Here is a 72,089-nt window from a genome sequence, read left to right as displayed (position 1 = left end):
TTGGCCCTCCTGCAGATGTTGGACTACAACTTCCATCATATGACTACTGGCCACTAGGGTTGGAGATGTTGGGAGTTGTTGTCCAAAGTTGTGCAGCCCTGGGTTAAATTATCATGCAAACCCAGAACATATGTCCTTTTCACTGACATGAATAAAAATGGCTTGGACTGAAAGGGAATATTATAATGATGCTGATAGTCTGAACAAGAAATGTTAAGGTATTTAAGAATGCATATTATTTAGTTTTAGGTGACTGAAATATCAAGCCTTCTCAATCACTCCATATGAATAAGCACAGGTGCATGGCAGGATCTCTCCACCAGATTACATGCATTCATCAGAAGTTCTAATGAGAACTCTTGCACAGAACCCATGCCAAACACATGCATTAATTTTCCCCAAAATGAACAACTAAATATGACTACAGTGAGAGTTTTTGGGGACCATTAGAAAGGAGGAAAGAGTGGGTCATGATATATCAGAATTTAAAAAGCAAAAGAGGGAGTGTAATTCTGTCCAGCTAGTCTGTGGAGGGTAAGGATGAAGAGGGCTGGCAGCTTGCATAAGATTTTTGCTTTCCCCCTGCCCTCTGCAATGTTCTTTCTGCCATCTGCCAGACTTATTGGAGTTTTATCATTCAAGTCCAACTCACTCAAAACAGTTCCTTGACTTTAATCAGATTTGCAGTTGTGCCACTATCAACAACTAGATCCCCATAGTCATTTTTTCAGTTACTTTCAACATCACTTTCAACAGATTCAGAAGTTTCAAAATTGCTCCAAGCCCCCTGTCCCTCTTTTCTTTGAATCCATGTTAGCCCTGTTTTTCTGGTTTCGAGAGATTCTGTGTGATGAAACTGCTTTCAGAAGCTCTGCTGTGACCAGGGCCTTTGTTCTGAGGACAATTCACTGGCACTTGCAAATGGCCTGGCTTCCTACAGAGCCAACACACTTGGCTCTTTTGTTTGGTTTGAAATGCTGTTACCTGACTCATTTGGTCAGAGACTTCACTAGAGGTGGCATCTTATCTCATATCAAATTCCTGAAGTATATAAATAATGAATTCCAAATCAATCTCCTCTTTTGACTGCAAAACAAAATGTGTCACTTGAAATCTCTCAGAAAGACTATTCAAAATAAATCCAACAATTGATTCATTTGGGAGTCTTATATTTTTATGTGCACATCTCCTTGCAATGTCTAGGATTTGATTAACATGTTCAGTTAAATTCTGTCCTTCTCTGAGTTTCATATTACACAGACTGACATTCAGATCAACACTAGTATTCAGGGCCGTAACTACTATTAGGCAAGGGGAGGCAGCCTGTGGCCCCCATGCCTCGAGGGGCCCCTCAGAGGCAAGTCACATGACTATATATTGTGAAGAGTGTGTGTTTGTATCAGCGAGGGGCCCATTTTAAAATTTTGTCTCTGGGCCCACTCCAGCCTTGTTACGCCCCTGCTAGTATTACTTTTCTTTCTAGCATACAGGTATTTTAAAGTCTCCCAAACTTCCTTAACTACCCTGGTCACTCTCAAATGCACATTGATTGGGTCACTCACATGCAAGCAGATGAGTCCATACACTTTTCTATTTTTTGCATCCCATGCTGTTTGTTCTCCAGATGCTTCCAGACTGTCCTCTTGCAAGATGCTTTCCAGTCCCTGAGCCATGAGAAAGGACTCTGCTGTGCTTTTGTTTTCACTCACAACCTTCAAAGCTCCCTTCTTGGGGTCTTTTCACAACACAGGTGCTTTAAAGCAGATGAGTGACAACCTAGAGACTGGCCCACTAATAACCAAACAGGAGAATTGAGTAAAATATATATGAGATTTATCTAAGTGGAATAAAATATAGGTATATTCACAGATTTCAATTGTTACATTCGCTCTCAAACCAAGTACATATTAAGCATATTTTTCAATACAGACTGCAATTTGCAGTTAGTAATTGCAAAGCAAGACAGCCCATTTTCTATAATGAAATTTCCAATCCTCTACAGCTTGCCACAGGTCAGGTCTCATGCATTTTGTCATGCAGCTTCAATTATTTCATACATTACCTATATCGTTCTGTGTTTGCTAGCTGGCCAGGCTAAGCAAAGCAACAGTACACCAACTTAGATCAGGATCATTCTTTTCCTTGCGTGCTGGTCCCTTGGTTACGATAGTCAGAAAAGTTAAAGGGCAGGAAAAAGGGTATTGACCTATATAGGCCTTTTCTTGGTCTTTCTCCAACTGTGTATGTGTGTGTGTGTGTTTGGGGGGGGGGGATCCCAGACCATGTCAGCAAAGCAGAGACTGATAAAAACCAGACCCTGATGCATAGCACATGCCACTGCACCCACAAAAGGGAAAGTCCAGAAATCTTGGAAGCAGAAGTAGCAAAAGGTCCCTTATTTTTGATTACACTAATCTTTCTGGGGCAGCTTGACCGTAATCAATCACTCTGGCCTTCACACAGCGAACTTTGAAACAGTGTAACTTGTTATACAATAAGTGACAGCCCACAAGTACAAAATAGAAGCTATCCGGCCTATAAAACCTGCTGTCACAGTTCATCTGGCAAGCTATATCCCTGTTATCCATATTTGGCCTCAGCTGTCAAGCATACACATCTTCCAACATTTGCAGCAAATCAGAACACACCAAAGTACAGGTCATATTCACCCAAACATACTTTTGCAAAAACAGAATACAGCATATCCCCCCCAAAAAAAGCCTATTACACAAGGCTGATCCTAGAAAAACAAGGGTTCACATACACAGCATCCTGCAGCCTTCGAAGCACCCCAGGCCTTATAGGCAAAAGGAGGCCTGCAAGCAAAATGGGCCTGCAGACCCTGTAACACCCCATTAAGTCACATCAACTCCATCCTGAATGACCACCCATTCTCGGGATCGTTGGCTGCCCTCGTGCTGTAGTATCCATCTTGAAAATGTTCTGTGCCTTTTTCTCTCTGCAACTCTTTTCCAATAAAGCAGGCTTTCCACTTACATAGTGTGCCTCTTTTTCTGCTTTCTCTAGGCTTTGTTTGCCTTTGGGTGCTTTCTCTGGGTTCTCTGGGTATACTGGGCCCATAACCCAACTAAAGAGCTTGGAGGGGAGATTTCGTTCTCTACCCTAGCTACAGAGAAATGTACAGGTAAGGAGAACACTGCTAATTAATATTGGCTGGAGACATGGAGTTAAAGTTCTAAATACAATAGTTTATTTAGGAAATCCATCAGGGAGATAGATTCAGGCCTACATGTCTTGCTGCTACATATAGGAAGAGGGAAGGGAGAAGAAGGAAATCTCTCTTTTCCTTCAGGAGCATCTCCAGCATATTTGAGACTGTCAGAAAGCACTTTTTTGTCCCATCCTAATATACATTTCACATGTGACTTATCTGTTTGCTCTGGTCAATAAAAGGAGACAGGAAGCAATTGCTGGCTGGCTGGTCAACACCTCATGTTTGAAGCTGTACCTTCTTTTGGCTGAATCTTCCTGTGATCTGTATCTCTGAACTAGATGGCTTTGTTCCTTAGCTTGTTCTCCTTGCCCTATCCTGCCCCTATCCTAACTTGCATACTCTTTCTCTGAAATGCAGCCCAGAGGTTTCAATTGTTATGTACTAGTCTTTGAGTGTTGGAGTTAGAATAATTAATATAAAATGCTGCTGTGCTCATGTTGCCACAAAGGTGGCCCAGAGGGCAGTTTGATATTGCATTCTGTTTTAGGAAAACTAGGCAGACAATGAATGGCTGTATCGACATTTGATCAGCTGATTGTTAGAAGTGGCACTGTAGAATTTGTATGCCTCTGCCATGGGATAGCACAGACAAATGATATACTCAGTGAATGCCACCCCAGAAGAAAGGTTGCTTTTAAAGAGCAGGGCATGTGAAGCATTGATGGCAAAATTTGGGTGAGAAGAAGCCAAGAATTGAATCTAACAGTACAATCCTAAAGAAATTTACTCAGAAAATAGTCTCACTGAAATAAATGGAGTTTAATCATTAATATTAGGAATATAGTCTAAAGTTATAAGAACATTAAAACAGCCCTGCTGTATTAGGCCCAAGGCCTTTCTAGTCGGCATCTTGTTTCACACAGTGGCCCGCCAAGATGCCTTTGAGAAGTGCACAGACGAGAGGTGAGGCCATGCCCTCTCTCCTTCTGTTGCTCCCCTGGTATTCAGAGGCATCTTGCTTCTGAGGCTGGAGGTGGCCTATAGCCAACAGACTAGTAGCCAATGTTAGACCTATCTTCCATGAATTTGCCCAAGTTTCAAGTTCCTTCCCTGGCATCTCCAAGATAGGGCTAAGAGAGACACCTTGGAGAAACCTCTGTCAGTCTGTGTAGACAATACTGAGCTACTGTAGATGGACCTATGGTCTGACTCAGTATATGACAGCTTCCTATGTTCCTATGTACTCCATGCATAATTTTATAAACCTCGATCATGTCTCCCCATCACCTCTTTTCCAGACTAAAAAACCCCAGATCATAAGGAAAGTGCTCCAGGCCCCTGATCATCTTGGTTGCGCTCTTTTGCATCTTTTCCAGTTCTACAATGTCCTTTTTAAGATAGTGACCAGAACTGCATGCAATACTCCAAATGTGGCCATACCATAGATTTGTATAAGGACATTATAATATCAGCATTCTTATTTTCAGTTCCTTTTCTAATGATTCCTAGCATGGAATTTGCCTTTTTTTCAAAGTTGGTGCACACTAAGTTGACACTTTCAATGAGCTGTCCACCATGACCTCAAGATCTCTCTCCTGATCAGTTATTTACAGCTCAGACCCCATCAGTGAATATGTGAAAATTAGTTCCCCCCCCCCCCCAAAATATGCATCACTTTACACTTAGAAATCCTTTCGGAGCTCCTCACAATCTGTTGTGGATTCCACTACCCTAAATAGTTTAGTGTCATCTCAAAATTTGGCCATTACATTGCTTACCCCAACTTATAGATCAATTATGAACAAGTTAAAGAGCACTGGTCCCAGTATAGATCCCTGGCAGACCCCACTTCTTACTTCCCTCCATTGTGAAAACTGTCAATTTATTCCTACTCTCTGTTTCCTGTCCTTCAACCAGTTACCGATCCACACATGAAGTAGTGCAGCAGGGAAATGCTTCACTAACAAGCAGAAAGTTGCTGGTTCAAATCTTCCTGGTACTATATTGGACAGCAGTGATATAGGAAGATGCCGAAAGGCGTCATCTCATACTGGGTGGGAGGAGGCAATAGTAAACCCCTCCTGTAGTCTACCAAAGAAAACCACTGGGTTCTGTGGGCACCAGGATTCAAAATCTACATGATGGCACACTTTACCCTTTAGTTGTTCTATGTAGAACTTGTAAATTATATTAATATATCAATTTTCCATTACATTCTGAATTTTTGGCAGCCTATTATTACTAGGGATGTGCATTTCGATACAGGTACAAAATGTTTTGTGTCCAAAAATGGCACTTATGAACATTTTGTACACCTAACGAAAATGGAAAATGACACAATGAAGATTTTTGTACCCAAATCAAAATGACCCCATTTCGGAAACAAAGTTTTGTATTTCGGGAAAATTTTGGGACCTGTTTTGTGATCGTTCCTTTAGTTCCTTAGTTCCTCAGCCTGTTCTGATGTCTCTTTGAATTTACCGCCCTTCAGGCCTGCGTAGATGGAAGCAGGGCCGGATGCGGCAGTTTCCAGAGCGGCAGAGACAGGGAGCTTGTCGGCCTGAGAGCTCCTTACTTTTGCAGGCAGCAGTGGTGGGCGGTGGGCACGGCCACAGCTGTGATGGGGATGCAGCAGAGGAGGCAGGTGGCAGGGTATGAAGGTGTAGGAGGGCCCTATCAGAAGAGGCGGGCAGGCAAAAATGGCGGGGAGGGAAGGAGGGAGCCTGGAGCCGCAGAGAGAAAGCACTGCTGTGGGGTGGGGAGGGAAAGCTGCCGGTGGCGAGAGGAGGACAGGGATGGACTGGGAAGAAGAACAGAAGGCGGGGAACGGACTGGGAAGGAGAACAGAACAACGGGGAATGGACTGGGGCAGAAGGGAGGGGGGAAGTGGGGGGAAGATTTGCAGCCCACAATTCGGATTCGGTTTCAGAGCAACTCGGCTCTGAAACTGAAAATTGGGGGCTTTGGGAGGGTTGATTTTGGACCCTCCCTGAATTGGGGTGGGGGGGCTTCAGCTTTGGCTGAAATAGGAAATAGGGAAAATATGAAACGCACACCCCTAATTATTACACTAGTTCCTTGCTGTGGTCTTTTTTTGGCATCTACACTATTTTTTGGATCAGCAATACACCCTGTTTTGTGTTGTGTCTCATTCAGCAAGGCCTGTTCTTCTATATGTTTCACAATTTTGTCCTTAACTATGTTTTCCATCAATTTATTCAGCACATATTAAGCTAACCAGCCTGTAAATTCCTGGATCCCCCCAATGTTCTTGAAAATTAGTTACATTAGCTGCTTGCAAGTCTTCTGTTACAGAACCTGACAATAGGGACAAGTTGCATAACCTTGCTAGGAGATCAGCAATTTCACATTTGAGTTTCTTCAGAACTCTTGGGTGGACTCCATCTGGCCCTGGCAATTGGTTCACTTTTAGTTTTTCATGACAGTTTAGACCATCTCCCCATATCACCTCAAATTAGCCCAGTTCTTCAGCCTCTGAGTCTGAGAAGCTCAGGTCTAGAGAGGGTCAGTATTCTCAGTATTCATCAGTATTCTCCGCTGTGAGGACAAAAGCATTTAGCCTACCTGCAATCTCCTTATCCCCCTTAATTATCCCTTTTATGCCCTCATCATCTAAGACTCCAACCACTTCCCTGGCAGGTTTTCTGCTGCTGATATATTTAAATACCCTTTTGTTATTCCTCTTGACACTTCTAGCTATATGCTCCTCAGACTCTCTTGTTGCATCCTTTATTGTCTCCTTGCATTTCTTTTGCCAGAGTTTATGTTCCTTTCTCTTCTCTTCATTTGGGCAGGACTTCAATTTTCTGAAAGAAGTCAGATATCAAAGGAGTTTTGCATGGAGTTTAGTGGGGAAGTATGTGTAGAGGTACAGAAGAGGTCCCCCTTTATCTCAAAAGAGTCACCCAGCACAAGCAGAAGACCTAGCCTTCAAGTAAACAAGCTTTATATTTTCTAAATAGCCAATAAAACCAGTTTGAAGGTAAAATGCCAGCAGAGGTGGGGATGCTTCCCAGTGTATTGCACAGAGTGTTGAATGTATGACTCTCTGCCTGAGAGGCAGAAGTCATGGGTGTGCACATTTTGCGAAGAGATCCTGGCTCTCAGGAAACATGTTTGTTCCCTTGAAGCCAACCCGCAGAAGCTCAGGGGGGCAGAGAGGTATGGGGATAAGACCCTCAGGGATATGAAAGAGACATCCCACTTCCAGGCTGGCAGCTCCTCTGCTGTTACAGAGAATGAAGTTCTCAGGGAAGGAGGACATCAGGAGGACATCAGGGGAATGCTTCCTTAGAAGGAGGGAGGTTGAGGGATTCCTAGTAGTGGGTGATTCTATCATTAGGGGCATAGAGATATGGGTTTGTGACCCACGTGTAGACCATATGGTGACTTGCCTGCCTGGTGTGAAGGTTCTGGACATCACACAGCCTCTAGACAGGTGGTTGGGTAGTTCTGGGGAGGAGTCAGCTGTCATAGTGCACGTCAGCACCAACAATGTTGGGAAATGCAGTTGGGAAGTCCTGGAAACCAAATTGAGGTTGCCAGGTAGCATGTTGAAGTCCAGGACCCCCAGGGTAGCATTCTCTGTTCCATGTGCAGGGCCAGCGAGACAGGTGGAACAGAGGGGTCTCAATGCATGGATGAGACTGTGGTACCAGAAGGAGGTTTTAGATTTGTTAGGCACTGGGATACATTTTGGGGAATGCAAAGCCTGTACAAAAGGTACAGGCTCCACTTTAACCATGACAGAAAAAGACTGCTTAAAATAAAATAAAATAAAATAAAGATTGCAGAGCAGCTTTTAAAATGATGCCTGGGGAGTTGCCAATGGGATCTGGGTCATAAGGTGCAAGGGTGCAAACTTATCAGATAAACCAGAAGAGGACAGAGTAGAACCAGGAGTAGTGCAGACAGAAACACATGACTTCAATGGTGTTTCAATGGCTAATAGTCTGAGGGCTATAGGCCACATACAGCCTCAGAGGCAAGATGCCTCTAAATACCAGTTGCAGGGGAGCAACAACAGCAGAGAGGGCATGCCTGTGGGCTTCCTTTTGCCTGTGGGCTTCCCAGAGGCCATCTGGTGGGCCACTGTGTGAAACAGGATGCTGGACTAGATAGGCCTTGGGCATGATCCAGCAGGGCTGTTCTTATGACAAAAGATCAAATTACAGTAAGAAAGATAGCACATGCTCAAGATGGGTGAGCTGGAGTGCTTGTTTGCTAATGAAAACATAGATATAGTGGGCGTAATGGAAACCTGGTGGAACTAAGAGAACTAGTGAGACACTGTTATTCTTGGATAAAAACTCTACAGAAAGGACAGGGAGGGGCATAATGGGGGTGGAGTAGCACTGTATATTAAAGAAGTGATAGAATCCAAGAAACTAGAAAACCTAGGAGGACCGGAATCTTCCACAGAATCATTACTACAACACTAGGAGTGAAAGGAAACATATTACAAGGGACATGCTATCACCCTCCAGATCAAAAATGAGAGTGACCTGGAGTTGGAGAAGCAAATCAGAGAGGCATCAAAGAGAAACAGAGCTATAATAATTGGTGACTTACCCTCACATAGATTGGGCGAATTCACATCTGGGTACTGAGATGCCAGATTTCTAGACATGCTAAAAGACTGTGCCTTAGAACAGTTGGTCACAGAACCAACAAAAGAGATGGTGACCTTGCACTTAATCCTGAGTGGTGCCCAGGACCTTGTGCAAGATGTCAGAATTGTAGAACTAGTGGGGAATAGTGACCATAGTGCAATCCAATTCAGCTTATATGTCAGTGGAGCATTGCCAAGCAAGTCCAACAAAGCTTCATTGGACATCAGAACAGGAAACTTCTTTTTTAAAAAATGAGGAGACTGGTAAAGAGGAAGCTGAAAGGGAAGGCCAAGAGGATCAAATCACTCGAGAAAGAATGGAATTTATTTACAACCACAATAATAAAACATCTGTTCAGACAATCAAAGCACATACAGTGAAAGAGCCTTGAAAGGAGCAATATTAGTGGCATCTGGCCCCACCTCATGAGATTTCAGACCTCGTCCATATGCAAATTGCAAACATGTAGGTCTGTCTGCACATTCAGAGCAGGATTCCTGATTGTGTGTAGAGAACTAATGCATACAGTTAGTATCTGCACAGAGTCTTATCGCACACACATCTTAATGTGCATGTGGTTGGGCCAGCAATGTAGCAAAGGTCTCAGTGCCCTGGGGACAAGCTGCCAAGTGTGCTGGCCACGTCCCTTCCCCTATGTCATCATGCTTGACAGGAAATCTAGGACCAACAAACGGAAGTACTTTTTCACACAATGCATAATCCACTTGTGGAATTCTCTGCCATGAGGTGTGGTGACAGCCAACAACCTGCATGACTTTAAGAGGGGTTTGGGTAACTTCACAGAGGAGAGGTCTATCATCGGCTACTAGTTGGAGGGCTATAGGCCACCTCCAGCCTCAAAGGCAGGATGCCTCTGTGTACCAGTTGCAGGGGACTGACAGCAGGGGATAGGGCATGCCTTCAACTCCTGACTTCCAGTGGCATCTGGTGGGTCACTGTGTGAAACAGGATGCTGGACTAGATGGGCCTTGGGCCTGATCCAGCAGGGCTGTTCTTATGTTCTTATGCTGATGCAGGAGGCATGGCCAGTATGGGGAATGGAAGTATGACCTCTCCAGTCATCAGAGCACTTTTGCTGTCAGCTGGATGCTTCCTTTCTCTCCCTCCCCAGGGAGAAAAGGGAAGCCTTCAGCCAGTAGAAAAAGTGCTCTGCCAATTGGAGTGGATGAGAGGCCACTGTGCATCTCTTCCTGGCATTGGCCACGCGCCTAGCCGTGGCAATGGGGAATGGGGCAGAGGAGTGCAGCAGCGGGAGATTTAATTAAGTGGGAGTGGCAAATGTGGACCATGGCCCAGGGACATCTGCCCCCAAGCTTTGCACATGGTCAGGCTTACCCCCCACAGTCCTGCATAGCCCTGCCTTGTGTTGCTTGATTGCACACACTTGAATTGTCTGCAAAGGGATGGAAGATGTAAATTCTGTAGAAGGAATTCAGTAGAATGACTTCTGGCTCTTGATTTGTTCTGGTTCCTGGAAACTATAGCAAGGCAATGTTCCTTACCGGCAAGCCAACACTCTGCTTGAAATCATGCAGAACTTCTGTTTTATGAACAGAAAACAGAAAATGCTGTACTTTTATACTCCTGAATAATCATGAGTAACTAATGTGGGGGCTAATTCAATGCCTAGCAGTCACATCCATTCTGAGAGATTATATGCTGTCTCCTTTTGGGTATAGCAAATCAGAGGAATTTCCACCCCCCTGTTCTCTAGGGTTGGATGGGATGACTGATTAAATTGCTATATGGTAGCAAATTATTGTGGAAATCTGTACAGCTCCCTAAGAAACATTTTACAGCATATCTGCTTGTTTGTCAGGTACACTGTACTTACAAGCTTGTTTGTTCTGGCACCTGCCTTCATTACTTAAGACCAGATTGAGAAGCCATTAAGCATCTTTGCAAACAGCAACACAAGAATTTCTACTCACGCCTGCTGAAATGAAAGTGGCAAGTATCTGAAGGGCTGCATGAAGAGTTGGCAGGTCTGTGCTAAAAGATACTTTGAAAAAATTACAAAATCATCGTGTTCTAGCAAAATAAGCATCCATTAGAAAGGATTTGCAAACTGGTGCTCTGCATTCTGAAGACGGGCCACTTCATACCTTCTATTTTTCTTACAAAGAAAGCACTTCCATATAAAAGCCATCTTCTCATAATAAGAACCATCTTCTTATTCCTTTGCTATGTGAACCACTTTGAAAACTTTTGTTGTTATTGAAAAGTGGTATATGCTTTTCTTAACAACAATAATTTTGAAAACAAAGTGCAACCCACATGGTTGCATGCCATTTTCTATGCAGAAGTGCTTCCCTATATAATAAAGAACTTAATGCATGAAGCATCCTTCAGAGATCAATAAATACTTTTTCCACTCTCAGGACTTAGGTTCAAGCCAGACTTCATTGTGACAAATAATTATTTCTTCTCATGTACCTGCTGCCACATTCATATATAAATGAATGATGGAGGAGGGGGGTGTCTTGCAGTAAACTGAACATGTGAAAGAAGAGTACTCCAGCCCTCCCTCCCTTCTTCAGCCTGAGACTTTCTGGCACGGTAGTGACAGTACAGTATAGTTAAGATGAGGAGTTGTTTCAACATTCTACCATTATAAGCCGTGGGCATCCTATTGGTCATGAAATCAAAACCATCTGTCAAATTGATTGATTGATTGATTGATTGATTGGTAAATTTATATATTGCCTTTAATTAAAACAATCCCAAGGCGGTTCACACACAAAAATTAAAACAAGACTATAAAAATACACAATTAAAATATTAAGCTAAAATATAAAAACATAAATATGACTGAAAACAATTAAAATACAAGCATAAAATAACCATACAAAAGACAAAGAAGCAGCAGTAGAGACAATCATATAAAAGCCTGGGTAAAAAGCCAGGATTTAACATGCTTTCTAAAAGCTTTGATGGAGACCGAGGAGCGAATAGCCACCAGGAGAGCATTCCTGAGTCTGGGAGCAGCAACAGAGAAGGCCCAGTCCTGCGTGCATGACAACTGAGCCTCCCTCATTGTCAGCACTTGGAGCAGAGCCCCTCAGATTATCTCATCAAGCAGGCAGCAACCCTTGGGAGCAGGCAGTCCCTTAGGTATCCAGGGCCCAAACAGTTAAGGACTTTAAAGGTCAAAACCAGCACCTTGAATTGGACTTGGAAACAAACTGGTAGCCAGTGCAGCTCTTTCAAAATGGGTGTGATATGATCCCAGCGGGCAGCTCCTGATAAAATCCTATTTGCCGCATTTTGCACTAGCTGCAGTTTTTGAATATTCTTCAAAGGCAGCCCCATGTAGAGTGTGTTACAGTAATCCAGCCATGACGTGACTAAGGTGTGGATAACTGTGGCCAGATCTGCCTTCCCGAGAAAGGGACACAGCCGGTGCACTAGCCAAAGCTGTGCAAAGGCACCCCTAGCCACCAGCTCCACCTGAGCTTCCAAAAGCAGAGCCAGGTCCAGCAGTGCCCCCAATCTGCATACTTGCTCCTTCAAGGGGAGTGCGACCCCATCCTCATCTCGATTGGATGTCCTACTGACCAACATTACTTTCGTCTTGTTTGGCTTCAATCTCAGTTTGTTTTCCCACATGTGCTCATTCCCACTGAGCACATGCAATGGAGGCGGAGAAGAAGCATTTCTTCACTGCCCACACCACCACAAAGTAGTCCCTAAAATGGGCTCTCCCGCGTTCGGTCGGATTTGTCACAACTCTTCCTCCAGTGTCATTCCAGCTGTCACTCAAGTTTCATCGCTCTAAGCTCCGAGGAAAACCAAGGAGCAGTATAAGCTCCACTTGACATCAACGAGATGACAGGAGACACCACCCCTCCCAATTTGGGGCAGTTCTGTTGGAAAATGGCTGAGATACAGCATTTTAAAAAACACTCTTAAAAAGAGATGCCTCCTATGTTTGCTACACTTTTTTGCCAGCAGATAACACATTTATTAAAATGCTTTTTAAAATGCTTTTTTAAAAAAATCAGGTATATGCTGCAGCATAATCATGTGGTTTTGTTTGTTTGTTTGTTGGGACTGATTCAATATTTCCTGAGATATTAGCCTCTGAAGTCCCCATAATAACAGAGTAAAATCAATGAAGGACACTTAATGTTGATTTTGCCCACTGAAGGTTCTGAAGCCAGAGAAGGGAGGGGGAAGTCATATCAAGTGACTTCCAGATTCTGAATTTAGCCACTTGATAAGGAGAGTTTAGGAGCATTCTGGCACTTCTAGAGATAAACATATGATCTTTTCTTCCTCCCTTTCCTCTTATGGGCATTTATTTTCTCCTGCCACTGAGGCAGCAGCAAAGGGGCTTGTCAGCACATGCAAGGTGTGGTGAGGTGGCAAATGGACTTAGAAGGGAAGCTGCAACAAGATGGCAGAGCCAGAGGCTCTTGCAAGGGCACACAAAATGGTGGCAGACTTTCTTTGCATATGAACTTTTTTCATCAGAGATAAAATGCCTATTAATATGGAGGCTCCACTTGGCCAACGTGGATAAGAGATACTGTTAAGTTTCCCTTTCCTACAGTGCCCAGTCAGGATTTCCTTTTCAAACAGCCTGCAAATTCAATCATCCAAAAACCTTCCGTCTAAGATGAGAGTTAAGATGGCTTTCCATTTTCACTCATGCTCTAAAAAGCACGAAAATTGCAAGTTAAGCTGCCCATCTTCACATTCATGTCATATAAGGTGTAAAGACTTTATACAGCCTTGTACATTATTCTACTTCAGAAATGAAGGTCCATGCCCCCATGCTTTGCCTTGATCTTTCAGCTTGATATTGGACTGGGGAGGGATCCATCCAGGCAGAAATTCAACAAGTGATGTTTCCCCACAAGTGCAGATGGTTTACTATCTAGAGATTCCCCTGATGTATTTCTACCTGATGCATCTTTACATGACACAGTGTTTCCCTCGCAAATGCCACCTGTGTAGTAAAATGTATAGTAAATGTCCAGCCAGAAATTAACACCACCACTCGCTCTGGGCCACCCTGGGTGCCTTCAAAGTGCAGTTATGGGGCTGCTGAAACCTCCATAATTTCCTATGGGGAAGAACCTTAAAGACACATAAAATCCATTAAATCTTTAAAAATCAGCCCTCTGCCCAATTCCTTTGAAATAATTCTGGCAGCTTCCTTGCCCCCACTGGGAACTATCACCCAGCCCTACTCTGCTCTGGGCCACCCCCTTTCCCCCCGACATGAAACTATACTTTTGCTGAAACCTCCATTATTCCCTATGGGATTCCCTATGGGAATCATCCCTTTGCCCAATTCTTCTGAAATTTGGGTGGTAGCTTCCACCCATTGGGCACTTCCACCCCCACCCACTAGTTTTGCCACGGGGCCATTTTTTAAAAATCCAAAACATTTCGTATTCGGATTTTGCAGTTTTGAACAAAGAACAAAATTGAGGTGATTAGGATTGGCTGATTTCAAACAAAGAACAAAATTGGGGTGTTTTGGTTTTGGGCCAAAAACAAAACAGAAAAAAACCCAAACACACAACCTTAACCCATACTAAAGAAAGGAGACTCAACAGATTGTGCAAACCATCACACAATATCCTTAATTTCACATGCTAGCAAAATAATGCTCAGGATCATCCAGTGCAGATTAAATCCTTATGTGAAAAGGAAATGCCAGATGTTCAAGCTGGTTACAGAAAAGGCCAAGGAACAAGAGACATCATTGCTGATGCACGCTGGATAATTGAGAAAGCCAAAGAATACCAGAAAGAAGTCAATATGTGCTTTATTTGCAGAAAAGCCTTTGATTGCCTCTACCATGTCAAGTTGTGGAATATCCTTAGGGAAATGGGCATCCCAGAGCATCTCACTGTTCTCATGAAAAACCTATACACCGGACAGGAAGACACAGTCCAGACAGAACATGGTAAAACAGACTGGTTTCAGATCAGCAAAGGAGTAAGACAAAGCTGTCTACTTCTTATTTATTCAGCTTATATGCTGGATATATACTGAGAGAAGCTGGATTGGAAGGAGATGAGTGTGGTTTTAAAGTTGGAGGAAGAAACATCAATAACCTGTGCTATGCTGATGACACCACTCTGATAGCTGAGAATGCGGATGATCTGCAAGCTCTAGTAATGACAGTCAAGGAGCACAGTGAAAAAAATGGGACTACAATTAAATGTAAAGAAGACTAAAATAATGACAATGGGTACAGTAACAAAGCCTTCTACTGCCAACCTTAATGGATAGGCAAGTTTATATGATGAGGTATGTCACATTGCCTGTAGCCTGGCACAGTGACAATAATTTTGGTAGGTGTCACTTTTTTTGAGGCACCAATTTCCTTGGATTTTTCTTTTTCTTTTTTAGAAGTACTCATAGTGAAATTTCCAAAGTTCTAATATTTATATAGAGCTGCAGGCTTTTCAAAACTGTCACGAGTCAGAGGCAAGATCAAGAAGCAACACTGTGTTAAAAGGCAGAGGATAAAGCTGAATCAATACTAGAAATGTGGACCTTTATCAAGGGCAGCGTAAAATGGCAAGTCACCTGAGACCATGATGCTTCCAAGGGGCATAGCATAGCCACCCTAAGTGCACCACAAACAATAGCACTGCCCTTAGAGAGTGAGGTAAGTGACTGAGAAAAAGTGTAGACCTTGAGCCCGATACAACAAGAGGAACTAGGCCAGCGGTGACCAAACTAAGGCTTTCCAGCTACTGATGGACTACAGCTCCCAAAACCAAAGCGAGGGAGGCTCAGGCAAGCCCAACAATGTGCCACCTCTGTGCCTGCCATTCTTCTCGCTGGCCAACTCTTGGATCCTGTGCCCTGCCCTCTGCCATCTCCTTTCTCCTCCTGCTGCTGCCTCGCAACAGGAATGCTGTATCCCTCCAGTTACAGCATTTAAAGGGATAGGAGCACATTGGTGGATGCGCGCTTGCAGCTTTGTGCTTCAGGAAAGTGGTGCACAGTGGCATGAAAGGAATGCCAGATGGGGATGGCAGTACGGGAGGATCTCCTGCAACCCATTAAACGTGGTACATCATGGAAAGCAGACATGGGTCATGGATCATGCCCCACATCACTCTAGTCTCTTTTGCTCCTTGCCCCAGTGTTACCCCTTCTTTGTTGCGGGGGCAGCCTAGAAGATGTCCTCAAGTGTGGTCGCCTGCTCCAACACCCATGTCCCTCACACCACAAACTGTACTCTTGCTACGCATTCTGTGACTGTGGCTCACCATACTTGCAAAATATGCCACCTCGCCAGTGTGCCAGTGGTGCAAGGATGTTGCCTTGATGCAGGGGGTTGGCATGATGTGCCAGTGCACCCAGGGGCTACACAATTATCATTGGTGGCCCTATGGTGCATATTTCTGGGAGCACATAGGAGTGGGCAACTCAGAGATATTTTCTGTGGTTTCCAAATTCAAGTTAAGATTTGGAGAAGGGCAAGGGACCACCTACTCTTTCTATACTGCTATCAGTGCTGCAGATGCTCTGCAGATGGGTGTCCATGTACCAAGGCAGATTTGGGAGGAGGGGATGCTCTAGCTGTGCTGGGGGCTGACAGCTCCATCTGTCCTGAGTTGTCCTGCAAGTAACCCTTCCTTAACATCACCCTCACAATGGCTAAAAAGTTACTTTTTAACACCTAAAACTGTGGATAGTATGGTATGAGGGAGTTAGTGCAGGACAACAACCAGGTGCAGATTCATAAAAAGGACAAATATGTGCCACTCACATACCTCCTTGGGTTTTCCTAGGAAGCTTGCCTATCCATACTAGTCACCCTCAAAAGTCCCTCCATGAATCGGTCAGCACTGTCCATACTGGGTGTCCTTGGTACTATCCCCTGCCCTACAGCTGCCTGTGAGAACAAAGCCTCCAAGAAGGCTTTCCTGGGCAAAGCCAAGCCAATACTTCTAGAAAGGCCATGAGGGAAGGCCTTTGCACCAGGCCCACTGTGCATGCATGAGGTGCTTGACCACACACACACCCCAGCAGTACTGGCCAAGCTTGCACACAGCAGACACCTACACCCATCCACCTCTCCCTTGCATGAAGACAATGGGTTGGATTCCCACAGCCTGCTCCTGCAACACCCTTCTTTGGAATTTGGCACCAGCCATGCAGTCCAAGGACCCTACAGTTGTCTCACCATCCACCAGTGGCACTGGTACCACCAGCGCCACCGAGAGTAGTCAGGCTTGGCAAGAAGGTCCATGCCAAGCTGTGCACAGATGTGGAGATTGGGTTGTTTGTGGACATCTGGATCTGTGGCAGTGTGCAGTCTGCACTGCAGAACCAGTTCAGGAACAAGTCCATATTCAACTGGATACCCCAGCAGAGGGCAAAGTGGGGATTCCAATGCACCAGTGCCCAGTGCAAGGAGCAACTCCAGCACCTCAATAAGAAATTCAAGGAGGTGACCACCTACAAGCTGTCTGGAGCTGAGCTGAGGACCATGCCTCACTACAATCATCTGGCATGAGTCCTCCTGACTAGGAGGGACATCACACCTGGGGTCATGGCAGAGACCAGGCACCCCATTCAGGTCAGGAGGCAAAAGGCAAGCCAAATGGTGACAAGAGTTCAGGGGAGCAGCAGGCCCCTTCCACAGGAAGCTGGCCTGTCCACCGCCCCTGCAGCCACCACCACCTCATCTGTCCATCCTGGTGACCTAGTGGCAGCAACTACCATGGTGCTCTGTATGGCCATGAGAATGTTCCTGGCTAGGGCAACAGAAGTTCCCAGCTGCTCTGGGGTGGCAGGAACACCACACCCATCTCAACCTACCTTGCAGCACACAGGTGTGCCTGCTGCTGCTAAACCTTCCAGGGAAGGCAGGGTGAAGGGTGCACCTGTACAAGTTCAGTTTGTGGATGCCACGGAACAGCCCCACTACTCCATGGACTCAGGGGACAATGACGATGAAACACAGATATAGTCTCTGAAGCACCTCACTCACTCCCACTTCTTCAGTGAGGGGAGCCAGGGTTCCCTGCTGGAATGGGAGCTTGTGCAGGGTGCAACACATGGCACAAGCAGCCACCTGGGGCAAATACTGGACACTCAGCAGTTGGAGAAAATGTTCCCACACACCCTCAGTGTTGTGGTGTCCTGGATGGGGAACAGGAGAAAATGCTGGAGGTTGCAGGCAGGCCCCTTGATGGAAGAAGGTGCAGGGTCTTCTGGCTACGGGCATGAGGAGCCCCTTCACCTGCTGGAGGAGAAACCCAGTGAGTGCATGGGTGTGGAGACACTGGGGCATGGGCGTGGGTTGCATGATGTGTGTTGGGGGGGGTCTGGTTGGGTGTGGGGGTTGAGTATGGGGTGGTTGTGGAAGTGGGGCTGGTGCTGTGGGGGCATGTGGGGGTGCGGATAGGGGTATGGTTTGGGTGGATGGTGGGTGTGGGTGGTGGAAGTGGGTTGGATTTCACACAGCACAGTAATGTCCCTTCTGGAGGGAAAAAGGCAAGTGCTGCAGAAGACCCTCGAAAGCATACAGAGATACAGCCCATGAACAAGAACTGCATGGCTAGGGAATGTTCCTCTCTGTGCAATCCTCACCTGACCATCCACTATGAGCAGCACCATGCACATCTCCCCTACCCAAGCAGCAAGTACCTGGTCCACTATGGTTGCATCCTCATGGTTTCTTGAGCCATGGGGATGTGGACGTGGAGATAGAGGAAACTTTGGGTTGTTGCCCCTCCCACCACAGATAATCTAAGCAACCTCCATGGCTCTCAAGGCGGGCAATTTTTGCCAAAGCAAGACCTTTACAGAAACCCACCTCCCAACAAAGACTGTCACATCTTTGTACCCCTGGCTTGGCAGAGGTGGAAGCTTGGAACATGGGAATTGTCCACTACTGGTCCAGGGCCCAAGCTCCTGGCAACCATTCTACCCCCAGGGGAAACCCTCAAGACTCGCTGCTTGCAAATGACTCCATTTCAGTGGTGGGTTGTTGTCCCTTGGCAAAGCTTCCATCTATATATTTAATTCTCCTGGGTGTGCCTTGGAATGTGTGTCCCAGCGCCCAGCTGATTGGCTGGGCGATGGAGGTGCCTGATTGGCTGAGGTGCACCCAGGAGGATTGGTCGCCATGACAGCGGGCCCGGCCTCAGAGTCCAGAGGCGGCAGTGGGCCCAGCCCAGCTGCAGAGGCAAGGCCCAGGAGGGGGGAAAGAAAGGGGGGCAGAAGTGGAGGTGGGGAGGAGAAGTGTCTGGGCCCGGCCCGGGCTGGCTGTGGTCAGGAAGCGGAGACTGGGGCAGAAGGTGGAGAAAATTGGTAACCGCCGGCCCCAAAGAGTGCACAGATGTTCTGTGCAGGGTCGGCTAGTAGAAGAGAATAGTATACCAATCAGGTGCCTCCATCGCCCAGCCAATCAGCTGGGCACCGGGACGCACATTCCAAGGCACACCCAGGAGAGTTAAATATATAGATTCTCCCATCTGAAGGGTTACCAGTGCATGAACAGCCGGAGCAGCCATTGCCACTGGGTGAAGTATTAGCCCACCCTGCAGCACCAGAAGAGGAGCCCACACTTACAGCCAGAAGACTGCTGTCCAGCATGGAGTGTGTTGCACAGCCATGGAACAGGGGGTGAAGGGAACCATATGCAGCTTGCCAAGGACCTTGTCTGGCAGCATGCAGAGAGCTCCATGCTCCAGGAACTTGACCAGAATGAGGAGCAGAGGAGCATGGAAGACAGGAGGGTCTTCCAAGCAGTCTCTGAGAATGTGGTGCAGGTGGCAGTCTTCTGAGCATACGGTGCAGGTTGTGGGTGGCATGGAGTGCTCACATGCAGTTTACAAGAGAAGGTTTTAGCACTACATGGCCCACCTGGAGCGGGTGGCTGATTCCATCTCTAGAATTGCCTCCCAGGCACCAAGTTATCCTCCTCTACACCAGCAACTGTACCAGATGCAGTTGCTGATGCCAGTCCCATACATGCCCACACAACCAGGTGTCCCCAAGCCACTCTGGCCTCAAAATCTCCACAGACACACTCTATGGGTTCTATGTCATAGTTGCAAGCCACTATGCCCTCAACATTGCCACAGCAACCCTTCATGGGTGTGCATGGTGGACATTGATCCTCCATGCTCATCACACCACTGAGGCCACCACTGTTGGGTCCACAGCCAGGATCATCAAGAGCCAACCTTCATGGGTGATGTGAAGAAATGCACATGCCAAAGGGGGGGGGGAGAGAGAGAGAGAGAGAGAGAGAGAGAGAGAGAGAGAGAGAGAGAGAGAGAGGCCAAGTAACCATGCATGGAATGTTGACAAAAGGATTTAATAAGAGACAGTTGGTGACAGTTGGTTAGAAGGAGAGAACAGAGTAAGACAGAACAACAGAGCTCAGAGCCAGCGTTTCTGTGTGGGTGACTGAATAAGGGAAATTGTTCAAATTCTGTGTAAATTCTTGGTTAATTGATGTTCAGAGACTGTAACAAGCCAGTAGAGCACTGGACAGTACTCTGGGGTTTGGAGTAAAAAGCCTGAGTGGGAATCCTGAGAGAGAAGGGTGCCCAGAGAAAATGCCTGTCTTAAGTTATTCAACATACAAAAGTACTGTAGTTAGAAAGAAGGTCAAAATACTCTGCGTGGTGTCTAACAGGTGATTGATTTAGTAACATTGTAAAGAAGTCTATCAGACCTGCTTCGCAGAGATCCTTATTTCCATCTTAAGTAAATAATATACTTGTTGTTCTTTGTTTTATACCTTATTCTTTGTCTCCCTCTATGCACTGAATATATCTATCTATCATGTGTTCGCAAGGTTACGTGACCAAGAAGCTATTTACTGAGAGCACAGTAATAAGCATATTCATATGGAGGCAGCGAAAGAAAGTAATCACCTCTTCAATTCCATGAACATGGTGACACAATTGATATAAAAATCATATAAAACAAGCCACATCACTGGACTTGGGGACATCTGACAGGTGCACATGCTGAACATCTGCCCTTGGAGTCAGCTCTGCCCCTGCAGGCACCCCCTGTGGGTGGACATTCTGGAGAAGAGTCGTCTGAGACCACACTAGGGCAGCCGCCACAGAAAGTCCCAAACAAGGCAAGGGTGTTCCACTACACACCACCGCAAACCCACAGCCTGTGTCCAAAGGGGGTGCGCATGCGCCTACCCAAGCATGCAGTACCCACCTGCACATCCCTGAGGAAAATGAAAGGTCCACTGAAAGGCAAGGGTGTGCATGCACACTCCTGAGTAGGTTCGGGGGCACATGTAGCCAAAAGTGGTGCCCGGACCACCCTGCCACAAGGGGCACCCCACTGCAAGGCCCCCCTGCTTTGGGGGGGCTCCTGCCACCACACAAGCCCACCCCACCATTGTCTTGCCCCCCCACCCATGAAACCATCCCCACCATGAGACCCCCTGCTGCGAGGCCCCCCTGCATTTGGGGGGGGCTCCTGCTGCCACCCTGCACTCGCCCCTGCCGTGCCCCAAACCGCCAAAAGCTACCTGACCTTAGCTGCCAATGTGTGCAACCGGGGAGCAGGGGTGAGCTTAGCTGACCTCCCTCTGCCCTGTGGCCTGCCTGTCTGGCCTCGTGTTCCTTGCAAATGGTAAGGCGCTTCTTTATGGGCAGGGACACTGGAGCGCGGCTGCTCCAGCCACTGCCATCATCGCCATGGTGCAGGGAGAGACCTGCTCAGGCCACCCACCCCCGGCCACACACATTGGCAGCTAAAATAAGGTAACTTTTGGCAGTTTCAACACGGCAGCTGTGGGGCATGCACAAGGTGGTGGCAGGAGGCCCCCCTGGAGGCCCCCCTGCTCCATTGGAGCCCCCGTGGACCTTGGAGGCCACAGGCCAGGTCCCCAAAGTCCGGGAGTTAGAGCACCTCTGGAAGGAGCCAGGCATACTGCAGGGGAAAGAGGGAAGCTGAGAAGCTATTCTTTGCACTCCTGTCAAGAGTGTTACTGCCTAGTTTGCATAGGCTATTGGTCTGTGTTATTCAATGCTTTTCTTGTACTTTTGCTCAACTTGAATTTTTTTAGTCTACTTTCTTTAAGGAAAGTAAGCTTATGAGATCACCTAGCATTCTGTGTGTGTGCCCCCACCCCACCACCCATCAACTTTGCAATGCCTGGACCAATATGAACCAAATTGGGTACAGTTGTAGGGACACATAGGGACACCTCAATGGTGTAGGTTATAGCAATAGCAATAGCAATAGCACTTACATTTATATACCGCTCTATAGCTGGAAGCTCTCTAAGCGGTTTACAATGATTTAGCATATTGCCCCCCAACATTCTGGGTACTCATTTTACCAACCTCGGAAGGATGGAAGGCTGAGTCAACCTTGAGCCCCTGGTCAGGATCGAACTTGTAACCTTCTGGTTACAGGGCGGCAGTTTTACCACTGCGCCTCCAGGTTATGATGATGTCATCCACCCCAATTCAAGATGGTACACCTAAACATTTAAGGCACAAGTGGGCTAACTTGTGAACTGCCTAACCAAATAGAACCAAATTTGCTACAGCTGTAAGGACACATAGGGATGCATCAATGGCATAATATGTGATAATGTCATCCACCCTAATACAAAATTGCAGATGCGTGAATGTTTGAGGTGCAAGTGGGCTAACTTGTGGACCATCTAGCCAATTTGAATCAAATTTGGTACAGTTGAAGGGACACATAGGGACACCTCAATTGCATAGTTTGTTATCCACACCAATTCAAGATGGTGGATGAGTAAATGACTGAGGCACAAGTATACAGTATACACAAGGAGGGATTGAACCTCCCAACCTTTGCATGCTGTGCCAAAAGGGTTTATAGTGCTTTGGAAGCAGCATGCATGTGTTTAGGGAGCTTATTATTGTTATTGTTGTTTTTTACACAGTCAGACAGGTGCTATTGACTGGTCTGTTTTATCCAGACATCGAGTCCTTCCCAAGGACCTGGATGGCTGAATTTTATTGTCAACGTTGTTGCTGTTGTTATAGATATTGTCGCAGAATATAGGCTGTTCCCAGTCAAGTTGCTTTTTGTAATTGGCTGATGGTGATTTCTGTGATCCCTATGGTGTTGAGGTGCTCTTCAAGGTCTTTTGGAACTGCACCTAGGGCGTCAATTACCACTGGGATTATTTTGGTCTTTTTCTGCCACAGCCTTTCAATTTCAATTTGTAGACCTTTGTATTTTGTGATTTTTTTCTATTTCTTTTTATTCTATTCTGCTATCCCCTGGTATTGCTATGTCGATTATTTTGACTTCTTTTTCTTTCTTCTCGACTACAGTTATATCTGGTGTATTGTGTGGCAGATGTTTGTCTGTTTGTAGTCGGAAGTCCCATAATATTTTTACATCTTCATTTTCTTCAACTTTTTCAATTTTATGGTCCCACCAATTTTTGGCTACAGGTAGCTTGTATTTTTTGCAGATATTCCAGTGTATCATCCCCGCTACCTTGTCATGCCTTTGTTTGTAGTCAGTCTGTGCAATCTTTTACAACAGCTGATTAGGTGGTCCACTGTTTCATCTGCTTCTTTACAAAGGCGGCACTTGCTGTTTGTGGTTGATTTTTCGACTTTTGCTCTTATTGCATTTGTTCTTAGTGCCTGTTCTTGTGCAGCCAGTATTAAACCCTCTGTTTCTTTCTCCAAGTTGCCATTCTTAAGCCATTGCCAGGTCTTGGTGATGTCTGATTTTCCACTTATATTGTGCAAATATTGACCATGCAGTGGCTTATTTTTCCATTCTTCTGCTCGGTTCTTGACTTGTTCTTTCTTGTAGGCCTGCTTTCTTTTATTGGTGTTGAATAGGTTCTCGTTATTGACCATTTGAAGTGCTTCTTCTTCACTGTCCTTGATATATTCTTCAAGGCCTCTTTTCTCCTCCTCGACTGTTTGATGGACTTGCAGCATTCCTCTTCCACCAGAGCTGCGAGGGAGGTATAGCCTATCTACATCACTGCGGGGGTGCAGAGCATGATTGATGGTCATTATTTTCTTGGTCTTACGATCTAGCGTCTCTAGCTCCGCCTGGGTCCAGTCTATTATTCCTGCAGTGTATCTGATAACAGGTATAGCCCAGGTGTTAATGGCTTGTATGGTGTTCACTTCCAATTTTTCTTTTAACTTCAGTGTGTGCGATCTTATCAGCCTGGAGAATGCCCAAGTATTTGTAATGTTCTTTCTGTTCAAGGTTCTTGATGTTGCCTCCACTGGGCAGTTCTATTCCTTCTGTTTTTCTTATTTTTCCTCTGTTTATTTTTAATTCAGCACACTTGTCTAGTCCAAACTCCATTGCTATATCTCTACTGAATATACAGACAGTGTTTAGCAGTGATTCGATTTCTGACTGGGACTTTCCATACAACTTCAGATCGTCTACGTACAGCAGATGGTTGATTTTACTTGATGTTTTAGATGTTTGGTATCCATGGCCTGTTTTGTTTAGTATTTGTGAAAGTGGGGTCATGGCAGTTACAAACAACAGAGGGGATAGTGAGTCCCCCTGGAAAATGCCTCTTCTAATACTAACCTCTCCAAGTGTCTCACCATTGATTGTTAACTGTGTACTCCACATGCTCATTGCTTTTTAAAATAAATATCTGAATTATTATTTCTTGTTTACACAGTCAGACAGGTGTTATTGACTGGTTTGTTTTATCCAGACATCGAGTCTTATTATTATTATTATTTATTCAATTTCCATACTGCGCTTCTAAAAATGGCTCAGGACAGTTTACACAAAGAAATAACAAATAACTAAGATGGAACCTTGTCCCCAAAGGGCTCCCAATCTAATAGGAACATAAGATAGACACCAGCAACAGTCACTGTAGGTACTGTGCTGGGGATGAACAGGGCCAGTTATCCCCCTCCCCCCGCTAAATAAAGATAATCACCACATTAAAAAGTGCCTTTTTGCCAAGTTACTGTGTGATATGTGAGCCACTTTGGATAGCCCAGCAAAAAAAAAAAAGAAAAAAGAAAAAAAAAGTTAACCTGACTCATAAAGATAGCTATCATTTGGGGATATCAAATTGTATTTTCTATCATAATATGGTATACAGTACATAGGTGGAGGTAAATGTCTTTAATTTGTCATAAGTCCATTGTTCTACTGGATTTGCACATCTGCTTGGTATCATTGCCAGGTACACTGGCCCTTTAATGGAAACTAATTATGCCTAAGCCATGTTATTCTTTATATTATCTTAGTGCTATTTCAAAAAATTCTGTTAACTTCTTTGCTCCCACTGCCTGTTTACAATTTCCCTTTCTGCAGAGCATCTGAGCAGCACTCAGATCTCTTCTCTGTAATTAAAGTGAAGCAACATTAATCACTAAGCTATTGTAGCTTGAACAATTTCTAATGCATTGAAAGGGGAAATGGAAATTTCTAATGCTTCTAAACAATTAAGTCCATTAGGTATGGTGTTTTTTTAAGGGGACAGTGTGATCTAATTAGATGGCTATATATACAATCTGATTAGAATGGTGTTTAGATTTGAACGCAGCTTGCTGTTAGGATGACAGGACTTTGCTTGGGGAGATCTTTCTAATGGCCAATCATTTCTTCCCATCAGTCTCTTGCTATTAATTTTTATTAAGCAATACCATGCAGTATTACGCATTTTTACCTGGAAGACAGTCCCATTGTATCCAGATTAAAGCTGGTACTTTTATGCATGTAGAGCCTTTATTAAACTAAAGAAGTGATTGTCGAGGTTTCCTACCTGCCTCCATGAGACAGGGTTGTTTACCCAGTCAAACGGCAGTGTGCCAAGAGAAGCAGAGGGCTCCAGTCGCCAGGGCAACCCCAGTAATCACCTCTCAGAAGTCAAGAAGAGCTCAGAAAGGCAGGCAATAGCTGCTGGGAGATGGGCGGGTGGAGCCCAAGAGGCTGCAGAATGGTGGGGATGGAATAGCGATGATACCTCCACAGCTGCAACTTTGTGGGGAAATGCTAGTAAAGGGGGAGAACAAGCCACCTTTGGAGGCCAGGGATTGGGTGGCCAATCCACTTGCCTGGCCAGGGAAGAAGGAGCAAGCTGGAAGGGGGGAGGAGTGTCCTAAATGTAGGGCTTTATTTAAGGCAGGGGCTGCCGAAGATGAGAGGATCAGCAGGGATGGGGTTTGTTGGTCTGATGGACTCCCAATGAGGAGCTCAGGCTTTCGTCTCCCGCTGATGGGTGAAGGAGTGGAGTGACTATACTGCCTCCTCCCCCAACTCTGAGGCAATGCCCATGCCTATAATTTAGTGTGAGAGGGTGGGAAGGGTTATTTAGAGAATTCCTCCTCCCTAAACACGGACAGCGACTCTGTAAGCTTCTAGGAAAAGAGCTCATTCAGAGATGATGTCTGAATGTGTGAAGTCATTAGCAAAGATTTCCATTGTGATAGAGCCAAGCTCTTACACACACACACACACACACACACACACACACACACACACACACTGCTACATGGGTTGAGAGCAAGGATGCTCAACTTCAGCCCTCCTGCAGATGTTGGCCTACAATTCCCACAATCCCTAGCTATTGCCCGCTGTGGCTGGGGGTTATGGGAGTTGTAGTCCAAAAACAGCTGGGGGGGGCAAAGTTGAGCAGGCCTGGGTCAGAGAGATATGTTTTAAGATGATATTGGTTTGTATCTCTCCTTCCCTGGGGCATGGGAAGGGTTGCCTATACTGCATGAATTTGCAGGGGGAGGCATTAGTTTCTTATGGGGCTCTATGTAAAGTTTTATCAAAATGCGATTTGATGAAAGTGATCAAAATTGCTCATGAAGGTTACTTGGGCATAAGCTAGACTAAAAGGTGAATCAGAGAAAGTTCTCTGGTTATGAAGGAGGTAGTGGTGAACATGTTCACCACTATCTGCAACAGAGATCTGTAATGTGATCCGCATGGGCAACATGATCCATGTGGGTGTCATCTGTGTGGGTGACATGAAGAAGGTGACAGCTGATTTCAAGGAGAAGGCGTTCCCCGGCCTTCTGGGCAATGACGTGCTGTCATTGACACTAGGAGGCCATCCAACGAAGCCAGAGAGAGCTGAGCGATGATGGAACTCCCCTGGCAGAATGTGTCCAATCACGGCCAGATCTATGATGTGGTGAAGCTTTGCCCACATTATGGCCACTGGGCTGGGCGGGATCGGCCTATGAGGCTGAGCAGCAGAGAGGGGCTCCCCTCTCCAGTTGGGCTGACAGCGGTTTGCTGTACATCTGTGGCACAAATTGGAGTTAGGGATTATTCATTCATTCATTCATTCATTCATTCATTCATTCATTCAATGTATATACTGCCTTTCCAAAAATGGCTCCGGGCAGTTTATACCGAGAAATAATAAATAAATAAGAAATAAATAAGATGGATCCCTGTCCCCAAAGGGCTCACAATCTAAAAAGCAATAAAGAGAATCACCACATTAAAAGGTGCCTCTTTGCCAAGTTAGCAGGGCTAACTTGGCAAAGAAGCATTTTAACTCCATTCAGGGTTAACTGTGGTTATAGTGTACATTTGAATGCAGCCAAAGTGAGAAAGAGATGTTCCAGATATTCTGGACCAAAATGAATAATATCTGTGGAGATTCTGTCTTATTGGATGATTAAAAGAAATGGAACAATTTGAGAGTTCCCAGCATGCATACTATGAGAAAAGAGGGAAGGGAGTCCGATCTCAAATGAAGAACTGAAGTGGAATTTGAACTTTTCTCTAGTTTTGACCTCACAGATGAGGCGGATGAAAGTGATGGACAATCACTTGGTACCAGAAGAACAAACAGCTCCTGTGCCAGAGAACCCAAGACTTAGGACAAGTATGCATGACAGAAGACTATCTAAAAGACTGTAAGAGTTTGTTACACAAATGCTAATTTTTTTATTTATTTTTATTTTATTTATATACTGCCCTTGCAAAAATGACTCAGGGTGGTATATAAATAAAAATTCAATTAATTAATTCAGTTTTGATTGTTATAAAGGGGAGGGATGGGTTGTATTCTTTCTATTTATCTTTTGTGTTTCATTGTTTGGATGATTGTCCCGGTGGGGATCCTGCAGAGAGTATGAGGGATGGAATCAGAAACTAAAAGGGAGAAAAAGGAGAAGGATAAAATGGAGTTGTTGCTGAATAAACCATTAGTTAAATCTGCATAGGTTTTCTTTGTGTGTATGAGGGAAGCAGCTATAAAACACCCCTTTTGCTCACTTATACTTGTGCACCTGGTTTCCAACATTGACAGTTCTGGTGAGGGTGAGATCGAAGACCCCTCCCTTCCTCCAAACAGGTAAAGATTCCCAACCATGTGTCACAGCAATAGTGGCCGGTGCAGGCACCGCTGGGCAGAGGGCAGCAAGAGTCACCTTTAAGCATAAATTAGAAGGCGCTTACCTCTGCTCCTGCAGCACCTGCAAACTGCTCCAAGCTACAGTGTGCCCACCAGCACTCCCTGAGGCAGGGGATTGGCTCTGCCACTCACCTGGCCACTGGCGGGGGATCGGCTCTGTGGAAGCCAGGTGAGTGGCGGAGCTGATCCTCCGCCACAGGGAGTGCTGGTCGGCCCACTGCAGCTTGGAGTAGCTTGCAGGTGCTGCTGGAGCAGAGGTAAGCACCTTCTAATTTATGCTTAAAGGTGCATCTCGCCACCCGCACACCAGGCACTACTGCGTGACAGGCAACATGTCCACCAACCCGTAGCTTTTCAGTCATGTAAGTGTCAGAAGTGGAGATAACTTTAATATTTGCAGCTCACACTGTATCTCTTTGTGATCTCCTAATGTACGTGGAGATTTTTCCCTTCAAGGTCATTTGCCCTGCCACAGCCTTGGCCTCTTATATGTGCACTTTGCAGCAACACGCTGTGCTAAAAGGCCTCCTAATCATCTACAGGAAGCCTAAAACCCATTTTTGTTTTCCCACTGCTCATTTGTCTTTTATTTCTGAAAGGGGTCCTGAGGATTCCAGCTTGGAGTGCTATAAAAATGAAAAAAAAAGTATTAATTATGCATATCTCCATGCACCGCGAGGCTATTCCTGACTCGACAAGAATTGCCGCTAACATGCTTCAGGCTGCAAGTGAGATCAGAAGAGGGAAAGAAAGCTGTTGCAACACAGCCTATCAAGAGAGAAGCAACAAGAGCATACAGGAAAAAAAATATTCAGAAGAGTTTCCTCTTTGGGCAGGGGATGAATTTTCATCCGTTTCATTTCACCTGGGGACATTTTAAAAAACTGGCTTAGGCATCTTTATGAGTTGCTCTCTTTCATGTTCATTCCTGTTGCTGAGGATTTTGCAGCTGATGCTCAGGAATCTGACTTTGCTGTATTTAATTCTTCTTCGAAACTTTATTTTATCCAGCTCACTTTGAATCTGCTTTTGAAGGGGTCTCAAATGCTTACTGACAGTTTTATGGAACAAATAGAAAAGACCTTTGTATTGCCTGAAAGAGCTTGCAGCCTGATGATGTTGGCAATTTCTGTTTCTCTCAGAGCCAATTCAGACACACTGCCTCTTTGAAGACAGGAGAGTTACTTGTGTGTCTGTGTACCTAGGACAATGAGATTACCCTGTTCCAAAGTTCTGTTCATTGCTTCCTTTTCTACACAGAGCCCCTGAATGTATGAGCCTCCCCATATAACCCAGTGGAAGGGAAAGATCTTGTTGGCGAGGCACTTCATGTAGTTATTTGAGTCTTCATGCCCACACAGACTCTGTACTGTTTGGGTACTACTGAGCATTACATACTGAAGCCTGCTAGTTTTGACTGAATTTAAATCAATGCGACTTAAGGTGTGTGCTTAGCTATGCATTTCATTGTGCCCACTGTATATCCCTCCAATTGTACTCATTTAAGAGGGACAGGCCTATTTTCTCTTTCTGCTTGATAAAGCCAGTATCTTTTCCTCTGAAGGGCAAGAAGAAGTTCGAACCCACTTCTGCCCACCTACCCACCCCCTCCAGTCTTCCACTGATGGTTTTAGCCTCTACAGCTACATTCTGTATGTGACCAAAATGTATGTCACCAAGCATCATGTGTACCTTGAAGCCTTAATTAGTTTGCAAAGAGCTTCCGGGATTGCCATTTTACGACTGCCGTATATTACGTACAGCCGCCCGCCCCCTGCCCCCCGCCCCCCGCCCCCCGCTTTTGTTTAACATCAAGCTTGAGGGAGAGTTCTGTACAAAGCTCTCTCACTACTCTCAGATAATCTAATAAAAGTATGATGCAACTGCTGATCTTTTGAAACACATCCAGAACAAAATAGCTCCCTGTATTTTTGTCCACTTGTGATTTCCTCCATATCTATATCATTTTGGAACTTTTTAAAAAGCCACATCTCTGTTTGTGTGTGTGCATATCCATGTGAGAATGTGTGAATATCTATTGTTTCATCGTCCTTTAGAAGTTGAGTGTTTGACTAAAACCAAGACTTTCACATCATTATAAGCACCGGGAAAAGTGATTCACAAAAGAATATTACTGAAATACATTTTCTGCCTGTCACCAGCCTCAACACAAGCTAAATGTACTCCCTCTAGGCTCAGACACTAATAATCTTTATTTCTGAATTATTCTAGAGATAGAATTGCTCTGATGTTTCATTTGTACCCAGTATAATATGAAAACATGCAGTGAAATGAATGTCAACCCTTCTGGGCTTAACACGTGTTATTATAGACTCATTGCATGTTTTTTGCCAACTGGTAGTAGTCTGATCATAACCGTTATTACGCCAGGGGGAAAATACAGAAATGGAATTGGCTGCCAGTACTATTGTACACTTGCATAAGAACCTCCAGCAAACATACCAGTTTCATAATGGTACTGCACTAATAATCACATTTTTCCAGGTGTTGTATAGTGTTGTCAAAGGCAGAAATGGTAGAAGAGCTTCACCATGACCAAGACTACAGACAGTTTGCCATAGTGCCATCTTTAAAGCTTCTTGACTATCATGCACTGAGTTAACCCAGCTCAGCTGTACTAGACTAGGAATCTGTGAACTGGCTCACATAAAGCCAAGCTTGACCTCAAGCCAGCCCAGTTTGGGACCAACCCCCAAAGCAAAGGTGGGGGGTATCACTCTGAGTTCAAACCAGACTGCTGCCCACTCCTCCCTCCAGTCTTCAGAACTGGCTTGCAGGCCAGCTCGGGGATGGTATACTTGTAAAGGGGAATCTGTTGAGAACTTACAAGTGCAGGGCCTTGTAAGGATTCCCTCTTAACTTTCCCCTAGCCTTAAAAGGATTCCCTCTTAACTTTAAAGCTTTATTCTACTTTTAAAATGAAGCCCCGCCAATGGTGGCCACTATAGCGGTGGAGACTTGGAAGGCTGTGGCAGGGACCCCTCCAACCACCCCACTGGCCTCCCATATGATAGTCGGGGCTGGTCGGTCTCACAGGCTGGACCAGGCTCAGCCGAGCCAAACTGGGCTAAAGTTCGGCTCATATATCCCTATACTAGTCTGATATATTGTATACCAGTCAGATATAATGTGATTGCAACTGGCAGAAAGATAGCAGGCAGACTTGCCTGACAATGGAACACCTTGAATTGGATTTATTTGGTCTTTCAGATTTATGATCTGTCCTTTCTACAAGGTCTTAGAACAGGTAGGACCTTTTAAAAACACAGTAAAATGTGACATAAAACACAAGCCTCAGAATATGGTAATGCAAAAATAATGATTATAAACAATAGATTTAAAACATACAATATAGCTAGGAATGCACAGCTGAAAAATACTGGTAAAATATATTATCCCTGGATGTTGCAGAAGGAGAAGTACCCGATTGACAGAGCAGCTGGACGAAACCACTGGAGACCTTCCTACTTCCTTGCTCCCCCAAGCACTGTAGATTTTCTTTACCTCAGGTCATGAGACAAATTGATCTAGCCACTGCCTTCAGCCTTACATGATCTAAGTTATCAAACAGGATGTTTGAAGCTCTTCTTGGGGCTGCCAACTCTGACTGAAGCCAGTCCTGGAGATTTTTTACCCCAACATTTTTCACAGTATCAAGCCATTAAAATCTCCAGGATTGCCTTCCATGGTGATGTAGGCATGGATGCAGATATACCTGGAGATTCCAAGCCAATCTTGGTAAGATAAAAACCCTAGACTTTCTCTCACTTTATTTATGTGTTTAACATATTTGTATATGTATATATACCGAAGTCTCTAGGCAGTTTACAGCAATACAAACAAACCAAGAAATGTTAACAATAAAAAACATATAAAAAGATCAAATTAAAATACCCATAACAACTACAAGATAGCTAAAAAGCTTGGCTGAAGATATGCGTCTTTATTTGTTTCCTAAAAACCAACAGGGATGGAGCAGCTCTAATCTCAGCAGGAAGTATGTTCCACAGATCTCTGGGGCAACTACAGGAGAAGGCTCACCTTTGAGTTGTCACCAGGTATGCTGGAAGCACCCTCAGATGAACCTCCTCTGAAGATCCTAAGAGGTGGTGGGGCTCATAATGAATTAGGCATTCTCTTAAATACCTGGGTCCCAGACCTTAAGGGCTTTATAGGTAATAACCAGCACTTACTTACTTACTTACCTACTTTATTTATTTATATTATTGTTTAAATTTATATCCCGCTTTTTCCTCCGAGGAGCTCAGAGCAGTGTACATGGTTATGTTTATCCTCACAACACCTGTGAGGTAGGTTAGGCTGAGAGATACGTGACTGGCCCAGAGTCACCCAGTGAGTTTTGTGGTTGAATGGGGATTTGGACTCGGGTCTTCCTGGTCCTAGTCCAACACTCTAACCATTACGCTATGCTGGCTCTGTATTTTGGCTGACTTTGTATTTTCCCCAGAAACCTATCGGTAGCCAGTGTTGTTCTTTTAAAACTGGAGTAATATGAGCTCTTTGGGACATCCCGGAGACCAATTTGGCAGCAGCATTCTGCACCAATTGCAGTTTCCAGACAATGTATAAAGGCAGGATCACATAGAGAGCATTGCAGTAGTCGAGCCTGGAAGTTACCAGTGTGTGCATCACTGACTTAAAGTTACTCACTTCCAGGAAAGGCTGCAGTTGGTGAACCAGCCAAAGCTGATAGAAAGCACTCCTGGCCACTGCCTCCACCTGAAGTATCAGAGACAGGTTTGGGCCCAGAAGTTCTCCCAAACTGCAAACCTATTCCTTCTGGGGTAGTGTAACCCCATCCAGAACTGGCAGATCTATCCCATTTCCCAAACTGCAGCTTCCTACAGTTAGTACCTTCCAAGCAGTAATAGGCTGGATGAGGAATAACAAACTGAGACTGAGGCAGGCATTAGGCATGAAATATGAGGCAGGGAAGTTATGCCATTGCCTGATGAAGCTGTCATGGAGAAACAGATTTGGGTGTCATCAGCATACTGATAACACCCTGCACCAAATCATCTAATGATCTCTCCCAGTGGTTTCATGTAGATGTTAAAGAGCATTGGAGACAAGATGGGGCTCTGAGGGACAGCATACAAAAAAATCTCACTTTGTCGAGCAGCAGGCTCCAAGTAACACCTTCTGAAATCTGACAAGAGATATGAGTGGAACCACTGCCCCCTACACCCAGTCACTCCAGGCAATCCAGAAGGATACCATAGTCGATAATATCAAAAGCCGCTGAGAGATTCAAAAGGACCAACAGAGTCACACTACCTCTTCTGTTTTGGAGAACCTCCAGCAGACAGACCAAGGCAATCTCCACCACATAACCTACCTGAAAGCCAGTTTGAAATGTTTAATCCATAGAACTCTGTTTAATCCAAGACTGCCTGGAGTTGAAAGTCCATCACCATCTCAATCACCTTGGCTAACCATGGGAGATTGGAGCCAGTGAGCACAGCTTCTTCCGGGTCTGCGGGGAGAGTGGGCTTAGCCCGCTCTCCCCGCAGATGATCAGAAGGCAGCCCTGGGTGGCCAGATCGGCCACCCACATGACTGCTGGCTACATCACGGAGCCAGTGGGGGCTGCAGGGATCGGGGGCCACATGGTCCCCAGAAGTTCCAGGATGCCCTGCGCGAGCATGCTGGGCATCCTGGAGAGATCCCCGAGCCCAGGAGGCTTCTTGCAGCCTCCCGGCCAGGGGTCTACTCATGTGTCGCTATGCACCGCGGCGACACACAATCAAATACATGAAGTTAACCGAGCATTCGTTCTGTTAACTTCATTTAAGGGGAGGAGTAATTTGGGAGGTTTGCTGAGGCGAGTCACGCAGCTCCCATTGCAGCACATGATCATCCAAAAGAGGGATAGGCTCCCTTTGCCCACTTTTGCCCGATCATGAGAACAGTCTCAGAGGCTTCTTTAAAAGAGGTCTGTTGCTTCCTTTAAACAAGGAGGTATCCTACCTTCCTGCAGAGAAGCATTTGTGAGCTCAACCAGGCCCTCTCCAATCATCTCCCTGCTTGATAATATAAGCCATGTACAGCAAGGGTTAAGAGAACAGGTGGTAGGACACACAGTTCCAAACAGTTTATTCACATCCTGAGGAGTCACAAACTGAAACTGATCAAATTTAACCACACAAGAGGAGCTACTAGATACTAGGTATGTGCACAAAACCAGTTTTTGTGGCTCAGTTCTAATTAGAAATGAACTTGAACCATTCCTACTAGTTCAAATTCTAAACTGTTAGAACTGGCCCGTGGTTCAGTTCGAATTAGAACCACCTAGAATTAGGTCTAAAAAGTTCTCCATAGAGAATAATGGGGCCCAAACCAGCCCATTATTCCCTATGAGTACCACCTGAAGTGGGATGTGTGGTAGGCACCCATGGGTGACAACTACCACCCAAGCCCCAAACCAATCACTCAAAGGGACAATTTTTAATGATTTTAAAATATTTTTAAAGTTTTATTATTTCTTCCTTAGGGAATAATGGGAATTAGAGTCGTTGATGTTACATAGATCCTACATAATGAATCCCTATGTAGAATCTATGTGCCATCAGATAATCCAACATTATTGACATCAGAGAATCCACATGTGTTGTATTCTCTGATGGCACATAGTTTTCTACATAGGGATTCATTATGTAGAAAAAATGGGCCAGAAAAATAGGCCAGAGGCCTGAAGTCAGGCTAGCTGGCTGGAGGGAGGATTAGGGCCCCACCACGCACTCACTCACTACACACACAAAACAATTTAAGCACACTACAGCGAGCCAGGAAATAAAATACTTAAATATAGTTAATTTAAAAACCACCACCATCACCAGAGGCCCAGACAGGCAGCATGCTTCCAAAAGAAAAATTAGAAGGAAGAAGCTGCTTCAATAATCAGAAATAAATTTTACATTAATTTGAAAAATCTTTTTTAAAAGAAAGGTGGCCAGAAAACAGGGTAAAAAGCGGGGGGCAGAGGAATGGGTGGGAAAGCAGGAGTCTGTCAAACCTCTCTTTGGAGACCACCAGTCCAGACTGCAAGGCAAGGCCATCAAAGCAGCAGCAGCAACAACAGCAGCAGTAGCTCCTCAGTTTCTCCCAGGCAGCAGGAAGAGCAGCAGCAGACACGAGCAGCAGAGACAGAGAAAGATTCCAAGCCACAAGGTGATCCTTAAAATATACTACTATGAATAACCTTCTTTGGAAGGTTATACTATGAATAACCCCCATGTCCCTTCTATGAATAGCCCCTTTGTCCCTCCCACCAGCCAATGGAGTGACAAGTGTCCCTGAGTGACACACTTTCAAAAGACCAGACACCTCTGGCCGATTAGGGGATCTGCAGCGCAGCCAATCACTCCAAGTGACACAAGTGTCACGAAATGGTTGACAGTCTCTTTCTTACACAAAATGAAGGCTTGAGCCACTCAAGCCAATTAGAACCAGCTCTATTAGAACCGAACTTGTTTGACCTAGAACGAGCTCTAATTTTTATTTTAAAGTTTGGGATCTACCTAGGAGAACCAGAGGTGCTCTAACCCCTGTACCTTGGGGACCCGGCCCATGGGGGGGCATCCGGGGGGGCACCCGCGCCCACCCCACTGCTGCCCTGCCTTTGCCTCAAAAAGTTACCTTCCTTTAGCCACCAATGTGCGTGGCCAGGGGGTGGGGGTGAGCTGAGCAGGCCTCCCCCTGCCCCTGGCAGTGGCCGGAGCAGCAGCTGGGCAGACCTGGCTAGCCCAGTGGTCCTTGCAAACTGTGAGACCCTCCAGCCACCACCGCTGCTGCTGCCACAGGGCAGGGGGAGGCCTGCTTGGCACATCACCCACACTGGCCGTGCACATTGATGGATAAAGGCCAATAACTTTTCATGGGGCGGGGAAGCAGGGCAGCGGTGGGGTAGGCGTGGGGTGGTGGCAGGAGGCCCCCCAAATTCAAGGGGGCCACACAGCGGGGTCCTAAGCAGCAGGGGGCCTCACGGTGAGAAGGTAGGCCACCACTTTTGGCTAGGAAACAAAATCCTATTTAATAGAATGTCTTCTCCATAAGCCCCACTGCCTGTTAAGATCATCTGGAGAGGTTAATCTTTGGTTGCCGCCAACCCGTCGGGCAGCTACTCGGGAACGGGCCTTCTCCATTGCTGCCCCTGGACTTTGGAATGCACTCCCTGTTGAAATAAGAGCCCCCCCCCCCACGCTGGCAACTTTAAAAAAGGCACCTGTATCTCCAGCCACCCCAACCTCATGGTGGGGGGCCAAGCGGCAGGGGGCCTCATGGTGAGGGGGTCTGGGCACCATTTTTGGCTAGGTGTGCCTCTGTCTATAACCAGTTCTATCTAGAACCGGTTTGCACATCCCTACTGGATACCCCCGCTAAAGACTCTACTAAAGACTCTCTCAGAAGTCTATGAGGATTAGGAAAGACCTGAAAAATGGCAGGCCTCTCATTTAGCACTCAGCTGAGATCAAGGAAATAGCTTCATTTCTGGTGTCCATCTTAGAATATGTGGCTGCCCTACCCCCTCTGACCTAATGCCACTGAATTTGGAGCTCTATGGATCCCATCTCACATTGAGCTTCAGGGCAGCTTGCAGCCCGAGCAGACATGGAGATGAGTGCCTAGATTGCCCATTGCATAGGGGTATCCCCTAATGCATCATACTCATCACACGATGCATTGTGGGATATATGTCAGCCAGGATGTGAATAGAGGTCGATAAAATTATGCATGGTGTGTAGAAAGTGGATAGAAAGAAATTCTTCTCCCTCTCACATAACACTAGAACCAGGGGTCGGCCCATGAAATTGATTGCCAGGAAATCTAGGACCATAAAATGGAAGTACTTTTTCACACAATGCATAATCAACTTGTGGAATTCTCTGTCACAGATGTGGTGACAGCCAACAACCTGGATGGCTTTAAGAAGGGTTTGGATAACTTCATGGAGGAGAGGTCTATCAACGGCTACTAGTCAGAGGGCTATAGGCCACCTCCAGCCTCAAAGGCAGGATGCCTCTGAGTACCAGTCACAGGGGAGTAACAGCAGGAGAGAGGGCATGCCCTCAACTCCTGCCTATGGCTTCCAAGAGGCAAGATGCCTCTAAATACCAGTTGCAGGGGAGCAACAGCAGCAGAGAGGGCATGCCTGTGGGCTTCCTCTTGCCTGTGGGCTTCCAACAGCATCTGGTGGACCACTGTGTGAAACAGGATACTGGACTAGATGGGCCTTGGGCCTGATCCAGCAGGGCTGTTCTTATGTCCTTATGATGCATTGTCCCAACCTCCAGAGATCCACACTGAGTGCAGCAGCATGGATCATGTGGGAGCGTGGTCTGCGCTTCCCACCACTGTTTGGAGGATCATCTGGGGGGAAAGGTAAGTTTGGTGCAGCCTCCTCCTCCCGCCAGCTACCTGCCTTCCCTGCCTCTTGGGCATGTGCATAACCTTAATGAAATATATTTATTTCCTGCAGAAGGGGTTGACTTGAGTCATGAGTAGTTTAATTTTATAGAACTAAAACTGGCATAAAATAAGAAAATTCCGTGATATTTATAATTTAATGGAATTCAGCTCTTTCAATCATCCTCATAATAACGTCTCAAAATTTATCACCAGTTTGCACATAACTCTGCAACATAGCCTTTAGCAGCTGCCACCTGTAGGGAGATGCTAGATCTTCAGACAGCAGGGTTATTCATAAGAAATATCTGCTATCTGTCTTGCATATTATCTGAGAAGGGAGTCCAGTATTTGCTCACCAAAAAAACAACAACCCTAAGCAGATTCATTGGTGCACTCCTGCCGCTTTGCACAGCAAAAGGATTTAAGGAAAGTTTATGGTAGCTTCACAACCTGATTTTGGCCAAAGGCAGCCAAAGCATCCTAATTCGTCTGGCTCTTCAGGGGGGCAGTAATAAAAATTCAAAACACTAACGCTGAATGATTGCAATTAGATTTGATGATGACAATGAGATGTCACCTTTCATTAAGGGAGAGCGCAAATTAAACAAATAAGAGCCATCTGGATTACAATGTGTTTATATACATTTATTTATAAAGAAAATATGATTGTTGAGATTTCTTTTAACACACACTGTAACCCTGAAAGCTCTGCACATAGCTTTAAACTAAACTCATAAAAAGAGTTTCCATTTTAAAATGTCTGAGTTTTTTCACAAGATGAGCTGGCTTGTCGCATGATAAGAGCAAGGGTGCACTGACGTCATTACAGGACATCCTGTTGCACTGTCAAGATCTCCTGTAATTGTGTGTGAGGGGTGATCACCCTAATCGCCCTCCACACATGCTGCAAAACCCTGTTTAAATAGGGAGATGCTCAAGATCAAACATAGGGAGGCTATTCACACTACTGCAGAAAATCGGGCTAGCCTCCGCTAGCCTGATTTTCTGCAATTGTGAGAACCACCAGGCTCGACTGTGAGCCCGGTGGTTCTAGAGCGGGTAACCCGCTCAAGTTGCCCGCCCCTAAAACAGGGTTTGCAGAGTGAGCGCTCTGCAAACCCTGTTTTTTTAATCGCGAGTAGCCGCAGCACGGCTCCGCGCCACGGGTACTCACGAGAAGACCCCTGGAGGGGAGGTGAAAAGCCACCTCCCAGCTCCGGGGGTCTTGCCAGCATGCCCTGTGCACTTGCACAGGGCATACTGAAGCTTCCGGGGGCCGATTGGTCTCCGCTCCCCCCAGCCCTCGCCGGCTCTGTCATGAAGCTGGCAATTGTGTGGGCCAGGGCTCCTGCCCTGCTTGTGTGCGGGGAGAGTGGTCTTAGCCCGCTCTCCCCGCTGAGCTCCTGAAACCAGGTCTCACTGATCGTGAGACCTGGCTCAGGGTTTTTCTGCCCATGAAGTATGAAAGCTCTGTCATTGATTATGGCCTCACCCTATAATGTGATGTAGCTTTACAATCTTTATTGTACTTTCACAGCAATCCTGCTAGACAGGGCACACATACTACATAGGTGCAGAAAAGAAAGTGATCCAGATTAGTTTGGAAGGACGTCAACTTGCTCAGAAGTATCTAATGAGGCTATTCTGATGATCACCAGAAAGTGGGCTAAGGGAGCCTAGCCCACTTTCTGGTGCTCGTCAGAACCACCAGGCTCGCAGGCAAGCCTGGTGGTTCCAAGGTCGCTAGCCCACCTAAATCCCCCTCCCCTTAAATGAGGTTAACGGAGCGATCGCTCCGTTAACCTCGTTTATTTGCTCTTGTGCTGCCATGGCACGTAGCAATACATGAGTAGACCCCCGGCTGGGAGGCTACAAGCAGCCTCCCAGTTCCAGGGGTCCCCTCAGAATGGGACTCCTGGGACTTCTGGGCTCACAGCCCCCATCAGTTCTGTGACAGAGCCAGTAGTCGTGTGGGCGGCCAATCTGGCTGCCCAGGGCCCAGAGCACCAGGAAGCGGCTAAGCCCGCTCTCCCCGCAAACCACTGTGAGTGGTGTGAAGTGCTGCACAGAGTTTCACGGCATTTGAATATGCTATTCACATAGCATTACATTACATAGGCTCTTGTGAAAAGTGCTAATCACAATATATATAATGGACACATTTATGTCAGGAGTCTTGGCCTGTTTAGCGTGACAATAATGCATACAGTAAGTGTGATCTTTGAATAGGTGGCAGCCATGACACTACCATAAACCTTTGCTGCTCTCCTGCAGGGATGGATGAATGAAACTCAAGCCTGTAATAGCCGCACACAGCCAAAATGTCACTCTGGGACTATTTCTCACTGTGTCGCCAATGACTGTTATGCAGCTAGGCAAGACCAATGTCTGTGTTTGTAGTGATGTGGAAATGGAATTTTGCAGAGGCAGAAGAATACATCACGGGGTTGCTGGTGCCACCTGAGCAGCTGGAGTCTGCTTATATGTCCACCCTGGTGGAGTCGTAGCATGTTTTGTTGAGCTGCCAACTCATTTAAAGTAACTTTTCCTACACTACATCATATCTCTGTAATAGCTGTTGAGAGACTAAGAATTATAGTGCGGCCGGCTGTAAATCTGAGTTGTCTGAGCTGTTGCAGATGTTTGAATACTGCCTTGAAGGCAACACTATGCCAAAGTCAAACAAAAGTGGGGGCTGCCTAAACTTTCACACTGAGATTAATTACATAGGCTACCTATGTAGCTTTCCCCCCACCTCCCCCATCCTTTTTCATAAGCAGTTATAACACTGGCATCATTAACCCCTGTCTGGGCTGTTTATACAACCTCACACCGTAGCACTTAGTAGATGTAGTAATAACAGCAGTGGTGCACAGAGTTGTATGCATGACCACATCCCAGTGCTAGAAAGGGAAAGAATACTCTTAGAAAGCAAAGCATGACTTACCTATTATAACCAATTTTGCTACTATTATTTTACCATTTTTAAAATTTTTACCATTTATTTATAGTTGCACCACAATGAGTAAATGTTTCCATTGATCTATCCCCAAAACTCCAATATCTTTTTCCAGGTTAGTCACCAGTACTTCAGACCCCATCAATATGTGAATTTGGGATTTTTTGCCCCAATATACATCACTTTACACTTGTTCACACTCAACCACATTTGTTAATTCATTGCACATTCACCCAGTTTTGAGAGATCATTTTAGAGCTCATCACAATATATTTTGGTATTCATTATCTCAAATAGTTTGGTGGCACCTCTGAACCTGGCCACCTTACTACTTATCTCAAACTCCAGATCATTTATGAACAAGTTTTAAAGCACTAGCCCCAATACAAATCTAAGGGATTCCACTTTTTATTTCTCTCACACAAAGTCTGGAATGACACTTAGGGTTAGGTTTAGGGTCATTTTTTCCTTCATTGGTTCCATGACAAACTGGTAGGTCTTAGGGACACCAAAGTGAGTTGGGTGGTAGGGCATGATGGGACAAGTTGCTCTCACATACACAATTATGACTCCGTACTTCAGCATTTCAAAAGCTGCCACAGCAGCACCCTTGGAAGCAAGCATAGCCATAAGTTCAATTATTCTTCAGCCACATTTTGACTGAGTATACCTAGTAGTGCAGAACGCATAATCCAGAGTAGGGATGTGTGAACCGATTCTAATTAGAACTAGTTTGCACTTGAACCGGCTCAGTTCAACCTCAAACCTAACCAGACCCAGTTCAGTCCAAGGTTGGACCAAAACTCATGGGCCAGTTTGGGCCTGGTCCAAGGGTGGTGTGTGTGTGTTCAATTTTCAGTTTTCAAAAAATGACTTACTGCCTGGTGAGGGCTGTGGTGGCCTTTGGGGGGGGGTGTTGTGGTATCGCCCCCCTCTGCCAGCCTCCCTCCATTTTTCCATGGGCTAGGCCAGCCCATTTGGGGGCCATTTCGGCCTTTTGTGAGCATGTGGTGGCCATTTTAGAGGCCACTGTGCCTTGGGATGATGGGAATTGCCATCCAACAACAGTTGGAGGGCCAAAATGTTATCTTTTCTTAATATGATATTAGTTACCCACTTTCAAAGTTATGGTATCATATACCCTTGATAATGAAATGCCAAAATCCTGACATGAAGAGGAAGGTTACTCAAAGTAGTCCCATTGAAATTTAAAGGACTAACTTGGGGGAAAGGAGAGCACATGTGAGCCAGGAGCCCTTTCCCCTTCTTTCTTACTCCAGCACAACATCCCAGGGTACTTGGCTTTGGCCTACTTTGGCCTACCTCAGTAATAATACTTTGGCCTAGGTACTTCAGTAATAATAGAAATACTGGGGATCCAGAGTATGGTACCATGCTCAGTCAGAAGGACTACAGGGGAGAAGAGATTGGGGACTAGTCCTGGTAGGGGAGCCCACCAAATGAAATGGGTGTAGGGGTCTCAAAGGGTGTCAGGTAGAAACTCTGGGGCAAGGGTCAGAGAAGCCAGAGTAAGATGTAGGAAGTCAGCATGATGTAGTGGTTAGAGTGCTGGTCTAGGACTAGGGAGATCTGAATTCAAATCCCCATTCAATCACGCACCTCAATGGGAGACCCTGGGCCAGTCACAGCTCTCAATCTAACTTACCTCTCTGGGTTGTTGGGGGGATAAACAAACCATGTACATTGCTCTGGGCTCCTTGGAGGAAGAGCAACATATAAATGTAAGTTAAAAAAATAAACCTATATGCTTGTAAAGAAGAACAAATAAAAAATTTAGTCTCAACATTATTTCTGTCTTCAGCTGATATGTCTGGAGGGACTTTTGAAAATTATGGAGCCAGACACCTCATACTCCATAGCATTGGAGTGTTCAGACTACTACACGAACCCTGACATCTGGTTGAACTGGCTAGGCAACACACATTGCTTCACCACCTGGCATTTCAACGACCCCAGATCATTCAAGCAATTCAAAGCCCATCATAGGTCTCAAGCTCACTTCCTAGAGCAACTGTAAACTCTAGGCAAAGTGAAACTGCTGGAGGGGGAGAAGAGGCAGCTCTGGTATGAATGATAACTCCTATCCAGTTGACCAAGATGATACCCTCTGATGTGGATGCTTTCCTGAGCATGTTTGAACAGGTAGCCATAGCCATGACCAGTTGGTTTCTTGCTGTGATTGCAATGTTCTACCTGGCTGATCAGTATAACAAGCAGTGGATATGCTCAAAGTTGCCAATGTTTCAGGTTTAATTCAGCTATACAAAGCGCTCTCCATTGCTTCATAGTCACCAAGCTGCATACAATGGAAGTATGGGCAAATCTTGTCTGGCCATCAGTTCCCAAGAAGGGGACAACATAGGCCTGTTCTAGCTAAACTTGTACATTGTGATGGTGTAGCAATCAGCCCTCCCTTACCCTAAAGAGTGAACCAGAAGTGAACCCTGTCCTGACTGACAGGCTAGGGAACAACCACTCACCACACAGTGGGCGGGACCTTGAGGGTCCTGTGGCAGGAAGAGAAGTGTGTGTTTTTGTTCACAAGGAGATAGGAGGGGAATAAGAAAAGATGGGCAGAAGACTTAGTGAGAAGCTTTTGCTGCCTCATGGTCAAAAGCTAGCCTGAAGAATTATCTCATGGAAGGACATCTGCAGATCGGATTGCCAATAGATTGAAATCTCCCCTGGAGTTTGGGGTGAGTTTCAAGGGGGAAGGAAACCATGGCTTTGTGGCTTCTGAATGGTTTAGTGAGGGAACAGTTTGTTAGAGCATGTTAGACTTCTTTCTTTTTCTGCTTTGCAAATCTTTACAAATGGTTTATTGTGTTTTTATTTGTAACGTAACAAACTAAGAGAAACTGAGCCTATGCCCTTTCTTTCCAACTAGGGCATTGCAAACGTCTCTGTAAACTCCCATAGGTGCTTTTTGGTATTTTCTTACATTTATGTTCTTTGCAACTGGGTAACCACCATTTTTAAAGTGTGCCACCACAATATCCTCTGAGGGTGCTTTTTGAATTATTCTTGCAAGTACTGTGTGTTTCTGTTACCTGTAACTAAAAGCTGAGAAAACCTCAGACTGAAGCAGTCTGTAGTATTTTGAATAAAGTTTTTTCTATTTTTGTTCTTTGTATTTTACCTGCCTCTGAGTGGATTTTTAGCTCAGGAAAAGGGGTTTTACTCTGGTGCAAACACGTCTCAAGTTTGGTTGCTCAGCAATTCACTCTATCATGTGTGCTCATCAAGTGTAGGCTGCACTTAGAAAAGGGAAGAAGAGTCTCCCTGGACATTCACCCAAATCTGGGGGGGCTGTAATAATTAGGGTGTGGTGGCAGCGAATCAGCTACTGAGGAAGCCGTTTACATTTTTAAAAGAAACAGCCTTTGTTAAGCAAACATGAAGGGAATGATTCAGCATTTTTCTCCCCCCCCCCCCCGTGGGCTTGCTCTGAGACAAAGGCTGGGCTTAAATCCACTACAGATGATAATAGTTAATTGTTATTAAAACACTTAATGCAATTTATCACATTAGGGAGAAAGCTGAGCTGGGAAGGGCTTGTGTCTCTGTTGCCACTGAGAAGGTGCAGTGTGCTCATTCTATCCTTTCCCCTTTAGGTAATAATGCTTAAGAGAGGCAGCTTGCCAAAGGCACAAGCCTTTGGCACAAGCTGTAAGACAAGAGCCAAATGGCTCTTAGGAAGCTGCCATATACTGAGTCAGACCATAGGTCCATCTTGCTCAGTATTATCTACACAGACTGGCAGTGGCTTCTCCAAAGTTGCAAGCAGGAATCTCTCTCAGCCCTATCTTGGAGATGCCACAGAGGGAACTTGGAATCTAGATGCTCTTCTCAGAGCAGCCCCATCCCTTAAGGGGAATATATATTTCAGTGCTCACACTTCTAGTCTCCCTTTCATATGTAACCAGGGTAGACCCTGCTTAGCCAAGGGGACAAGTCATGCATACTACAACAAGACCAGCTCTTCTCTCTCTCTACCACAAGACCAGTTCTCCTCTCTAGCTCTCCTCTCCTGACCTTTGGCTCTTGCGCTTCAGCTCATAGCCTGGGGCACAGAAGTTGAAGAGAAGCAGAATCACTGGGGAAGATCTAGGGTCTGCAAGGAGGACATGAATAACAACGTGCCTCTCCAAGCAGCCCTACCAGCCAAGCAACACATCATGATGTGTGCAGTAACCCCAGTGGTCTGGGAGGTGAAGGGCACTTTGCTTTTGTTTGGACTTGGAATAGGTTTCTTTTCCTGGGAGTACAGTCCTTGAACTCTGCCTTTTAAACTCTGCTCACCTGTGGTGTTTAGCATGTGCCTGGGAGAGTTGGGAACTTGGGGTTGCATGGGTGCAGCAGTGGTAGGCCGAGGAAGGTATGGTGGTGAGTTGGGTAGACCATAACGGGCGAAACAATCTAGGCAACTGAGGCCTATTCCTTTTTCTAGCTCTTCTCTGAATCCTGCACCTCCAGGGTGTTCTGGGAACACTCCCTTAAGGATTAGGGATCTGCTATTGAATGCCAGGTCAGTAGATGCAAAAACATCTCTCATCCATGGTTTAATTGTGGAGGAGCATGCTGACCTGGTATGTGTGACTGAAACCTGGTTGGACGAGCTTGATGGAGTGGGTATCTCCCAACTCTGTCCTCCAGGTTTCATGATGCTACAGCTGCCTCACCTTGAGGGTCGGGGAGGAGGAGTTGCAGACATCTATCATGAATCCATTCCCCTCACCAGATGCCCAGTTAGGCAATATTTATATACCACATTTCAACAAAAATTCCGAAATTAGTTTATATAGATATCAATAAATACATAAAATAGCTCCCTGTCCCCAAAGGGTTCACAATCTAAAAAAGAAACATAAGGTAGATGCCAGAAACAGCCACTGGAAAGATGCTGAGGAATTTTCAGGAATTGTTATGTTTGGATTCTTGGGGATCTCTATGAAGAAGTTATTTCACAACCAAGAATCCACAACTGAGAATCCACAACACATAAAAATTACTAAAAATGCACCCCTTTGCCTGATTTCTCTGGGGGTTGGGTGGCAGTTGGCACCCATGGGGTCCTGCCACCCAACCCACTTTGGTGCCCCCTAGCCTTTAAAAATATGGCAGAATCAATTCAAATTCAAATCTAATCAACCCAGATTTAAGGGCAGCAGATTCGAGCTTGAATCAGTACAGGCTGATTCAATTTGAACTCAAATCAAATCACAAAATTCAACTTTGGCAGTTCCAGGAGCCATGCCTCAGCAACCATCTGGTCCAATTGTGATGGATTATTTTCAGTTAGTGCAACTTGAGGAATTGGAAAAGATTCTAGGCAATGTGCAGGCAACATTCCATAGCCCTGCCCTTAATGGCTAGTAAAATTTGCCAGGGAAGGAACAGGTATATGAATATGCTGACAAATATTTATATACTGCTTTTCAACCCAAATTCCTATAGTGGTTTACACAGATATAAATAAAATGGCTACCTGCCCACAAAAGGCTCACAGTCTAAAAAAGAAACATAAGATAGACACCAGCAGCAGCCACTGGAGGGATACTGTGCTGGGGATAGATAGGGCCAGTTGCTCTCCCACTAAATACAAAAGAATCACCACTTTTAAAGGGTGCCTCTTTGTTCAGTTAGCGGAGGAATGGTAGGTGGCTGGAGTCAATTATTAATTAAGTGCTTAACTAAGGGAAGTGGAGTTGCCATTGAGCTTCAAGCAGGTGGTGCTATGACCACTATTTTAAAAGCCATCGCTTGATTCCACCAACTTTGATAACTATCTGCCTGTTTCAAATCTTCTCTTTTTAATCAAGCAAGGTGATAGAGTGTGTGGTGTATGTGCAGCTGCAAAGGGTCTGGGATGATACAGATTATCTAGACCCTTTTAAATCTGGGTTTCATCCTGGGATTGGGACTGAAACTGCCTTGGTTGCCCTTGTGGATGACCCATGCTGGGAACTAGATGGGGGGGAGTGCATCCCTATTGGTTCTGCAGGACCTCTCAGAGGCAATTGCTACCATTGACCATGGCATCCTTCTGGCCCACTCCTCAGGTATAGGGATTGGTGGTGGTACATTCATTGGAGTGATTCTGATCCTTTCTTTGGGAGAGGTTCCAGAAGGTGGTGCTGGGGAACTGTTGCTCGACTCCTTGGCCTCTGGTCTCTGGGGTCCCACAAGGCTCAGTCAGTATTGTCCCCTGTGCTGTTTAACATCTACGTGAAACTGCTGAGAGAGGTCATTGGCAGTTTGGACTGAAGTGTCCTCAATATGCAGATTTCACTCAGCTCTACCTTTCCCTGACATCAGATCCTAGGGAATCAGTGGATGTGATAAACCAGGGGCTGGAGGCAGTAATGGGCTGGTTGCAGGCTAGCAAAATGAGGTTAGATGCAGTCAAGACAGTGCTGTTGGTCAGTAGAAAAGCCAATTGGACTAGGGTGATTCAACTAGCTCTGGATGGGGTTGTACTCCCCTTGAAAGAGCAAGTGCGCAACATGGGGGTATTTCTGAACCTGGCTCTGCTTTTGGATGCTCAGGTGGAGGCCGTGGCGAGGGGTGCCTTTGCACAGCTTCAGCTAGTGTGCCATTTCTTAAGAAGGCAGATCTGGCCATGATTACCCATGCCTTAGTCATGTTGTGGCTGGATTACTGCAATGCACTTTATGTGGGGCTGCCCTTTGAAACTTCATTTAGTGCAGAATGCAGCTGTCAGGGTTCACTCTGGAAATGCTTGCTTGGAGTATATTACACCTATTTTGAAAGAGCTGCACTGGCTGCCAATTTGTCTCTGGATCCATTTCAAGGTGATGGTTATTACCTCTAAAGCCCTTAATGGTTTGGGTCCTGGATACCTGAAGGACCGCCTGCTTCAAAGGGTTTTTGCCCACCCAATAATGTTGTCAGAAGGGCCTTTCCTCCATATGCTGATGTTTAGAAAGGCTAAATTCTCATGCACGTGGAACAGGTACTTCTCTCTTGTTGCCCCCAGGCTCTGGAATTCTCTCCCAGTGACAATCCTCTCTTTGACATCTGTGGCTGCTTTTAAAAAAACAACTAAATACCTTTTTATTTGTTCAGACATTTTCCCCTTAGAGGCTACCAGGTTTCTCAGCTTTCCTGCTTCTGTTTATCTTTTTTATTGTTGTTGGGTTTTTTTGTGTTTTTTTTGGTGCGTTATGGTTTTTACTGTTTGCCTGGTTTTAAGGTTTTAAATGTGTGGTTTATGGAGTGTTACTGTAATCAAAGATTTGTAAACTGCCTTGGTATGCCTTATGAAAGCAGCATAAAAACTGAACAAACAATCAATCAATTAATCAATAAAATTACTAGAAGTTGCCGTGATACCAGTTAATGGCTTCCAAGCCTGATTTTGCAGCTTGTGCATCTCATTCTCTAAGGTCCCCCACACCATGCAGCACCAGAGGCCAGCTTCTAAGACTTGGAATCAACATTGATACACTAATAAGACTCTAGATAGCAAGGTTGTGGGGCTATTCTCATGCACAGGCAAAACCAGGTTAAGGAAGTCCAGTCCAGTCCCGTGGCTCCCCGCAGCAGCGCAGCACCAAACCCATCTCTGGGGCCGACCTTCAAAATGAGGTTAAGGGAGCAAATGCTCCCTTAACCTCATTTTTTCCATCATCTGCCAGCCCTGACTGCTTGCAGCTGGTGCTGGGAGACAGCAGTGCTCCCTGCCAGCATCAGGGAGGTCCCCATAATGCCCCATGCATTTCCATGGTGCATTATAAGAGTTCCAAGGGCCTCCCAGCCTCCAAACCCCACTGCTGCTGGCAGCGGCAGAGGATTGTCTGGGTGCATGAACCGCACACCCAGCACAGAGGAATGGGTCATTTCCTGGCAGGTAAGCTTTTAAAGGCTTCCTCCCCTTGCCCCTTGGAGCCCTTTCTCATGACCGTGAGAAAGGGCTCTGCGTATATTCTCATAAACAAAGCTTGATCTAAGAGTTTTAAAAGTTGAACGAACTGCCACTGAAGTCCAACAAAAAGCGTATCCTCTCTCATATGCAAAAGGTTGAGCTTGCTTCTTAAAACAAGCAATCCGATTCCTGTAATGGAACACAGATAGCTCTCATTCTGCCAAAAAGGCCAAGAAAAATCAAAGTGCTGAAAATCAAATGCTCAATAAAAGGGAATTGCAAACATCAGTGAACATTTGTATCTGATTAAAAACAAAAGACAACAGAAATCAATGGATAAGTATCTCTTCCCTACAACAGTTCTATTTCACACTCCAGATATTTACAAAAGAGAAATCTGATTACCTTGCACAGGCAGCTAGATGGTAGGATGAAAGCTTTGCTGGGTCATAACATTACAGATCACTATTGTTGTAAATATAATGAGAGATTCCATTCTTCTTTTTGTATTGACTATAGATACACTGATAGCAGCATATTGAACTGGCAGCAACAAAAACAGATTCAAAAAAGGAAAAGAAACAAAAGGTTCACAATCATTCACATTGATTCAAAATAGACAAAAACTACTGCTGCTACACAACACAAGAAGTTGTTTCGTGCTCTGGTACTACTACTCCTTAAACAGTGCTCCAGATTTGAATCTCTAGACTGCAGTCAAGCAAAATCTTACAGGACTCTATAGCTGGATTAAAGGACTGTATTGTACATGAGTTTTCAGACACTGCACAGCATGGAAGGGGTACTGGAAAGTGGGCAAAATAATGATCCAACTACAACCACAGAGGACACCCAGAAGCTAGCCAACCACATGGCATCATGGGAATTGTAGTTTCCAGGCAGGCATTGGAAAGCAGTGACAGCAATCAACTGCCTCTGGGAAGCTGGGATTTCTTTCTTGCCCTCAAGCATGCTGGGATGCAGGCTTCTCAAGGAGCCGTTCTGTTGGCATATAGAAGCTTTTCCAACTACTTTTATTGTCTGTGGTCACTGGAATATCAAATCCAGGCTCCAAGCAAGTGTTGGTAACTTGATTTACAAGGTTGCATAAAGGTTCCTGACAGAGCTCCTAACCCAGGCTAGAGGGGTGCATGGACCAATGTTTGCAGTCCAGTCCAAACTTGGACCAGTCTGTGGGTTCTCGAACTGCTTCAGTGTGTTCAGTGGCTCAGCTTGAACCAGTTCGGCAGTTCGAAGGCCAGTGAGGATGGCTATGAAGCAGGGTGGGGAGAGGTACCATTAAAGGTAAATTAGCAAGTCCTTACTGTGGTGCCACTGCTCCGGAAGGCTTCCAGGTATGGCAGCACACACTCCAGTAGCCCATATGGTGGTGGTGCAGCTACAGCTCTCACCTGGCCTCCACACATATGGCTTTCCACCCAGAAGTCTGCATGGTAGCAGCACAGCTCTGTCACTCACCTAGCCTCCGTGCATGCATGTGAAGAGGCCAGGTGAGTGCCGGAACCATGGGCTGCGGAGGGGAGCACTGCCATACCTGAAATCTGCCTGGAGAGGCAACACCACAATAAACACCATGGTGGCTACCCGGGAACGGGCCAAGTTCTCCACTGCAGCCCCTGGACTTTGGAAAGCGCTCCCTATTGAAATAAGAGCCTCTCCATCTCTGGCAACTTTTTAAAAGACACTGAAAACACATTTATTCACCCAGGCTTTGAATTAGTTTTAATATTTAAATGTTTTCAATGTTTTCAATGATTTTAATTCCTAATTGATTTGATGTTTTAAATGATTTTAATTTTAAACCTCCTAGAGACACAAGTTTTGGGCGGTTTAGAATTTTTTAAAAAATAAAAATAAAGTAAAGTAAAGTTGTGACACTGAGTCAGTGTAGACTCCTGGTGACCACAGAGCCAGGTGGTTTTCTTTGGTAAAATACAGGAGGGGGTTGCCATTGCCATCTCCTGCGCAGTATGAGATTATGCCTTTCAGCATCTTCCTATATCGCTGCTGCCTGATATACCTGTAGGTGTTTTCCATAGTCTTCCCATAGTCTGGGGAAAATACCAGCCAGGATTCGAACCAGAAACCTCTTGCTCCATAGGCAAGTTACTTCCCCGCTGTGCCAGACCTGTTAATTTCCTTTTAAAGGTGCCTCTCACCACCACCTCCAGAGCTGCCCTTTCCGGCCCTCAAACCACCAAACTGGTTCTAGCAGAGCTGCCAAATGTGCTGAACCAGTCAAAATTCAGACCAGACTGTAAACATAGACACACACACACACACACACACACACACACACACACACAGAGGCTTCCCACAGGTTTCTTCTATTCTAATGGGAGGGAGGACCTCTGAGGCTGGGTTGTCCTTAAGGAGACACTACGTAGCTAATTCACTGAGTCTAATTACAGCACACTGAGGCTATTCCCACGATCAGCCGAAATCGGGCTCACACCCTGCTTGTGTGCTTAGCCTGCTCTCCCTGCTTCCTTTCTCAAACTGGGTCTCACTGATTGTGAGACTCAGCTCACTATCACTGTTTTTCAAGGATTTGTCTACTAGTGTGAATGCTTCCTATTGTCAAAGCATGATAAAAGTTTTAGGGCTTGCTATTAGCATTTGCATTAAGCCAGCAGCTCACAGAATTTAAGACCACCCAGGCATCCCATCACACTCACTCAGGAGCATACATCACCTTATACAATTATTAGAATGCCATCTAGTCCTCACAGATGATTCTTCTCATGAGCAAAACTAGGGAGCAAATATCCCCACCTTTCCCCAACCTATATGTGAAAAAGATAGAACTTTGCTGCTCTGCCTTTTATACCCAACCCCAGGTTACACACACACAAACACACACACACACACACTGTTCCAGCACTGTGATGTGTTGCCCTGCATATGTTGCCACTTGGAGTGTGTGTGCTTGTGAACATACATGACTGTTGCTCTCTTCTCATGGAGCAGAAGACTTGGTGCCTGTCCTGTCATCCTGTGCCCTTACCCTACCATTTGTCAGGTGCTGGGAGCAAGGGATAGAGTGGGGATTGGAGCTGCCCCCAAGAGACTGTGCAGTTTGACTGGCTGACAAGTCTGGGGTGGGGCATGGTAGCCTGACAACTCCATAGCTGCATAGCTGACGGGAGGGGCAGGGCAGGTTTTCCAAGAGGCTGCCAGAGTGAAGTGCCCAAATCATGGAGCAGCCATGTACTAGGGCAGGTCTGCACCACCACCTCTATGATTGCAGTTTGTAAATCTGCATGAAAATGCGGTTATACCTGTGCTAGCAGTTGGACATAATGCTTCAGCCGCAAAACCCCAGTTGTCGGTGGTGAATCCTGGAGATAACCAATGGTACAAACTGGAGTTTGTCAAGGCAAGCTGGAGATAGCTTTCAGCCTGTAATTGCAGTTTTGCAAGTTCAGGTGTAATGGAGTTAGGACCTCAGTCATGATGAACTGCAGTTAGCCATTCCATCTGAAGAGTGGGGAAACAAAGAAGAAACCCCTTGCTCACTATCTCTATTCCCAATCCCAACACCCCTAGTGGTCAATAGGATAAAAGGTGCAAAGAGTTGATGCTCCTGGAGCTGTATCTCCAACACTGAAGAGATTTAAACATCAAGCTGCTAAATGTAAGTCCAGCTGCTGTGAATATAGCAAGGCAGCAACATCACTAACAGCAGCAAAGGACTAGGGAGAAAACTTTACACGCATCACTGTCCCTTGGCAGTCCGCAGGCACTGCCACTGAGAGTTGGGATGTTTCTATACAACCTGCCCCGAACAGCAGTAATAAGAGCACCTGAAGGACTGAAAAGATGATTCTTAAGAATGTCTGCCCCAGGTATCTCCTGCTTCTGCTGTTGAGGCTGAGCAGATCTGGGAACTATATCAGCAATACAATAGCCCCAGAGAAATCTTGGAAGAAGAGAAAGGAAGAAGAGGAAAAGTTATGAGAAAAGGCAACACTATACAGTGTGTGTGTATTGGAAAGTGGAGGAAAATATTGCAACAACTTTGCAGTCAATATGGGTGACTACTAGCCAGGCCTTTTATTAAGGAGATAACTAGCTCATTGTTCTGGAGGTCAACTAGATGTTCCTTAAGTGGTTTCTTAATGGCTGAGAGAGCAACCTGCAGGGGAGAAGCCATGAGATTGGCAGATAGTCACAACCATTTGATGGGGGTTGAGGCAAGAGTGTAAGATGACATCATTCCCCCTTCATCTTCCCCACTAACAGCTATAGGTATCTGAGCAGCCAAAGTAAAGAAACAGGAGTTGCAGGCTAGTTGTGAGGCAGAGAGGCAGGTTTTTTAGAACCTGGAATGAAGTGGCTCAGAAGCAGCTTGGGGTTCAAGTTTGTTCTCTGGGACTTGATGTAACCCACTGCTGACATGAGAATGCTCTGCTATTTTCAGTTCCATTTGATGTTCAACGCATGTTTGAAAATAAACCAAATATTACAAATATACCATAAGCCTCCAGTGATGCCTCCTTGAAGGAAAATGGGGACTCAAGTAGCACTGTTACCTGGAACTTCTCATTGCTCGGAGTAGAAGGGTTGCAAGTACATAACAATATTTTATATACTGTATATTGTATGAGCAATAGTATTGTACCAGTGTCTCACCACTCCCCAGTTCAAAGATGCAGTAAATAGAACAGAATATGAGTGGATGGCACTGGATTCCTATGCCATCCTTCAGCCATAATCAGGTCACTACTTGATATGTTAAAGCTTACGGCAACCCAAATAATTGAGGTGAAAATGTAAATACAAGCAATGTGGCAAAAGCCTTGGTAGAGATTCTTCACCCACTTCCTCTAGACTGGTGTAAAATGGAGAATTTTGCAATTGACATATAGTAGGGTTTTATAGTAACCTCAGATAGATAGATGTTGGCTTATGCCCTGAAGCAGAAATGCTTAAATGACTCTCAGCTAGTGTAACAGTGTTCAGTGTTTGATATTCTTATTATTCACGAAAATGTAAAGGGCTCCTCTCTGCACTTCTCACAAGGCTGCACTCCATTCATTTCTGAAACAGACTTAGATCTCATTCAAAACTCTATTCTGCTCCACTCTCCCCATTTCAAATGCCACTATTAAACCTAGGACTTTTGCTTTCCATATGACCACTGTTCACTGCAGCCTTCCCGCTTCTCTGTCTACTGCCTTTATTACTGGGTTAATCATGTTTATTGTCCAAGAAAGACTTCTGAAGTTGACATGCTTCAGGAAAGACCAACTGTGACACTAAAGTATTGATTCTTTCTAGTAGGCACATCAGAATGGCTGGAGGAAAACCACAAAACATATGTAATGGGTTCTAACAACCATAATTAAATACATCTACAAGAGATGAATGGATCAGACTTGACTGCAAAAAAACAGCTTAATCAGTGATTTCAAATACCCCCCCCCTTTCCCCTTAAAGGAAGATAAGAGACAACACTCAGGAAGCATACTTTAATATCTGCCAACATGTGATACATAATAGGGATGTGCGAATCGATTTGGGTACAAAATGATTTGTACCCAAATCTACCTATTTTGTGTGATTTGTGGAGAAAACAAATTGCCCCTGTGCCAGCTAGCCAGATTCAGGTCCATAACAAATCACCCAGATTTTGGACATGAAAAATGTGTAGATTCAGACCTCCATTTTGTGGCAATCTCTCTTGCTCTCTCCATTTTGTGTCAGGAATTTTTTTTATTTTTATTTTTTTGAAAACCCCACCCTCCCAAGTTTCAGATTGATGAATTAATGTGCAATGATTGGCTGGTGATTACCCCCTGGTTCCAGGTTGCCTCATTTCCATTCAGATCTTGTGTTGCCAGGGGTGATTGACCCCACGTTGGCTAAGGGAAGTGTCAAAGAAGGGACAAGTGTGGGGGAGATTGAAGGAGGGGTTTTCAAATGTACTTAAGAAGGCAGCCAGCTGCCATTCTGCCTTGTGGGAGAAGAGAGAGAGAGCCCCAGAAGAGCTTTGCTTTGCCTTGCCTGCCTGCTGCCTGGAATAGATTCTCTGCTTTTTGTTCCTGCTTTCCTGATTGAGGAAAAGAGAAGAGAATTTTTTTCACCCCCTTCCTGCTGCTGAAAGGATCATCACCTGTGCCTGCTGTTTGTGCAAAATGATTCGGGTACAAAACTATTTGTACCCAAATCTACCTGTTTTGGGAGATTTGTGGACCAAACAAATCGCCCCTGTGCGGGCTGGCCAGATTCGGATGCAAAACAAATCGGGGGTGATTCAATTCAGGTACAAATCAAATTTAAAAAATCAATTCATGCACATTCCTAATAAATAAGGCCTTTTAAGAACAAAAAAACCCCAAAGGCTCCCTTTTTACTGTACAGTGACATTGTGAGAGTCATAGCAGCACTGCTCCTCACTATAGGAGCACCACCAGGGTAATGCCTGGGCCATGTGGGAGGAGCCTGTTCTGTGATCCCTCCTGGAAATCCCTCCCACTAGTCATGTTGGATTAGGGATAGCAGCACAAGAAGCAGCATGCTGCCAACATAATCTAAGAAGGGGGCCATATCAGTTGTAGCTGATCTAATAGTGCAAGACTAGATATGAATAGTTCTGAAAATATTGAACAGGTGTGTGATAACATTTTGTAGGATGGCTAGTGAGCTGAGAAGTCCCTGGTTCAAATGTCACCTCAGCCACAAACACAAGTTTTCTACTTATATAAAACAGCTGAGGAGGGTTAAATAGCTAAGTAAACCTGAGGATAAATATGAAGTAGATTCGCACACCCAATATCACAGAAAGCTTTTGTATGATTAGACCCAAATTATAATGGAGCTGCTTATTGTCATATTGTGTGATATCAGGGACTGAGCCACATTGTGTTGGACACTGGGGTAAGGTCCTAGGCCCTCCACACACCCATGGCATACTGGCAGCTGCCTTTGGCACACAGGGTCCCCCCACCCCACCCATGAGATACTGACTGGACAAAGAAGAAGTGGTGCTTCCATGATCTTAGTGGAAACTTTCCCTGCAACACCTTCCCACGGAGAATGAGAGAGAAGAGGAAACACTACTGAAGGCGTTGGCATTGTCTTCTCCCTGATCTTGCCCTCCAAGTGTGGTAGCAAAAAGAAGGCATTGCTTGAAGGCATTGGTAGTAATCCTCCCTGCTGTTACCTTTAGAGATGTAGGGTGCCTTCGGACATACCTGTAACTGTGGGTTCAATGGACCCACAGTTTGCCTCCCAGTCCCCTGTGTTGGACGACCCCCATTGGGGATGCCCTGACCCCATCATTAAACCCAGAGCCACCAACCCAGAATAATATGGAACCCAGGCCTGTGTCTGATTCCATTTTATAAGAGTTCAATTAAATGCCTGAACTCAAGGTGAACTGACACCCAGATCTCAGGACTACCTCTACTGCTCTATGAAAGAGGAGGCAATTCAGCATTGTATTGTGAAATGGGCACTCACAGAAACACAAGGGCTAGGCCTGAGCTAATCAATATGCTAAAATGTAACTCACTATCAGATAATGTCTGTGGAAGAGGCCAGGGGCTGATCTCCCCTTTCCTGTTGCAAGAAGTCTATGTTAATCTTTGTCAATGATTGCTCTGCTATGCCCAAAGGGGATTACTCAGTTGCTGTCTATAGAAATTTCGTCCTAGGAGAACACGTGTAGATTTAGTCCGTTTACTAACACCTTCTGGGACCAGGCCCAAATCTGGGGATAAGAGAAGAGGCCCATTTGCAGCTCAGAGATGCAGATTTGCTTTGGTCCCCTCCCCAAGATAGCAGCTAACAGAAGATGGGATTAAGATCTCACTGGACTGCCTGAATGATTAAAAAGGCATTATCCAGAAGGTAACAGCAAGTTGTCACCTTTTGGGACCCAGGAAAGATGATGGGAGATCAACGGAAGATACAACTATAAAGAATGAGGCTTACTGGACAGAGAACTGGCAGTCTCTTGCCTACAGACAGTCTTGTGCCTACTAGCAATCTGGTGCCTACAAGCAAGATCTGCTCATGAGCAATCCACGGGTTTGCTGCCCAAGCCGCGGGGCTAGAGGCAGGAACTCTGTCCATGGACAGGAACTGTCTGTGACTTCCACTGCGCAGTGAGAAGTCAAGACTTCCACAGCCATGGTACCTTCACTCTGCCTCACTCTGAGCAAACTGTCTGCTTGACCAGCCTGCTTGACCACTAGAAGCCAGACCACCGCTCCCAAGTTGTTGTTCCCAGCTACAGCCTCTCTCCTTCAGCTGAAAGATCCACTATTCTCAAGCCTCTGATCCTTGTAATATGCTGCCTTCACAAGCCTTGGATCCCTCTTCCCTCCTTCCTGCTAATCACTGCTACCCCCTTCCTAAGCCCCCCCTTCCTCCTTCTTCTTTCTCTGCTTCTCTCTAAATGTTTTATTTAGGATTTGTTAGATTGTTAGATTGCTGTAATTACTGATTGCACACACATATGTTAGTTAGGCACATTACACTACACTTTGAATCGGAAACATGTTTTTAATGTGGATTATTTATTTTATCCTGATGAGCAACTTTTTATAATAAAGCCCGTTGAACTTTCTGAGTGTGTCTCTCTCTCTATCTCTGTTTGTGTGCCAAGATCCTACATGGTCACCATCTCCAAGAACCAATTCAGTTTGTGTATGATGTGACTTTGCCTCTTTCCCTCTGAGCATGTACAGAGTGCGAAACCAGGTGTAGTTCACAACACCTGGCACGCTCCCAGATTATCATGATCTGCAGTCTGGGAGATCTGTATGGGGTGGAACTGGCTGCATGGGCTTCCTCTGACCCTGGAATGAAAGCCATGCCAGACAATTGAATTTAAGGGGTGGGAGGAGCTCCCTCCTTTAATTCTGGTTTGGGTGAGTTGCTCACATTGGACCCCCTGTATCCTTGGTTTGGTAAGTGTACCTTACTATAAACTGAGGGTTCAACCGGAGGTTGGGGGGAGGAATCAGAACTGTGGTTGGGTCCCAGAACTGAGGTTCCAATAATTCAGACATCACAGACGGCCAACCTGAGGCTAGTTTGCCACAGGTTTCCTGTGACGTCTGAAGGCAGCCATAGAGTGAAGAGGGCACCACCTTGGTGGCATCTCTGCTACACTTCTCCCTTCTGGAGCCTGGGAGCAAAAATGAGGCATTGTGAAGACCTTCAGCAGTGCCTCTTCCCAGTGATCAGTGGACTTTCTCAAGGCCTCTGTGAAGATTCAGGCTGTGCCGAAAATGCAATGGCATGCCAGTAGCAAAGACAATGGGATAAGCTGGCCAACTTGTGTCACTACTGCCTTCACCAAAAGAGTCATCCAGGTCCTAGGTGGGCATGTGTGGGCCATTAAGCTTGTGTCCAATACAACAGCCTCTGTAATATAACAGAGTCTCAGACAATTGCAAAGGCCCATAAATACTTGCAAATGCAAAGTCAACAGACTAAGTAATGCAATCATCAGTTGTTTCCAGTGTTTGTACTTCTCTATTCTTCACTTTGTTGACTGCCTATAAAACCCTGCAATAATTATCACCATTAAAATAGAGCCTGTGTAATGTCCAATACACATTACTTGGAGGAGGATCCACACATACTAATGGAATTTAGGTCTAAGCAGGGTACCTGGGATCATATTTCCAGAGACTATAAAATGTCAGAAAATTAAGAGAGAGAAAACACTTTTTCAAATTATAAGCATATTACTTTGATTTACTAACTCATAATAAATGCATATTTTAGTAGGGAGTTTCTTACATGCATTTCAGTTTCAGTTGAGTACCTTTTATATCAGCAGTGCTCTTTTTTTAAAAAAAATCATAAAAACCACAGCTAATTATTTGAATAATTCCTTAAAATAGCCCATTTGTTCAAATGTCATTTAAGTAGAGAGCATGTGTTAATTAACCATGACTAGACAGCATGGGAATTGAAAAGGGAACAGCAATCCTTATTCAGCAAAGCTCTCCTAACCAGAGGATTGAAAATGCATACAATCCCCTATAATAGCCAGCATTTCTCAACTTTGTATTTGTCTTTGTATTTGCTAGTCATCAGTGCTATTTACAATGGTAGAGGGCAGCCAGTCCAGGCATTTCACCAGAGTTCTTTTTTTGTGTCTCTTACTGACACTTACACTATGAAGCGCTTCACACTACACGTGTGAAGCGCCTGAGGGGGTTCTATGGGGAGAGCAGGCTTAGCCCACTCTCCCCGCAAACGAGCAGCCTCCTGTAGCTGGGTGGCCAGATCAGCCGCCCCCACAACTGCTGAATCAATCACAGAGCCAGTAGGGGCTGTGGGGATCAGGGCCGCTCAGCCCCCAGGAGTTCCAGGATGCCAGTGTGCGGGGCATCCTGGAGAGACCCCTGAGCCTGGGAGGCTGCTTGCAGCCACCCAGCCGGGGGTCTACTCAGGTGTCGCCGCTCACTGCGGTGACACATGAGCAACCAGATGAGGTTAACCAAGTGCTCGCTCCATTAATGAGGGTTTTTAAATTGTTTTTTAACTGTTTGTTTTATGGTATTTTAAAATTTTTGTTTTTATTGTTGACTGACTTTACCTGTTTTTGTTTTGCTTGTAAAGCGCCCTGAGCCAAGTTAGGAAGGGCAGTATAATCAATCAATAAATAACAATAAATTAATTAACCTCATTTAATGGGAGGGTGGTTAAAGCAGGCTAGCCGGCGCCTTGGGAGCACCAGGCTTGCCTGTGAGCCTGGTGGTTCCCACAACCACTGGAAAGCGGGCTAAGGGAGCTTAGCCTGCTTTCCAGTGATCATGGGAAGAGCTTCAATGTCAGAAAGAGACACTGACCCAGACAGGGCCAGTTCGGTCTGGCACCCCCTCAACCCCCCCACCCCCCGGTTCAGTTCAGTCTGTGGGGGTGTGTGTGCAGATATTTTTCTGTTTAAAAAACAACTTACTCCCTCCAGGGGTTTCTCCAAGGCAGCAGGGGTGTCCGTGGAGGATCCCCCTCCCATGCTGGCCTTCCTGCCTTCCAAAGCCAGCCCGTTTGGCCGTTCTTTGGCCTGTTCGGGCTTTCCCCCCCCCCGGCATGGAAGCCATTTTGGAGTCCATCACACCTGTGCAATGGGACTCTGCGTGGCCCCTGAATGGGTTTAGTCCGGGGTCGAGCCAAGCCAGGGGTGGTACAGCTCAACCCCGAGCCTGGTTCAACTTCAAACCAGTTTGGTTCCAAACCTGTTTGCACATTCCTACTGTTTAGTGTGTTCTGGGACTCTCATCAGGAATGTGTTTAAAAGTGCTAGAGACAAATTTGTATCCTGAGACTTCTAGAAATGGCCTGAAGGTATTTCCTCAACATTATTTTTGGCTGGGGAATGTGGGTTGTATTTCAGCTTAATACCAGTGTTCCATTGTCATCTGGATCTGTACTTTCTGAAGAAGCAGACTTCTTCAGGTTGGTTCAACCATCAAGGAGAGTTGTCAATACTGAATCCCCTTATTATAACACCATCACTTTTTAAAAATAAAAAGTACAAAATCCCCATGGGCCTCCATTCCATTTCCTGTTATGTCAGAATGACAGAAAGGAACAGATAGTGCAGACACACTCTTGCATGCAAATCAAATTTTTAGTCATCCCAATCCCAACTTTTGGCCTATTCACTTTCCTATTAAATTTGAAGAGATTCTGCTTCTCTTTTCCTCTTCTCTCCCAGCCTAGTATTCTCTATTCCACAGGAACATAAAAAAGGCTTGGGCTGATTAATAGGCTTATGTACCACATTAATATTATCTTGCTTGGCTCCTGCTTCTATTCCATCATTCAGTCCCTCTAATGCAAGATAATCTGACATACTTTATCACATTTAACTCTGTGTTATTATTTTCTTGTTTTATCTGCTTTCCCTGTTCTACTTTGTTCTTGATTTCCTTTTATAAAGATAAAGGTGCCTATAATCATATCTCAGATCATTTTAAAAGGATGTTAAGTCATTAGCATAATAGCTTAGAATTGCAAATGTCTCACATGCAGCTATTATAAGAACAGATTCTTCATTGTAAAACAGTGAAAGGGAATGGAAGGGGAAAAATCAGAAATTTTGTGGCAGCTTTTTGGATGGCAACTTACACTGCATGAATTTCTGTTTGCATATGCTAGCAGCCTGTGCAGTAAATGTGAAGATGCCATGTTAAAAGTTACAGAAGACTGCATTTGAACACTTGTGCTACTGTGGAAAAGCCTTCTGCAATCATTGAGAAATCTCTAGAAAACATAACCTTCATGTGTTTACACATGCTGACTTTGTGGCTTCTTGATAAATCTTGGAGGACAGGTCTTTTCATGGAGGACAAGTCTATCAATGGCTACTAGTCTGATGGCTATAGGCCACCTCCAGTCTCAGAGGCACGATGCCTCTAAATACCAGTTGCAATGGAGCAAGAGAGAGCGCATGCCCTCACCTCTTGCTTGTGGGCTGTCCAGAGGCATCTGGTGGGCCACTGTGTGAAACAAGATGCTGGACCATAGGGCTTGGGCCTGATCCAGCAGGGCTGTTTTTATGTCTTCCACAATGTTGAAGACTAACTGGAATTATTTGATTCAATTAGTCTGTATGGAGTTCCATGGTATTGGGCTTTCAAGGAAGTACCAGTTCTTTTTATGTTGCCTATGACATAATTTTGGCCTATGACATAGCTGAAAGGCAGCACTCAGTAACTGAAGTCTTGGTCCTGCCACACTTGACTGACTGGACCACGGGTAGCCAACCTGAGACTCTCCAGCTGTTGATGGACTACCATCATCCCCAGCTGCATTCCCAAGAACACTTTTAATAAATATTAAAGTTAGGAGGCTCACAAATCTCCTCTCAATCTCCTCTCAAACTTCTCAAGCTTGGAAGTTTTTTTTATTATATGAGGAAGTATTTTGTTTTATATGGTATTAAATGGCATCCCAGGTTGAGATCATTGTAGTTTAGTCATTTTAGATAGTGCTGAACCTCAGTTTAGAAGACAAGATGATTTACTAGACACCACAGTGTGCCAAAGCATCCCATTTACACCACGAAGCAGATCGATTGCTAATGGTGATTTAGTTATTATTCTTTTGCGGTTTAAACACATTCATTCCTAAAAATGGCCCAACTATCCAATCACCAAACACAGCTAGCCAGGTAATCAAATGTTCTGTTGTCCAAGGCTTTATTACACTTTAAAAACTATCTCAGTAATTCATTTCTTTGTCACTCCATAAATAGTCAGCAACATAAACAGTCATAACCAGTAGCAAAGTGTTGCTGTTATGCCCAGTATTACTCATTCACAGCTGGAAGTAATATTTTCTCCTAGAAAAAAACAAATAGTCTATGCTGGTTCTCTGGGCAAAAAAGGGCTATTTCCCTTGCTTTTAAGCAGCTAATGTTTCATCTGGGTCTCAGAACAAGAACAAAGTGAAATTGGAAAAGAGAGACTCCATATTTTTGTTACAGTTTTCACTGGGTACACTCTTTCCATCACCATGATGACTGGCCTAGCTCTCTCCTGCTAATAGCATTTGAGGGCAAGATATTCCTCACTCAGTATTCCAGAAAAAGTACTTGCCCTCATTTTTACAAACGCACACACCCCTTGTGAAATCTGGGGGAAACTCCATCAGTTACAAATTTTGCAACCCTTGAAATTCCATATCTCAAGGGTGTCCCAAAGTATTGTGGCACCTTAGATGAAGCACCAAATACTGCTTTATCTCATGCCTCTAGTAGGGGTCAGCCCCATTTCAAAACCAACCTTTGTAAACTTTGAAAGTGTCACAAGGAGTGGGGAGGAGGGAAAGTTGCCAGTAGCCTCCTCTTCTCTCTGTTCTTCCCAGGGTCCCACTGGTAATTTCTGGGGCATTCTGAGAAAATTTCTGGGCATTCTGGTAGCCATTTTTCCCAGGATGAACCAGGAATAAATATGAAATCACAATGTCATGTCATTCCCTGGTACATGCTGGGGCCTCCGGCATCAAAACTTCCGTTGGTGGTGGCACAACAAAATCCGGATTTTGAAGTGGCAGCCAACTCAGAGCATCAGCATTAGCTGCTGTTCTTCCTGGCTTGTAGACAAGTGTATAAACATAAGCATTAAGCAAAAGACTTGAGAGCTGCATATGAGGTGACAGTACTAAAAGTGTCGGCTTGTCAATAGGGGAGATTCCCAAAAGAGATTTGTGATCAGTATTAAATTAGTTATGGAACTTCTTGGCTCTTGCGATAATAGCAAGGCTTCTCTGTCAATTTGTGCATAGTTCCTTTCAGTGGTAGTCCTAGAATGGTAAGCAACTGGCAACCTGTGGCTAAGCACAGCTCCAACATCATAAGCTGAAGCATCAGTGGTAAGGAACCGTGGTTTCTTTTCATCATATAATGTGCAAGTACTGTATCAGAAGTCAATAATTTCTTGACATTACAGAAAGCATCCTCATGCTGTCAGGTCCAGCACCAAGGAACTCCTTTTCCCAGTAAATGACGAAGTGGCTCAGCAATAGTAGCCTTTTGTGGAAGGAGGCATGGTAAAAAATTGAGTAGGCCTAGGAAGGCTTGAAGCTCCTGCTTTGTTTTTGGAGTAGGTCCATGGTAAGGGTGAGGGTTAGGGTTAGGCATGTATCCTATCTTGGGTGGGATGAATACCAGAAGCATCAATACGGTAGCCAAAGAATGTGACACTGGAGGTTCCAATTTCACACTTCTCTTTTTAAAAATAGATTCCTGATTTGTCAAAGTGATGCAGAACTTCCTGAAGTCAAGTAGCAAGTTCATCCTCTGTAGGCTGAGAGAGAAGTGACTGGCCCAGAGTCACCCAGCAAGTATCATGGCTGAATGGGGATTTGAACTCAGGTCTCCACGGTCCTAGTCAAGCACTCTAACCACTACACCATGCTGGCTTTCTATATACATACAAACTATGCGTGTAGAGACAAATTCATGGTCAGATAATTGACACGTCCATCTGACAATCCCCACACACATATACAGAACTCAAAGAGGGAGTATGGGATTGCATCTGCTGGTCTTTTCCTCAAACCTCTGCCCATTCAATGAAAATGTGAAAAGGGCTCTACACAAATACAGTATGTGTAGAAACCCCTTTCAGCCATTTTTATCATGCGTACAATGAAATGCATGAAGGAATGGTAGAGCCATAGATTCATCTCCAAATCCACAAATATTGTACTATCTGAGAAGACCTACTGTACAAAAAGCAGAGTCCACAACTATACATCCAAGTCTATGTGTGTACACAATTTGTTTTGCAGGCTATAGGGCTTTCCACTGTGATCCTGCTTCTCCTGATGTTTGTGTTGTATATGCACTCAACCATGTGAAAAGTACTTCTTATAGCTATGTGGCCAGCAGCAACAGGGCAGACTGAAGCCTACAGTGTATCCTATGGCACTAATTAGAAGCAATTGCACGCAATCTGAGGATAAAGTTGTGTTTCAGAGACAGAATATGCTCTGAGAGCGTGACTGCACTGTTTTCAATCAGGGTGCCCTGGCCACTGGGCCTGTGGGCCAAGCCATGTAATCAGAGTGAGACCAGCTTGACTGGACACCAGGATCAAATGGGTGCTGTAGCTGTCCTGATTGGAACCCAGCACACTTACAACCTGGTGGAAGGGGAAGGGTCTTGGCTTGCTGGGATAGGGCCTCTTGAACTATTTTTGTAGGCCTCAAGAAGGAGAGTTCCCAGAGGCAGATGGTGGGTAAAGGCCACTGTGGGAAAAGGAAATTTCTATGTGCTTAAAGACCCTGTCCCAATGGGACAGTGCTCACATCACAGATAGAAGGGCACCCTTTTAACAGGTAACTCTGACAGGCACTTCAGAGTCCTGTTGTGATGCAATGAGCAGGGCTCACCGGAGAAGCCAGGAAGGAGTTACTAGCAGGGCAACATTGCAGTCCTGCTGACTGTAATAAGCAGACAATAGTTACTGGCAGTCCCTCCATCTCAACTAAATTTATTTCTGCTGATATGTCCATCCATAACCAGTTTGACATGGAGCTGTCCTTATGGGGTAGCAATCCTGACATCCCCATTCAAAGTATTTAGTTTGTTAAAATAACTGATAATTTTAAATGTTAAAACCTCATTCACCTACTAGGAAAAAGAAAAAAGCCTCAGCACTCTGAGAGAACAATCAAAGTATCCTTTCCCTATTCCTTCCTTCCCCACTTTGTGCTTTCCCGATTATGAACACCCATTCATGCCTTTGTGTCTGAGCCCTGGGGAATCTATCTTCAGCACATGTTTTTCTTCCTGAATACTGTTGCTATAACTACATTCACCATTTTTGATTAGAAAAGTTGTCTGCATTTTAAATTCCCTTCTATTAGACCTAACTGGACAATTATTACCTCAAACCCCCAGTGGTACTGGTTCTCCCTGCCTCTCTCATCCCCCCCCCAACTCAGCTTTTACTTCGCTCAACAGAACTATATGTCAACTTTTTTGTACAAGTCCTTACCCTTACTTTGTCAGAATGTTTATGAGGATTCAGGGGCACCACAGCAGCTCAGCCAATGACAGGAGGGGAAAGACTAGTAACAGCCAGGTTGTTGTTGTTGTTTGGTGGATCCTTGGCAATATCAGATAATGGAACAGTTTTGTAAATCCCTCTTTCTTAAGATTGCAGACTGTCTCAGCCATGAACCCAGTTTTCCCAATCTGCTATGCAGAGCACTGCATTGGTGCTAGGGGTATGCAGAATCAGTTTGAATCAAAGTGGGTTCAATTCAAACTGGCCCAGTTCGACTGGTTTGAACTCGAACTGAACCAGCCTAAAAAAAAAGGTGAGTCCAAACCTAACCAGGCCTGGTCCATTATGGACTGGCTCAACAGTTTGAGCTCCAATGCTTGTAAAGGGGAATCCAGTGAGGATACCCCTTTACAAGCAAAGGGGAATCCTGCCTTTGAAAGGTTTCTAAGGGTGGCCAGAGGGTGGCAAGAGAGCACTTTATGGGCAGCAGCTCCTCTAAACCCTGGTGCTTCCCCCAGCAATGCAGCCCGCATGGCAGCAATGTAGTTCTGGATGCACGGAGGTCATTTGCATGACCTCCACACATGCATAGAGGCCATTTGTGTGACCACCAGATTCCCCCTTACAAGCATAGTCCCTCAAAATGGTTTGAACTGGTTTGACCCGGTTCTATTGAATGGACTGGACCCCCAGCTGGCTCAACCGAACCAGTTCATGGACTGGCGGTTCGGTTCTAATTTGGTTCAATTTTGAACCGAACTACCAAAAATCATTCTGTGCACTCCCCACTTTAGTGCAATGTAATGTGCAGCTCTTGGCTGAACTTCAGAAAATGCATGAAACTCACGGGAGGGAATAATCCAACTCCCTGTGCAGATATGCCCTTATTTTAATTGTCTGATAAGTGCTTCTTCTCATCATTCAGAAGTTTCTATTATTTTTTAAACCTGAGTGAACATTTATGTCTAGAAATAGTTTCTTCCCATGTTGTCCCTTTTCTTTTCAGCTCTTTATCAATAGCTAAAAAGAGAGAGGATTGTTCTGGCTTATTGTCCATTAAAGCCATTAAAATATGAACTCTTTCTTACTAAATCCCAGCAATACTCAACCACCTGGTGAAGTAAAAGCAGACAGGTCTGTCTTCCAGCAGGTGGAAGATGGATAAAAAATCCAAAAGAAAAATCTTCATCTGCTCCAGATTCATTTTTGCCATTTTCTTTCCAGTGTCAATTGCCGTTTGAGCTCACTTGCTTCAAAACTTTTAATACATCTGAACAAATGGACTCCCACCATCAGAAGCCGATCTATGGCGTCTCACTTAAAGTTTCATTCTGAAGCTCCTCTGCATGCAGAATTCACATTCAAATGTTACAAAAGCTAGAGTAGGACAGGACTCAATATTGAGACCAGTGAGTTGCAGATGCCCCAGTGCAAATCCTGTCTCATCCATGCACCCAACTAATTAGATTTTAATGAATATGTCACTTTCCCACAAACGGCTGTCCTCAACATGGCATGTAATTAAAAAATAACAAAAAAACAATAGCAATTCATTTAGAAAAGATAAAGACTGTATTGTCCCCTTTGCTAAGCAGGGTCCATCCTGGTTTGCATTTGAATGGGAAACTACATATGTGAGCATTATAATAAATTCCCATTATGGGATGGGGTGGCTCTGGGAAAAGCATCTGCATGCCTGCATGCAGAAAGTTCAAAGTTCCTTCCCTGGCATCTCCAAGATAGGGCTAAGAGAGACTCCTGCCTGTAACCTTGGAGAAGCCGCAGACAGAATGTCTAGACAATACTGAGCTAGATGGACTGGTGGTCTGACTCAGTATAAGGCAGCTTCTTATGTTCCTATTATCCAGTCTAATTTTGCACATACTGAAAACATAACAAGGGCAATATTCACTCATCTCCACTTCCCACTCCATCGCCCTTTGCCTCTTGAAAAGATGTCCCTGAGGACCGTGGGATTTTCAAAGACATATTCTTTGGAGGAACAGAGGGCTTCAGAAGGAAAGGGAGATCAATGAAAATTGCCGATCCACCATTGCATATGCAAAATGTAATGCAGCATTAATTGAGTCTCAGCCAATGCCAACATTTCAATTATAATCAATATCACAATATAATAATAATCTGAATATAGAATAGAATAGAATATATTCTCTATATTATATAGAATATATATGCTATATATTATATCAATATATATTATATAGAATATAGTCTATATATTATATAGAATATAATATCATCTCACATAGATAAATTTAAAGCCACCTAATGGTGCAGTGGGGAAATGACTTGATCAGCAAGCCAGAGGCTGCTGGTTTGAATCCCCGCTGGTATGTTTCCTAGACTATGGAAACACCTATATCGGGCAGCAGTGATATAGGAAGATGCTGAGAGGCATAATCTCATACTGTGCGGGAGTAGGGATGTGCACAAAACCAGTTTGCCTAGTTCGGCTCAAATTCGAACCGGGTTCGAACCAGGAGAGAGGGAGATTCGGGTTTGGTTTTGCTCGAACCCCCCTGGTTGGGTTCAATTTGAACAGTTTTGAACTGATTTGAACCTCCCAAAGTGGGTGGGGTGGTAGCTGGCACCCATGGGTGCCTAGCATTCAAACCCCAAAGCAATCGTACACTCGTAAATTTTTAAATGAATTTTTGATTTTTTAAAAAAAATGCTCATAGGGTATAATGGGACTCAAACCAGCCCATTATTCACTATTGTGGAGCACCCATGGTTACCAGCAACCACCCAAACCCCGAAGCAATTGGACACTCCGACTATTTTTAATGAATATTTGAAATATTTTTAATTATTTTTCTCATAGGGTATAATGGGACCCAAACCAACCTATTATACCCTATTGTGGAGCACCTAGGGGCACAAAGGTGGGGTGTGTGGTAGGCACCCAGAGGTGACTACCACCCACTAAACCCCAAGGCAATTGGGCACTCCAATTATTGGTGAATTTTTAAAAGTATTTTAAAATACTTTATAGGGAATAATGAGGATTGCAGCAAATGTATAGCTTCACATTGGGGGGAAGGAGTGGCCTAGAGTGGAGTGTGGTGGGTGGTAGTTCCCAAGGGGGGCAAGGAAGCTATCAAATTTATTTGAAAGGAATTGGGCAAAGGGCTGATTTTTAAATGATTTTTGAAGTGTACGTGTCTTTAAGGTTTTTCTCCATAAACAAGCATGGAGCTGTCAGCAGCCCCATTTATGGAGAAAAAAAGACATGATTTTTACCAATGGGGGGGAAGCCTAGCCCACTTTTGGGTGATCGTGTGCTGCAATGGGAGCCATGCAGCTTCTGGCAGCTAACCACCCTAAATACCCCTCCCCTAAGATGAGGTTAATGGAGCGAGCGCTCTGTTAACCTCCTCTTTTTGCTCATATGTTGCCATGGCATGTGGCAACACATGAGTAGACCCCCGACCGGGAGGCTGCAAGCAGCCTCCCAGTCAGGGGTGTCTCCAGAATGCCCCACGCACTTGCATGGGGCATCCTGGAACTTCCGGGGGCCACACAGCCCCCAATCCCTGCAGCCTCCGCCAGCTCCGTGACAGACCCGGCAATCATGTGGGCAGCCAATCCAGCTGCCCAGTGCTGCCAGCTTGATCATCTGCGGGGAGAGTGGGTTAAGCCCGCTCTCCCCGCAAACCCCCTTCCGGCAAGTCTCACTGATCGCGAGACTCGCCTCAGAGTCATCATCTATTCAGGTAAATATGGTACAAGCACAGTATCAGTGGATATAAGCAGCTCATGCACTCCTACAGGATAGAAGACCTGCTGCCCCACATTTGGTCCCCAAAGAGAAGTACAATTGTGTCCAAAGCGTCATCCTTCTCTCTTTCTCGCTCCCCACTTCTGCCTCTGACTGTTTCCAACTATTTCCTTTGTTCCTTCACAAATAGACAAATACACTTTATAGTAGGCCCCTATCAACTGGGGGAAATGGCATGTCATCTCCCCCAAACTCTGGGGGCTTTCCCACTTAAAACATTACAGAGTGATCCCCGTATTAAGAAACCATTTAGTTCCCATAAAGGACACATCACCAACCATTCTGGGCCATTAACAAGTGATCTGCTTGACAAAGGAATGGTCTGCCAGTCCTAACAGTATTTATTATCATAGCCTGATTGCAGTAAGAGCTGCTTTAAAAAGCCTTGGGAATGCCGGATATATATATATAGGTATACCACAGATCAGATGTTAATTTCTTGCCATCTCTATTGAGCCTGTTATAGCTACTTTGTGCTGATATAAAACAATATCCTGAAGATTATACTAATGATTCAAACAGCCACATTACCATTTGAGTACCCTCACTGTGCTTGCTACCATCAATATAGGCATTTGTATAACTTAGAGTCCAGCCCTAAAAGGACACTAAAACTGATACAGAGTATCCAGCTGTCATGTTAGATGACATCCCACCCCAAAATCCTTACTACAAAAACTTCTGGCCGCATTTGCACCTAACATGAAACAGGAGGTTGCCAAACCCACAGTTTCAATTTTAAACTGTAAATCACATCACAGACATTCATCCAACTGCAGTCCGGCAAGCTCCAGTTTCAGGAAGGGAGAGCCCCTCCCTCTTCGAGGTCCACAGAGGCCAATCCGAGCAAGCTCTGTAGTGCTTGCATCATCAGACTGTTGGCAAGGTGTCAGCACGTCACAAGAGCAGCTGCCATTGACCACAATCTTAAAGGGGGGGCGTGCCCAGCACGATTGTGCCTTTTCAGAACGTCTGCCCGCCCTTGGCATGGAAAGAGCATTTATGTCTCTTTAAATGCCATGCCATGCCAGCACTCCTTCTGACAGTGATAGCATCATTGCCCTCCTGAAGGCCCCGCAACAAAACTGTCCCACACAAGCACGATATCTGGGATTGGGGGGATTGGGCAGCAGTATGATGACTTCCTAGAAGGAAATATGTAAATCAGGGAGGACAAAAGATCCTGGGGGAGTCAGTTCTGCCATGACCTAGGATGCTCTTGTGAGGGCTCACCCCAGGAAAGCAGTCCATGCAAACCAAACCACACTCTTGTTCCCCTGGCAGCTTGCAGACTAGTACTATCATGAGACAGTCAGTCTACTGGGGAGGAGTGGAACACCCTTGGTCTCCCGTAGGACTGCGCACTCGTGAATTGAGCTGACCCAACAAACGGTGCCATGCTTGTGTGGGGCCCCAACTCTCTCAGTTAACGATAGAACATTTGCACTGCAACCCCCTCCTCCCCTGGGAAGCTTTGTACACAAAGGAGATTGTGACACTCCAGGTATCAGAGCCTAGCTATGTGTGCAGACAGGCAGAACACTAGGTGCTAGGACAGATCTTTACTGTCATTCAGAATTCCCAGGTGCGGGCCAGTGTTGTGCCATATGCCAATCTGCCAGCACAGGGAATCACAGGAAAGGGGAGCCGCAATTTCCAGTGACCACAGGAGAATGGGGTTGCCATTTGGGGGCACATGCAAGTGTGCACATATCCAAGTGAGCGGACAGGCTGATGGAGGGCATTCTTTGACAGCTTCTTGGCAGTGGTCGCAAAGTCAGGGAGAGCTGTTGGTGGGCCACCCCTCTCCAATGCTAGCTTGTATAGAGCAACCTGGCTGGGCAACCTGGCACTCTTGTGAGAGAGCAGTCCATAGGAGAATAGGTTCTTTTGTTGTCACACATTATTAATTATCCTGCCCAACCCCCTTGTCCCCAGTGATGGTTCTTCTCATGAGTTGTGAGCAGGTGTCCCCCATGGCCTTCCACTCTCATGAGTGAGTGGTCCACTCGGGATCAGCATTCATCCTTATCACATATGTTGAATTACTCCTTTAATTTGGGCAATGCTGATCCTGCTACTTGGTCCTTCTCATGTGTAAGCCTAGACACCGCAAAGGTACCCCCATGGGGAAGGGGCTAGGCTCCCCTTCACCAACCAATTTGATTTAAAAAAAATAGAAGTTGGATGTTCCATTATCCCTGCTTGGGTTGCCTTCGACACCCAACCCCAGATATCCCTGCCTTGATATATGTGGCCATCATGACACTATAATGGGGTGCCCTGCTTATGTTGCCACCTGGAGTGTTTGTGCTTGTAAACATATTTCATTATTGCTTCATACTTGGGGAGAAAAGCACTTTGTGTCCATCCTGTCATCCCTTCCCCTTTCCCTACTGCTTGCAAGGAGGGAGGAGCACAGGACAGTGCAGAGAGGGAATGCCTGTGAATGACTTTGCCACTTGACAGGCTGACAAGCTTGGAATGGAATGTGGTGGCATTCCTGTTGCCAGCCAACTGTTTTGTTGGATCAGAGACAGGAGGGGCAGGGCAAGGGATCAGAGAGGTGGACAGCAAGAAGCGCCACAGGCATGGAGCAGACACAATCCTGGGCAGGTCTGCACCGCCATTTCTATGGTTGAGGTTCAAAAAACTGCACTGAACTGCTGTTATGTCAACATCGGTGTTCGGACGTAACACTTGGGCAGCGAAACCTCTGGTTTTGGCAGTGAACCTATGTGCAAACAGCAGGTTCAGATTGGAGTTTGGCAAGGCAAACCACAGGTTGCTTTCGGCTCAAAACCACAGTTGCATACGTTTGGACATAATGGAGTTCCAGCCTCAGCCCAGTTTAACTCTGGTTTTGTGTTACATCTGAATTCATCCAGAGAGAGTGATCTCAGACTGCAGAAGGAATGTAGCTCCTTAGTGGATCAAAGTCCTTAAAATCCTGTGTACTAGTCCAGGGGTCTCCAACCTTGGGTCCCCAGGTGTTGCTGGACTACAATTCCCATCATCCCCAGCCACGACAGCCAAAAAGCGATGGGAGTCTAATAACATCTGGGGAATCTTAGGTCCTGGACCAGTCCATCACTCTCCAATCCTGCCAATGCTATACAACTAAATATATTGGAGTAGAGCAAGCAAGAGCAAAGCTGTCACAGTGATTGTTGCTACTACAGCAACAGTCCCACAACTGGTGCAAGAATACCATGAATGCCTTGACCCCTTATAAGGTTGAGCCATCATGATGGCTCCATGCAGTGTTTAAA

The 72,089-nt window shown here is 45.2% G+C and overlaps 1 long non-coding RNA gene across 2 annotated transcripts; it reads left to right on the top strand.

Moving 5' to 3' along the window:
* Positions 1–20,114: 20,114 nt before the first annotated feature.
* LOC128351218 (uncharacterized) lies at positions 20,115–49,306 on the top strand. 2 transcript variants are annotated; one of them, XR_008319649.1, is made up of 3 exons: positions 20,115–20,464; positions 27,554–27,683; positions 49,021–49,306. It is a non-coding gene; the product is annotated as an uncharacterized LOC128351218 (long non-coding RNA). The 2 variants fall into 2 exon arrangements; XR_008319648.1 differs by lacking the exon at positions 49,021–49,306 and adding an exon at positions 28,783–29,566.
* The last annotated feature ends 22,783 nt before the right edge of the window (positions 49,307–72,089 follow it).

Source organism: Hemicordylus capensis, chromosome 3 (assembly GCF_027244095.1).
Source record: "Hemicordylus capensis ecotype Gifberg chromosome 3, rHemCap1.1.pri, whole genome shotgun sequence".
Lineage (NCBI taxonomy): Eukaryota > Metazoa > Chordata > Lepidosauria > Squamata > Cordylidae > Hemicordylus > Hemicordylus capensis.
This window is presented reverse-complemented; position numbering and strand designations above follow the sequence as displayed.